The 72,089-nt window shown below is 35.4% G+C and overlaps 5 protein-coding genes across 6 annotated transcripts; 2 read left to right on the forward strand and 3 right to left on the reverse strand.

Annotated features, from left to right (window-relative positions):
* Positions 1-228: 228 nt before the first annotated feature.
* LOC120326871 (solute carrier family 22 member 4-like) lies at positions 229-8,335 on the forward strand. Of its 2 annotated transcripts, none has more exons than XM_078112238.1 (11): positions 229-497; positions 707-916; positions 992-1,092; positions 2,953-3,107; positions 3,181-3,352; positions 3,843-3,963; positions 4,047-4,162; positions 5,276-5,490; positions 5,957-6,139; positions 6,806-6,944; positions 7,040-8,335. In XM_078112238.1, exons 1-11 carry the CDS (start codon positions 315-317, stop codon positions 7,161-7,163), a joined length of 1,719 nt encoding a protein of 572 aa, XP_077968364.1. In that variant the 5' UTR covers positions 229-314; the 3' UTR covers positions 7,164-8,335. The 2 variants fall into 2 exon arrangements, with proteins under 2 accessions (XP_077968364.1, XP_039249157.2); XM_039393223.2 differs by having other exon boundaries at positions 7,090-8,335.
* A 1,453-nt stretch (positions 8,336-9,788) lies between these two features.
* On the reverse strand, positions 9,789-10,421 carry LOC144421964 (methyltransferase-like protein 27). Its single transcript, XM_078111602.1, has one exon. It carries the CDS (start codon positions 10,419-10,421, stop codon positions 9,789-9,791), a length of 633 nt encoding a protein of 210 aa, XP_077967728.1.
* Positions 10,422-19,790: 9,369 nt separating this feature from the next.
* Positions 19,791-29,221, reverse strand: LOC120327051 (endosomal/lysosomal proton channel TMEM175-like). The gene is made up of 18 exons (XM_039393434.2): positions 29,052-29,221; positions 27,209-27,357; positions 26,892-26,943; positions 26,192-26,227; positions 25,866-25,946; positions 25,704-25,781; positions 25,315-25,407; positions 24,868-24,946; positions 24,513-24,599; positions 24,248-24,302; positions 23,965-24,118; positions 23,556-23,600; positions 23,013-23,069; positions 22,198-22,301; positions 21,711-21,968; positions 20,910-20,973; positions 20,498-20,567; positions 19,791-20,142 (listed from the first exon to the last, which is right to left on the reverse strand). The coding sequence occupies exons 1-18, from the start codon at positions 29,190-29,192 to the stop codon at positions 20,087-20,089; spliced, it is 1,659 nt and encodes a 552-aa protein (XP_039249368.1). The 5' UTR covers positions 29,193-29,221; the 3' UTR covers positions 19,791-20,086.
* A 4,038-nt stretch (positions 29,222-33,259) lies between these two features.
* LOC120326742 (26S proteasome regulatory subunit 4) lies at positions 33,260-38,932 on the reverse strand. Its single transcript, XM_039393081.2, has 10 exons — positions 38,773-38,932; positions 37,394-37,547; positions 36,892-37,016; positions 36,340-36,525; positions 35,828-35,956; positions 35,314-35,410; positions 34,698-34,887; positions 34,362-34,513; positions 34,068-34,222; positions 33,260-33,937 (listed from the first exon to the last, which is right to left on the reverse strand). Exons 1-10 carry the CDS (start codon positions 38,773-38,775, stop codon positions 33,803-33,805), a joined length of 1,326 nt encoding a protein of 441 aa, XP_039249015.1. The 5' UTR covers positions 38,776-38,932; the 3' UTR covers positions 33,260-33,802.
* Positions 38,933-61,098: 22,166 nt separating this feature from the next.
* LOC144421965 (choline/ethanolamine transporter FLVCR2-like) lies at positions 61,099-63,517 on the forward strand. Its single transcript, XM_078111603.1, has 3 exons — positions 61,099-61,337; positions 61,866-62,536; positions 63,111-63,517. Exons 1-3 carry the CDS (start codon positions 61,234-61,236, stop codon positions 63,515-63,517), a joined length of 1,182 nt encoding a protein of 393 aa, XP_077967729.1. The 5' UTR covers positions 61,099-61,233.
* The last annotated feature ends 8,572 nt before the right edge of the window (positions 63,518-72,089 follow it).

Raw genomic sequence — 72,089 nt, forward strand, 5'->3', positions numbered from 1 at the left:
CGTGAACATCGAATGCTTCCATAACACAGTCGTGTGTCGGATACAGAATGTGCGTTCATATTTGAAAATTTGTTATTTGTTTTCATTTCAATGAGTTTAATTGAGTTTCTGGAGAATTTACTTCCTGAGCGTCGATGCACTAGAACTGTATATTACCTGCATCTAAAATGTATATACTATGTGTATTTTTTTAATAGAGTGAATATTTAAATTTAAACAATCATTATCATATGTACATTCTGATATTTCTAGATAAATCTTGTTCATTACAATAGCTATAGTTGACTTTAGTATACAATTTATGACATAAGAAAATGAATATCGACGAAGCATTCCATCAACTGGGGAAGTGGGGATGTTACCAAACTGTGATTTTTATCGTTGTGTCTGCCGCTTCTTTGCCAAATGCTTTTACGGGGTTGCAGTTTGCCATCATTCATTTCCAACCAAGCCATCGATGTAGATTATCTGATGAAATTGAAAGCATATTGAAAAACGTAAGTTCCGACATGTGACATACAACCATTAGCAAATCTTGTTATTAAGCAACGAATTTCATTTGTCCTAGGCTAGGACTAAACTTACGTTCCGGCAGAATTTATATTCAAAAATACCGAAATGTTACAAATTGCATACCAGTTTGACTTGGTATTTTTGTTTATTCACACACAAGCAACTTTGATAACTAATTGAATCTTTTTCTCAGAACTCAAGCAGTAATGAAAATCTGCTCGACTTTTTTATACCCATGGAACCCGATAATTATGGAAAGATAAGTAAAAGTAATTGCCACATGTATCAGAGAAATTATTCTACACTCTCTCTTATAAACCTCAATGAATCTGTTGACATCATACCATGTACAAATGGATATATATTTGATATGTTGCCGAATCATGATACTTCAGTTACTGAGGTATGTGATATTTATTTTAAATTGTACTTTTTGTATACTCAACTAAAATTTAAATTTCTATATTCTAATTTCCAGTTTGAAATGGTTTGCAACAATGATTGGAAAGCACCTTTAGCAATTACAGTTTTTCAATCGGGAGTGGCAAGTGGATCAATAGTTGGCATACTTGCTGACAGGTATATTCGTACATTTTCTGATTCGCCAATGAGCAATATATCGAAAATATTAACCACTCGAGGAATAACTTCATTTAAAGCAGGGGTGTGCAAACTGCGGCCCGCGGGCCAAATTCGGCCCGCAAAGAAAAATTGTGCGGCTCGCGGAGAGGTGTAAATTTTGAATGATGTGCCCGCGAAACAAGCTTCTAGATTAATTAATTTGGAAACTAGCGAGCAATGTCAATCTCCTTGCGCCGCGAAGCCTATACCAGTATACCTGAGTGTCACTGCATGTCATATCAGTGAGAATAGCTAGAAAGATCCAGTCTGAAAATACACAATGTTACAAAAGCTTGCGTCTACAGTAGAAACTCTACCTACAAAAAATTTAACTTACGAGAATTCTATTCGTAAAAATATGACCTTGGCTAACGTAAGATTTTTTACATACGAAAGGTCGAAAACGCGTGTAATGACATTTGTTTATTTTAGGTTAATTTAATGCAGTTCTTAAAGCACGGATGTCCAATTCGAATTTATTATTCGAATATCGCAAACTTCGATTATCGTTTTTCGTGTTTGTAAGAATACCGAATATGGCGCACATATCCCAGCGCCGCCGTCAACGCTTGGATTTAAAACATTTTACAATTATATATTCCATTTTTTATCGCAACCGGAGGCAGCACTGACTTGAAGTGCTTATTGCACGTCGAGAATGTTTTTGAATGAAAATATTTTACAAGTATTATCGTATATTTCAATTTTGTTGAGATAGTTTGTGCGCAAATTGTGTTGTAATTAATTGTTTTCATCTTTTCATTTCGATAGTGATCGAACGTGAGGGCAAATTTTATCATTTCTTGCAATTTAAAGCGTATAAATTAGCTCCTAAATATTATTTAGTTTCTATCGCGGCGTCGTTGATGACAATATCGTTCAGTTTAAGTTGATGGTATTAACTTTTAATCAAAAATAAAATCATAACGGCCGACATGAAATATTTAAATCAGCGCCGACTCGCAAAATAAAAGAAGATTTCCGATCTTAATTCTCTTTTATCGGCAGATGGGAATTTGGGAATTAGGTTCACTCATTTGATAATGACGATGATCGCGTAATTACATTTGCGTTTTCTGAATCAACGAATGGTGTTGTAAGCAATATAATAAGTCTGTGGTATCTGCCCTGCCACACGCCAATCAACTATCTGCCATCCCATTGGCATGTTTGTTTCCCGCGGGTACGTACAATAAGTCTCACTCAGTTTCAGTTGCGAATACGATGATAAGCATAACAGTTAAAACTAGAGAAAAAATAAATAAAACTGCAAAATAAAAAGAGTAAATTCTAATTTTGAATTTCATGTTCGTATGCTCATTTTTGTGCATTACGTTCTCTCTTAGATTTTGACTTTTATCGCTTGCTCTCACCGTCTCCGACTCCCCACGGTCTTTGCTTAGCCCAGTCATATTTATGTCCGAGTTTTGTGGGGGCTTGGAACGGATTGATGCATTTTCAGGTAAAGAGCGCCCATAATTACGTAATTTTCTACTTACGAAGGGGCTTGAAACAAATTAATTTCGTTCCAATTACGGAAACTCATTCGGAGGTAGAAATTTGCTTAGGGTACACATGGTAAGAAAAAAGAACATCAAAATACCTAATGAAAACTACAAATTTTTCGTATTCAAAGACTTTCGTAGGTAGAGTTTACAGGTGCGGCCCGCGGCTTCACCCAGTTATTTGTATTTGGCCCGCCTGTAAAAAAAGGTTGCGCACCCCTGATTAAAAGAACTGCTATGATTTCCTTTAATAGACTATGTGATGTAAATTATAACGTGTAATCGGTCATTAAAATATTGCCAAATTTCAAAGGTATGGTAGACGGCCGGTTTACTTGTTTGCCTCTTTGGCTCAGATAATATCCATGGGTATTACGGCTGCTTCTTGGGATTTCTATTCATATTTGGTTGCTGTTTATTTTGTTGGGATGACAGGACTCATCAATTTCGTTGTTGCTTTCGTACTAGGTAAGATTTATTTCTAAACGTGCATCAGTGTGTTTGTATTTTTGTATTAAATTTCACAATATTTTATTTATAGTGACCGAAGTAATATCGATTGAGTCAAGAAATTTTATGGCCGTTAGTTCAATGTATTCATTTTCCATTGGATATGCTATTGTTCCCTTGATTGGATATTATGCGCAAAACTGGCGTACTTACAATTGGGTATCCATGGTACTCAGTGTCTTTCTATATCTACCGGGCTACTGGTATGTATGTCTGTATTATGTAACACTTGGCAATTTATCACTCTTCCTACGCTAACTATGTCTATTGCTTTTGTTTTTATTTTAACATTCAGCTCTTCTTGTACTTAAACTCTTGTAAATGTATGATTGTTTGGAAGGAAACGTTAATTTCACTATTGACTGTTAATCCTCATTTCCCATATTTTTTAATATCACTTTTTTCAAGCAATATGATGTCGGGAGAATGTTTCATCTTTCTTGCATCTTAGTTATCAGTAAACCGTACATTGGTACCATGCCTACTTTTCATTCTTGCTTCTTAATCCAGTTTCAAATTTAAAACAAAACCCCAGCATTAAAATCGTCAAATTTAGTTTTCTTTACACAATAACTTAAACATTACTAAAAAAACAATTCTTATAAAAGTAGCGATTTACAACATGACCTCAGATTAACTCTAAAATCATCACAATGCTTTTCCTTTTTTGCATATTTTCATAATATCTTGCAGGTTGTTTCCCGAATCACCACGTTGGCTATCAACAGTTGGTAGAACAAATGCTGCGATCGCAGGATTGAACAAAATGGCAAAAATGAACCGAAAGAAGGTCAATTTCGAAAGATTGAGAAAAGTACTGCAGTTTATTATTTTCTTATTACTAATCTATTAACGCCTCAGAAGCTCGTTTGCACAAAACTTTGTACTTTAATTAAGACACATACAGCTGGTTCTCGTGAAATAACGGCATCACCCTCAGGGCTAATAGAGACGCTTCGCATAATTTTCAAATCTACATTAACCTACAGATTCCTATCAGCTTTTTTTGCATGGTAAGTAAAATATTTTGTATATATAAATTGATGAATAAAATTTGAATAATTTTACGCCGAGCAATATTTGAAATTGATAACTGCGGTAAAAGTATATTCCAATCACTACCTACCGTATTGTCATTGCGTCCGAAGATGGAAGTCCAAGCAGAAATTAAAAACAGGATTTTTGCAGAAACGTCATTGATGTCACCACATCACTTTTAATTCACTGATAGAAAGTTTTATTTCCATTGTTGCTACCACTTTTTCTTCTGCTCATCCCGGGATACCATATAATTTTATTATTTTAATTTACATTGGAAAATCCATGACATGGTAAAATGGCTTCTCTTTATAACTTATCATTCCCTATCCCACTGTACCTTTATACCTTTCTAATCTTCTGGCTGAAATGCAACCATAATAGGTTTTGTGGAAATGCTTTTTATTAATTTTTTTTTATTTTTTTTTTGAAACTTCATTGTTTTTGGCTGAATCCAGAATTTCAAAAAAAACCTTATAATAGTGAGTCATTTGATACATACCTTTATTATCATATTTCGCCAAAACCTGTAGGGTCACATTTTGGCCAGAACAGCCATAGACCACTTATAACACTGTCGCCCTTGAGTGGTGCATACCATATATGTACACACCCTTTAAACTTGACCATTCCCGCGTTTTATAGTATGTGGTATCATCACTCAATGGTATTGTACATTCATCCAAATTCTTAATTTTTTTTTTTTTTAGAAAATTTTTTTATTACTATATTCATATGCATTGTGTTTCATGTTGTGTTGTGTCTCTATTTATAGATGTTGTTTTGTCTAACAAACTCCTTTGTACAAACAGTTTTGTACACTCCACCCATATCCCTGTTACCGCATCCACCCACCCTCCTCGCACAACTGCCTGTATAAAGGACCATATTGTACATATTTGATTTACCCTATTAAAATTTATATAAATCAAAGGGGTGTATGCCGCACATCTGTGTTTTAGGCCAATATGGTCTTGTGCATACATCCCGTCTTCAGTATCTATAAGTACTTACTCTTTTATATTGCTTTTACGAGACGAATAAACATACATACTACATAATATTAATTTGCTTTATTTTTTCTCAAGGTTCGTGACAGGTCACGTTTACTATGCAATAGCGTTTCACTCGAAAAGCTTCAGTGATGATCGCTACCTGAATATATTGTATTGCGCATTTGCTGACTTTCCCGCATATCTTTGTGGTTATTATGCTGTTAACATGATCGGTCGCCCTAGATCCACTACTTTTTTTCTGCTAACTTGTGGAGTTTTCACCATTATTTTACCATATTTACCTGAAGGTTAGATTTTTGCCATATTTTTACGAATAAATACTTTTACCTAGTTAGCTGTTTTAAACGTTCCACTGTTGGCAGCATTCACACGGCGGGCTGCGTTCTTGTTTGGAAAATAATCAATTTGCAACGAATCTTGCGCAAAAACAAAACGATTTCCAACTTTATATTCCCAAATATGAAATATATGTAATTAAACCTGCGTATGAAATCAACTATGCAATGTTTCGATTTAATGATGAATGATGATGATCGTATCTAAGTTTTGGTTGTTGCGAAGCACGTGGCATGACAAAGATTATTGTCAGTTATATTGGTACTCAATGAGCATTTCGTCACGCAACACATATATGTGTATAGTTCAAGACGTTCAGTTTATCTCGATTGAAAACTGTTTGCTTCAGTTAGCATATTGAAGTATCTAAAAGAAAGTCTTTACTGAATTTATTATTACAATATTTGTCAAGTTTAGAACTATCCACGCTCAGAACAATAATCTCAATAATCGGGAAAGGTGCCGTAAGTGCAGTATTTTATATCATCTTCTTGAGCACGTCCGAAATAGCTCCCACTCCACAAAGAAGTGCATCAATGAGCATAGCATCTTTCTGTAGTCGTGTTGGGGCGTTCATCGCGCCATTTGTGATGTTTCTGAGTAAGTACAGCAAGATCGTAAGTGTATGATGATGTTTTCCGAAATTCGACTTGGTTCAGATTTTCATTATACAGTATATAGTTTTTGTAGTTCTGAATTAACATGATCTTTTCTTATAATATTTTTGTCTGTCCGACGTTTGGACGTAGGGTAGCGTAGCGCAACGCTAGCTTATTTACTGAAGGTGAATGCGTTATTTTGTTTGTTTCGTTGTTTCCCGCTAACATTGTTAGCTAACGTTTCCCATGTAAAATCAATTCTAATTGGCCCTGTTCGGACGTTCACGTGAATGTAACATTGAACAACGTCTTTTTGAAGGTGGTATCTACAGAAAAGCATGCTTAGGCGAATAGGTAAATCTCAATGCTTGAAAACGACAGACTATTTCATTATTCTTTATTTCTTTTGTTGGACATAAAAAAATCTAAATTCGGATCATGTGTATCGGTAGCGTCTATTTCTTTCTATTTTTCGAACTGAACCCGATATTTAGACAAAGAATATGCGCATGAACTCTCGATGACAATATGGTCAATGAAGACAGCAGGGATGGCTTTAAATGTAGGCCTATGTAGTAAAAGGCGTCCAACTTTGAAGTCAAAAAAATATGGTAACCCTACTTTTTAAGCACTGTAAGTAACAGAACACGCAATTTGATTTTAACAGGTAAAATTGAATACTCCGTACCTTATTGGATAATGGGTACGATAACTATTTTGAGTGGAACTATTGGTATCATTTGCATTCCGGAAACACTGGGAGTGAAAATGCCAGATACAATCCAGCAAGCTGAGAATAACAAAAGGTATCTGATTTTGATCTGCTTTGGTATTCATAATGAGTGTCATTTGTAATATATTTACAATAAGTAAAGTTATATTGAAGATTGCTTGATTCCAGCCGATGTGGTAGATTGGACTTCAAACCAAATTTTGACAAATATTCCACAGATTCTATGGATTCAATATATTTAAAAAATTCACGCCAACTACACATCGTAATCGAAGGGATGAGAACTATCTGATGAAAAAATTGACAACTTCGTAAATGATTGCCGTCGTGATATATTTGCTTCGAACTATTTGAGTTTGAAAGTTTGAGGACACAGTGGTTTGGATATTGGCCATATTGTACGTCATCTGAGGAATCAGAAATAAATTCTTTAAACATTTTCAAAATTGGCACTCAAATTATTTCAATGAATCATGCGGTGCATAATTTTGAAATCATATTTGTGTTGTAGATTTGATGATAAATGTACTAACTTATATTTATGTAAAGTGTGAATTACTTCTGCACGAAATGCATTCATTGCGAAGTGCTTATAAAAAAACAATCACTGTCTCATTTCTGGATATATTTTGAAAATGAATACGAGTCGCTACGTAATCGAGCAATCAAACTGTTGTACGTAAATTTAGCCACTAACGTAGGAGAAAAAACTTTAAACAAAGAAAAAAAATCGAATGGACGCCGCTGCAGAGCTACGTGTTGCAGAAACTTTTTTGATGCCTCGTTTTCCTCTTATATTGGAAAGAATACAGCAGCAATATACTCACTAATTGTATTTGTACGTGATATGACATGTAAAATGTGTGTTTTACCTAGAAACAGAGTGAATGCCCGGCATTGTATTTATTCCTCAAATATATTTTATTTTTTTTCCCTAGAAATATAGTGAAAACCGATGTAAGAAATGTTTCCTCATTTTAATTATGGGCACTAGGTTGTGTTCCAGAAAAGTGTTTCGTAATATCTATTTTTTGCAACCATGCCAGTTCCGCGATAATCATTCAATCTTATAAGCGTAGTACATTCGTATTCAGCTAAATGGAGTGATAATTATCCAAAATTTGACACTAATGATTAATTTCATGTATTATTCCCATGGTTAATACATGAGGAGTCTCAATATGTATTCTATTGAGCCAACTTGGCTTTATATTCTGACCAATAATCTGGCATATGTAAATTCTCCCGCACGCCGCTCTCTTCTTTCTGAGTTTTTAGTGAGCGCACCTCTGTTTCTTAAGCTCCGGAATTTGTCAATTTGTAAGTCGTATTTTTCATGTTTGTTTTATTTATTTAGTCAATATTTCGAGTGATTTCATAAATTAGATTAAATTGTGTGTAATTACTGGAATAAACTGACTCATCGATGTTCATTACTAATGCGATAATGCAATAAAGTCAAAACAACAAATGTTGGATGAACTATTTGGGATCGGGCTCTTCAAGTATTTCTGGTGTTACTCGCACATTGGATTACACGATATCACTCCACATGATAGTTAGGTGATAGCACCGTTTATTACCTACAACCGATCTTATATTACGCAATAATACCTTATTATGTTTAACTCATTTAAAATTTTGCCGGTCCGTGAGTTCATTTTATTCCATTTTACCGGTCTTCTAGGATGAAAGGATTGAGATCCAATACTCTCTTCTTCATTGCAGTGTTTTATATCTCGTTATTTTGTGCGATTAATTTTATATCACTTTATATCTTTTACGGAGACTAGAAAGAAATTTAACTGGAATTGATTTACAATTTTTTTACTAATGTGCATTAGCATCATGTATGCATTATTGCTCGAGTGTCTTCTCTCGAGTGTCTCAAAATATATAACGACCAATAGTCGAGCATATCACTTCCGTCAATTAGGAAAATATTTTCTTTATTTTTCACAAGTGCCATTTGCGGTGAAACTTCAATTACTATACTGGACGCAGAACGAATCTGTTTTTATTGTTGAGATAATATGTTTGAATACCAATACCCTATCACTTTCGAATTTAAACAATTTGAAAATAACAAGTTTTTAGGAGGCCATGATTTTGGTATTGTATTTTGCTAGATATTCGCTGTTCATGTCAAACTTCAATGATTTTTAAAATGCGCCACCCCGTGCCTAATCGGCTTTTAATCAATTTTGGAAGTTTTTGCTGTATCACATTATCTAGTAATTACGATATCTTCAACTACATAATCTATATTAATCTTTTTAAAACGAGGGATCGTACCATGCTGAAGTGCATTTTCCAATGATTCCGATTTCATCTAACTAACCAAACTTATTTTACTGCAATTCAGAATATTTGGCCTGAAGGTTTACTTCACATGTGAGGATACCATTAATATTTATTTATTTTATTGTGATATTGCGTTTGAATTCTCTTACCTGGTGACAAGGTCTCTCATATTAAGGAACTGTTGTGTACGATAAGAACCCTATAGATCGAACTCTATAGTAAAATAGTAGATCTGTAGGTACAGAAAGAAATTCTCAAATAAATGGACACAAAAGTTCAATGACTGCTGCGATGTCATAATTATTTCAGAAAAATAATTTGTTGCAATAAAATGTCATAAACGCGATCCCATTATTTTTGAAAAAAATAGAAACATTTCGGGCGAATTATTAGACCTCCTGGAGCTCAGAAATAAAATAAAACAAAATTAAAAGCACTCCCGCTACTCATTCTACTTCCAAAAAATGTGATTCAATCTATTAATACGGCGAAAAGCATTTATTCACAAACTAATACTTCCTAACAACAACATCGCATGAACACAAAACAATTACATAACACAATGAAATTGTACCAAATACTGACACACATGCAAGTACTGTCCTGTGGTCATTCATTTTTTTTTGTAACAATAAATACAACAGGGGAAAGTTGAAGACGAATCGTCTTTCTTGAAATTCTCTGGTACAGCATCTTCACCTGCTTTAAATGTATCCTCATTCACATACACTTCAAGTTCTTCAATTCTTCCAGAAATAATCAGAGATTTTAAGACCTCATCAACGACTTTTTCCACTTCCACATTGTATTTACCTTTAGTTAAAGCAAACACCATTATTCCCCCTGATGTCAAAACATCCAAGAAATCTATCAAGAGCTCAGGATCCAGATGGTTCTTGGTTATCCCCCCAGCACATAGTATTGCATCATATTTTAGGCCACGACTTGCCATAATTGGCTTTCCGGGTGATAAAAATTGGGTAAATAATTCATCGTATATCTCCTTTTGCCGCGCAAGCTCAAGCATTTTTTGACTGCCATCAATTCCATGAAGTAGTCCCTTGAAGGCTTTGTTTCGCAATAATGTTCCGACGAGTCCAGTGCCACAAGCAACGTCTAGCAATTTTATGGATTTATCACAACTCAAATATTTTAGCGCAATTCTCACAGTTTGGACTGGAGCGCTATAATTTACAACTTCCATATCGGTATCGTATTTTGCGGCCCATGTATTATAGGCCTCCATTAAGCCTTCTTCGTCATTGTGTTCAAATACGATATTGCACTTTTCTAAAACCAGCGAAGCCTTGTTTTCCATTGGTAGCAATAGCTCGTAGAAATTTTACCGAAAATAATTCTGCGTATAAATCCTATATAAACTCAATAATTCAAAGCCGATGCTATATGGAGATAAAAACAAAATATATACTAACAATTTCATCATGAGTTACAACTGGAAAGATAGAATAATTCATCTTAATTTTCTGTAAACTAATTGATATAACGGTGAATGGATACTTCCACATCCGTTTCTACTTTTGAAATCTTCTGATAGGATAATTCCATACCGCGGTGAACTGTTTGTTTGGAAGTCTCACGCGCTTCGTCGCGTTCACGCAAGGTAATAAGTGACCTATTCCTAATTTTTAACTTTTTGCCCCTTGAACAAAAAAGAAAGTGAGAGCGCCGTTACAGATTATAATAACGTTGCAATTGATATTGTCATTTTTAGATGAATCTGATCGATTAAAGTGTTCATTCAATGCTTTTTAACCGTATGTACTTAAATCCAAGATTATACCATTTCAGATATATATAGCGTATGCAAAGGAAAACAGTATACAAGGGCACACTGTTGCGGTATTTGTTAATCATTCATCCGTATCCCGCTTTGCATACATATATCTCATATGCGATTGGTTCGCGTTCGACATAGGGATTGTCGCATGGATGAAATTTTGTGAAGTTTGTAAACGAATACAAAATATTTGAAGCGACCGCATACGAACCGAAGTGAGATGCAAAGAGAAAAATCCTATTTTGAAGAAATGCGACACAATATAGGTAAAATCCAACGCCAATTTATTCGGTTTCATGCATAATATTTGCGCGTAAATGAGAATACATTTAAAGTGAGTTCGAAATTATCATTGTAGTGTATTTTCCTAGATTTGAATGTTTTGTGGCTCTCGAAACGATGCTAAAATGTCCTTCAAAATAAACGACGGTTGGCAACCGTATTCATACATCAAATTAGTTCAGAACCAAAGACCACTGTACAGGTGAGAAAACAAATTTACAAAACCAGGCACCATTGTGCGATTTTGAAGTCCTGGGTTGTAAATGACGAAAATATGCAGCCAAGATGTGCAGTATAATTCAGCATCTCCCTACAGACATTTTAACGTGTTATCAAATTGTATCAAGATGCGATGATAAGTTGTTCTTGTCAAGTTGAAAGTTTTTGCACTTTTAAGTTATTCGAATTTTATGGTAGTAATTCGATTATCTTACCAAAATTTTTAATTTTTACAAAATTGTCAATATTCCAACCTAACAAGCATAAAAAATCAAACTATGTCAAAACAATTTTTAATTTCGATACGTTTTCAAATTAGCCTTCTATTTGAATTCAGACTCTTGCCGTCGGGACCATAAAAGTTTGTAATAATTCGATTACCTTACCAAATTCTTCAATTTTCACAAAATTGGCCAAATTCAAACTTCAAAAAATTTGAAAATTAGCACGATACCACCGTACTTTGTTACTTGCATAAAATTTTTGTATTGGTGTTGTCCTCAGCGGTGAATTCGAAGTCTTTCCCTCAAGACCGAAAAAGTTTCAAAAGAATTTTTAATGAAAGCAAATTACATCATTGAGAATATAAACGAAAATAAATTCTGAATCGAAGATTGCTCTCACTCATCACGACTTTTGGTTATTATATATTGTGGTAGTTTCCCCTACTATTCCCTTAATGTTCGATAGTATTTGTGTACAGTGGGAATTATTTTTTAATGGAAACGAAGTGGTCATATAGATCTATAGTTTTCTTCTCGATGTTATTGTTGTTGTAAAAAAACTTATTTTTCTTTAATAGCAACTTTCTAGAGACAACAAGGTTTGCCGGCATTCCCGAGTACGTCATCAGACGGTAAAAACCGGTTCTATGGATTCGGCATCCCGTATGAGGTATGAAACTTTGAAACCTGATATCCTTTCGACATGTTTCACAACGCATGAAAGATAACGTTCAAGACTAATTAAAATTCTCAAATTTGAATAAATATTGCGATTACCCTATAAAAATCGGCAAAATTAAAAAGCCTGAGGAATTTCTGCGATGCTTCTAAGCTAAATAATAAAAAAAAACTTCCATTTGTTCTCGATGGTACCATTAGATCAGGGGTCGGAAAACTACTGCCCGCGGCCCAAATCCGGCCCGCGGAACAATATAATCTGGCCCGCGACGCTTCACTGAATTATATTAACAAGACAACTGTATTGACGATTATATTCTTTACGTAACAGAATTTGTTTTGAGACACTAAATTATATTATAACCTAACAAGTATATAATTCCCAATCACTCGTTTAATGAGCCTGTTAATTGATTATAATTAGACAAATGGCAACAGAACGTAAACAAATTGATGCTGAGTGCAAATGATTTAATGGCGCAGAAAATATCCAAATGTCTTCGCGCGCTGCTTGAAATTTAACTGAAATCTGTGTGAAAAAATGTGATTCATTGGCCATTTTCTCGGTTTGCCGACCCCTGCATTAGATTGAATTTATAATGCACCAGTCAAATTTTATAAGTAAGCAATTTTCTTCTAAGATTTCCGTCGTCGTCACATTTCCGCTGCGCAATAAATGATACGCACGATGATACGCAATAAATTTTTGAAACATCGTTTGTATATGACCTCATTATGCTCTACTCGAAATTAAAATATGGAACATAATTAAGGCTGGCCAGACGCGAACAATGAATATGCCAAACCAAAAACCTGATAAAAGTCCGACTAAACACTGAACACAACTTTCGTATTATACCACAATTAGAGTAAAATGTCTATAGAAGTATACTATTCCAAATAAACCCTGAAGATAGAAGAGAGTAATTAGGAATTCCTTTTAATGAAATATCTCTTTTAATAAAATGAAACGAAAACAATTGCAAATCACAGAAATAAAATAAGAACCAAAGTATCGTTGCTATAAAAGTTATTGTCGGTAATATTTCTCGCTTACGAGCATACAAAGAGTTGAGGCTTAAAAATAGTTTACACCTATCAAGTCATCTTAGTTATGTGATACCTATCAATTGGTCTTGGTAATATCAACCAAGCCCAATTCTAGCTTAAGGGCCGTTACATCCGTAGTCGTTTATGGCCGCCCTCATTCGTGGGGAGAATAATATTATTTTACCATTTATTGTCTGAACTTGTATACAAAATTCTAAACGAAAACTGTTTTCGTTATATAGTTTTATTATTTTCCTGATATTCATAAAAATACCCTTACTATTTGAAAATTCCGTTGAATTTACACCCGACGGACTGATTTTTCGCTTTGTTGGAAAAACGATGAAATGATACTCTGGAAATTAGTTACCCTTTTTCGCTCACCAATACATAGACTCAAATTCGTGTTATGAAGTACGCCTTTCGCAAGAAAAAGATCAACCGAGTTGTTTTGGACTAGCACGGATTTTTCACTATCAAAGACAAAGTTCCCTGCCTTAATTGACGATTTCGAATATATATCAATAATTTGCTGACAATCAATGTCAATAGCATTGCAAAAATTTATTATGTAATTCTGAATATATATATCTTCCGAAACCGAACCCTGCTTCCAAGAGCCAAGACTGTCGTTATCTTCACATAAGTTCAATTTTCTTGAAAGTTCTAAAACATACTATTCTACTAGTGTTGGATATCTGAGTGGATTTTCTAGATAGGTTTTAGTAGAACCTGCACTGAGCCAGTCATCTCCGTTGCGGTCAAACGTTTGAATAACGTTCAACGGTTCAGGCTTCAATTTGAAAATCTATTTCCGGTTGGCAGATTCGCTGCAACAATCAACTGCATTTTCCTCAACAATCAATTTGACGGGTTCGTTTTAATCGATATGCTAATATGGAATTCGCCAAATAACTGGTAAAACATGATGAATAATTTTATTTGAAAGTTCAAAGTTTGTCAATACCAAAAGTACTAGCGTATGTTGCTAAAGTACACATAGTTCTTAACCCTTTAATGCTGCATGATGTCATGAATTTTGATGGGAAACTTTAATTTAATAAAGTTAAGTGTAAAATTCAAGAAAACGACACTATTTGATTCATATTTGCTCTCTATTTCAATCGGGTGGGGTACATTTCTCTCGTACCAAGTTTGACCTACCATGTGTGATGAAAACACCATGCTATTAAAGGACGAACAGTATACGTCAGCAGGGTCAAATGTCGTGGCTCTTTGAAGCGTTGCTAGATTTTGAGACACAAATCACCACACCATGCATTCGTGGAAAAAGGTACAATATATCCTAAATGAGTGTATTGCAAAATAACATATTTTTTAGACAGCAATATGAGAAAAACATGTACTAACTAAGAAAAAGAATACGTTGCGTTTTAGTAGGTGGCCCTGAATATTCTTCTTATCCTAGGATTGTTTGGAAGGGATATTTTGTCGCAATGGGTCGATCGAAAAGTTTTTTGTTGTTGTAAAATTGAAAAATCACTCCAATTTGAAAAATTACAAACAATAATCTAGAATACTGAAGTAATGGTATACGAGCATTCCCCTTTAATTAAGCTATCGATAAAAATCACTAAAATAGGTTTTGAAATTATCTCAGGCCATGGTAAAAACAGCGTAAAAACAAAAATTTTACACAGTGTATCTGCAGCGTTTACTTATGTTGTGGTAACTTCGTAATCTACAGCTATTGCAAGGGAGCCGCCAACAAATAGACCAAGTGGTCATTTCGCGGTTATCCTGTCCGTTTTGTGCAAATGCATGAATACGTATATTTTTTTTATTTTGCTTCCAATTTATTGTGCCCGTTTGCCTGAATGACTAATAAAAAACGATTTGATTGAAAACTTTAAAGTGACGTCAATCTTAGGAAATTCTTTGATTCGTCGAGTTGAAGTATACCATAACTTGGTGTTGTTGAATTTATGACGCGTGCTTGTCGCACACACATTAGCTAGTTCAAGAGACCAAATAGACTTACTAATATGGATCTTATGCACAAGAAAACTGCTTCTGTTTAGCACACAGGTATAGGCTTACCATATATCTGAAGCAAAAAGCCGGGACGGTGGGGATCGGACAAGCCATCCTTCATGGCTTTATATAACCTATAAAGGCAGATGGGAGCGGTCCAATCCTTAGCTTGATCTCTATCGCACTCTCTTTCTGAAATTGCTTGATCTTCACTCCCAACAACGAATGCAAAGAAATCAGAATTCACCAACACACGATTGATATTTTATTGCCTACCTGATCGTCACAATTCTACAGTATCTTACGGATAAATACTGTTACTTTCTGTCTTTACTCTCCTCTCCTATCTTTTTGATACAAACCGTGGCGTGCTTATATATATTAAATTTGGTCCCAAAGTTAATGTACTACTATCAAGAACGGCAGGAGGTCTAATCTTGATTGTCCGATCGAAATTCGAAACAATATGTTTTCTCCTCGGGCTATGGCCTGCGACGCGAAAGACGCAGTAAGAATTGTTATAACCAACTCGTTTATCCTAATTCGAAGAATCTGAGTTAAACCCGATTTACAACTAATAATACTAGTTTTGCGCGAATTACCGAAACCCAAACAACTTGATATGATTGTCCCTACAAGGGCATCAAAATTAGCTGTAAATTCTATTACAATATTCTTTATTGGTCGTTGTTACAAATAATGGAAATGGTTCAACTCATTAGAAGACTTGCACTTTGTTTTCGGAATTTTGAAGATTCAACGACAGTACAGTTGGGTGTTCAATTAACGTATGGTTCATACTTCATATCATAACTATGACATAACATTTTTTCTCTCTATCTAAACTAGTGAAGTGAAACGCAAATCTGTGGTAAATCGGCTGCCGTTCAGAAAACAATTTTGTGATTGTATCAAATAGAAAAAATTATTCATGACTGTCATACTGCAAAGCGGGACATGTAGGTGTACCGCCGGGACGTCGGAAAAACATGCTAAAACGGGACTGTCCCGGCTAAACCGGGACGTATGGTAAGCCTACATATTGGTCATAAGCCGGCTATAAGCGAATGCAATTTCCGCGTCCCATAGTCGAACGTTATAGTTGATTTCGATATTGAAGTAGGACCCTTCTCCGTGGGCCACGAGTATTTCTATTAGGCTTTGTTTTTTAAATGAGAATAAGAGAATAAAGTGGATGTTTTATAAACGTTTGTCAATTAATAGGTGATATAAATGCTGCTGCTTGGTAAAGAAATCGGCTTGCGTATATCAATCATACGCTTGGCCCAAAATGATTAGGTTCAATATTAATCTTTTTCCCTGCGTAGCTTTTTTTGGCGATGTCGGTAAACATGTCTGAAAATCCGGTAGTAACATGAAGTTGTCCTAGTAATTTTGAATTTCTATGAGGCGGATTGATTTGCTCAGGTTCGTAGCTTCTGATCCGATGGAGTGGCGTTAGACACACAAAACATTCAGTTGTAATAATAACTTTATAAGGATAAACAACTTAAAAGAATTTGTGAGTTGATGCTGGTGAAAGACAAGTATATATACGCGAATTGTTGAATTTGGGCGTCGAAACTTGCAAAATAAAAATACCTGAGCGTGAACTTGAAGAGTTGAAGTTGAGTTAGTCCTGTATGATCGTAGAAGGTCCTGGTCCAGATACCTCTTTTTGTGTCGAAATTCTACTACGTTCTAGTTTTCTCGACTGCCTATTAAATTGACATACAGTCTGAGACTTCGGTTGGGTTGGTTGCTTGATTCCTGCGAGATTTATTATGAATGGTTGAAGTTCGACACTGAGTTTTTGTCTGAAATACTTCATTGAGCGACACTATTGTACAATATTCTTCGCTTGTTTCTATAGCATTGTGTATCATTTACGGGTGAATAACACTGGCCAACACATTTTTTGGTGCCCAAGGTTTCTAAGTTGATTTAGGTTAATTTAGCGGTGCTGAGTACGAAAATCATACTAGTTTTTTCTCATCAGGTCAAATTATTGAAATATTTGCTATTTTATACCGTTTTTGATGCTGGGGTAGTGTGTGCAACAAGATGGCGCACAACCTAATACCTTCAACCTGGTAATCACACTAAGTTCAGGTTATGTGCCATCTTGCTGCACATACTAACCTACCCCCCCCCCTTTTACATTAAAATTAGGGGTATTTCTATATGCATTTTAGCGTTATAATTACAAGGTTTTTATTGTGATGTGTGCCAAACGATTATGACATCACACAGCTTGAAGTAAAAGTCAAATTTGGTATAGATATGTAGTTGATAAGAAGTGGACACTGTGTAGCCAATAAGCTTTCCGATCGTGGCATATTTTTTTTTAGGTCAGACAGAAAATAAACAAGCTGCATTGTTTTGCTTTGAAGGCTTGCCAAATTGTAATTTCCTGGCTCTGGAAAAGATCGGAACTCCGTATTGTCCACTGATAGTAGTGAAGGAGCTGTTTCAGATATCGGTTTTCCTTCACTGCCACAGCTTTTTTCTCAACTATAACTTAATGATCTGACTAGAGATTTCAACTTTTCCAAAGAATCTTCTGAACTTTTAGCTTCAAGTGTTCTTATTGAATTTTTGTCATGTTTCATTCAGGAAAAAGACATAGTATATTGCAACGATGTTGCCGGCCTGCTGCGGCAGCTTGATGTCCAACATTGGAGCTTTTTTATAAACAGTTCCAAATAAAGTTTAAAATGTGTTTTTCTTCACAACTCTGGCTCCTCCTTAGGTTGAGCGACTGTTTTCAAATATATTTGCAGGAAAGTCTAATCACAGAAAAATCAAAAGCTGGAATTTTTGATGGACCCTAGATTCGAAAGTTAGTGGATGACGCAACTTTCTGTAATTTTATGAATCCGACAGAACTGAGTGCTTAGACGGCGTTTGAATATGTAGACAAATTCCTTTAGGGAAAATCAGAGGCGCACAACTGCAAAGAGCTTGTTGAAACACTACTCACAAGTCTCCGTCAACTGGGTGCAAATATGAGCATCAAGTTACATATTTTGCAAAGCCATCTTGCCCGTTTTCCATAAAATCTAGGAGATGTGAAAAAGGGGCAAGGGGAGCCCTTCCATCAAGATATAAGCGGCATGGAAGTTTGCCATCAAGGTTGTTGGAATGCCACCATGCTTGCAGACTACTACTGGTCTATCAAGCGCGATGGTGCCGGGGCCTCCCATATTCTAGAAAATTATTAAAACGTCAATTTATAGCTGATGACATCTATAGTTATCATTTATTACAACTTCCAGCTTTAATTGTGAATATTTTGGTGAGATTCCATGCATATGTTTAATAAAATTACAGAAAAATGATGTTTCTTTAATTTGTCTATCTTTATTGTAGCTAACGGCTTCCTACAGAGAGGGATATATACCATAGCAGAAAAACTAGACCTCTGATATAAAAAAAGTAACAGCATTTCTGAAATCAACGCCCTCAAATTTGCTAAAAACGGTTAAGACATCTTGGGCACTATGAAGAATTTTTGTCGGCAAGTGTAATATTCTATGTCCCACTAAATTGAATGTATTTTTGCAATAAGTTATAGCAACGAGTTTTCTTTGAAAAAAAGTGTGAATCAAAGTGAAATCAAATGTTTTTCACTTTAATTAAAATAAAAGACAAAATGTTAGGTGAAATATCTGATTTTATAAAATGAAGTGATAATTTGAAAAAACAAGCAATAGCTTCCTAGCAGATTCAAGTACTGAAAATTTAAAATCGATTGGTCCGGTAGAGGCGACGAAAAGCGAATATTTTTCTCAACAAAACTAATTATTCCCAAAACAATACCATCAAGATTAACAACAACAGAATTTAGCAAAACAATCCATAAGTCCACTTTGTTTCCAAAAAAGCATGAGAATAGTTGTACTTGAAATATTAATCCATATTTTTGTACGCGTATTCTGTAACACGTTACGCTGTTGTGCTTGAATTTTTTTAGAATACAGCCGATCCAGTCTAGTGAGTGATGAGAGCTTGTAACTCTGATTTATACCATATACAGGGCTTGATTCTAAGGTGAACTATGAGTACTCGACGTTACCAGCGAGGGTCAGAAATGGTCAACAGCGAAATAGTGCAAAAGTACAAAAATTCGAAACAGGAATACCAAGCTGAATATAAAAAAATTCCATATTTTCCTTATGCAGACACTACTTTCACTATACATTGAATAAAATACAGCAATTCTGCTTGATTCACCTCTTTGCCTTACTCGGAGCACTTCAAGTCAACACTGTCCTGGCAACAGTTTGGCGAAAGGACATTCTAAATGTCAGTTGTTATATTAGATCCATCTGTTTTGAGATAGTGGGAACGTTATTCAGATTCCATGTTGAAGCAATTGAATAAAAATTATTTATTTAATAAGAAATTCAGCAACATATTTCTTAATTAATAAAAATACGAAAAACATATTTTATAACATCCTAAAAAAACTAATATATACAGAAGTATAAATAAGATAATAAAGACCTTCCGCTTCCACATATTAATAATAAAACATTGTCCTTTTTTTAGAACCTGTTATGACTTTTCTGTTTAAAACCTCTGAACAACTCTTGATTTCATGCAGGAAAGTTTAAGTTTCGTGATTAGAGATGTTTATTACTTTAATTCATTTCAACTTGGTCACTTATTTTCCGTGTTCCCAGTTACATTGCTCGAATGTAATTTTTCATAATAGCCTTGGAAAAATAAATTAAAATTATTAGTAATCATTGGGACAAACTGAAAAACCATTCAACCTAATTAAAGGCCTTGATAATGATGTTTAAGACTTTTAATAAGTGTCTATCATCGGCAAAAAACTTATAATGTTAGAGATGCCATCTAGAGTTGAAAATTCATATTGAAAGATTATTTACAGAACTAACAGACCGGTTCGGTATTGCGTTTATTTGCGTCGGATTGAACTAGATAATCAGTAGTAATATTAGAGAAAGAAATTTAGCATTTAAACAATAGTTTATCTTGAAATTGACAACATCCAGAATTTAACTAGCAGCATGCAAGAAATTCCCAGCCTTGAAAAACACCCACTTCTAATGTCAGCAACATTTGCAGCTATACTTTTCCACAGAACCAAGATCAACGTATACAATCCGAGAACCTAGAATTTAATAATTTGTAGACATATGTATATATATTTATCGGAAAAGTTACCTGTTCCATACATTTAGAGTCATACATGGATTCTTAATTAAGCGCTAATTATTGCAACTATTATTTCTCAGAGTTATATTCTTAGATATTATTTTTCGTCAGTTTCTATTTTGTTCTCGAATGAGCAATATGGAAAACCGCTATTGTTTGGTACATATATGCGCCCCAACAAGAGATCGTGGTTACCGCGTGAAGTCACGGAGTGAGGTCATATTTCAGTTTCCCCATGACTTAAGTCTTAAACCAATTAGTAACCTCAACAATTCCGTACTAAAACAAATAAACTTACTCCTGTCCCGACGTACATGGAAACGAATACATCTGTCATGAACGTGAATCCAAAAACAATCGAGCTGTTGGAAATTTGAAAACAATAAATGACATTGTAAATATAATAGCTCATACGTATTATCATAAATGTAAATTTAAAAAGTATCGCATAGAATATCGCACATCGTATTCGGGAATGTTGCTAATAACGACTTCTAGTTTTTTAAATAAATGGAAGTTCAGTTTTTTAAGTGATTCCAAATCAGATCTTAACTTTGAACAAAGCTCTAGATCAGCGTTTCTCATTTTTTTGTCCCGGAACACCCACGCTTTTTACTTCGCCTAGCGGAACAATAGGATATCAGAAGGTAAAAAAAATCGTTGGGTAGTTTTTAAAAAGTTAGTCTATGGTAAAAATAAAAATTTGCTGTGAACTTGGCGATTAAAATATTAGAGCGACGGTTAATGAAAACTCCATGATTTCCACATCGACACGAGGCCTATCCACCGGTTTAGATCGCAAGTCCTGTCCGCCTGTTTGTCGCAAGTTGGGAGACAAATTTACGTCCAACAACCGCCGAAGTACAACCGAAATCGCAATTTCGATCCCTCTTCCGCGGAACACGCTGAAGATGGAGAAGCTCGCGGAACAGCAATGTTCCGTGGAACACAGTTCGAGAAACGCGGCTCTAGAGAAGCATACATAGCTATTTATTGCATCATACACAACAGAGGCAAATGCATTTGATATTAATGAAACAAGGTTCGAATGTGAATAAACAATTATGAGAATAGTTTGAATACTCTTGGTTTAATTTACCTTCCTATACAAATACCAAGCATCTGATATATCATCATCCAGAAATCCTTTCCCCCTGGCTGTATCGTTTTACTCATCCAAACCTCTTCATTTTTTCCTTTTGTTCGATGTTGTTTGCCTTCCGCCACGTCTTCTGTTTCGTGATGTTCAGAGCCGAGCAGTAGCGCCGCTTCATCTATTTCCACTAATTCATCAGGCCGTGTTCTACCGGCATTCGGTTGATTAACATACAAATTGACAGATTTTTTGCGCTTACACCTTAATATGAAAACACACAATAAGTGTATTTTATTACGAATATTGCCTAACCAGCACGCTAATCAAAATCTGACGTAAATCCGATAAAAATATTTTAATTCAAGGCAAATAAAAACTTCTAATAGGATTCCGGAGAAGTAATACGATACAACAGATAAAATGCAAACTTTTTATCTCAGACATAGCATCGGATTAGTTGGATATATTATTGTTCCACGACAATGCTTACCTATCAAAAATGAATCCAAATACGTAAAGCACAATGCTGAATAATCCGACAAGAAATATCGTTATACAAGCAAATTGCAATCCTACTCTGATCGCTGGTTGAATCTGTGCAACATAATGTCAGTTTTAATGCGTGCGGGTCAATAATAATGTTACAGTTTTCCGAATTCTACATCTTTTAGGGGCTTGAATATTACCAATATATCGTTGTTAAGATAAATTCTAGGCCTCACAATTACAAAAAGCACATTAAACAAATACATGTTTATGATTTGTGTACACAGGTTGAAGACAAACTATAACATTAGTTGAAGACAGTTACAGTGATTTATTAATAGTTTCATAGAACAGGGTTTGAAGTTAAAAAACATATATACGTCATAAGATGCATATAGGGTGTAACTAACCGAATAATTCACTACTGCCCGTTTGATTTATATAAGGAAAAATATTAAAATATGTAATAATAATATAAAGAGATAATTCTAAAGATTACCTTCATTTGTTAAATGAACCTATTTTAGAAGTTTACATGAATAAAAATGTATTTATTGGGCTGAATTTCGATATCAAGGACTGTTTGGGGAAACTCTATCGTACTTCGGTCAGTTATCAAATATTTCGATTTGGTGAATATCACAGGATTTTTGACTATAGATTGTATCCTCAAGCACAATGGTAATTTTCTTCAATCATTTTAAGATTATTGCATAGTTGCATTTTTAAATTCGATAGTAGAGCGGATAAATTCTATGTTATTGTGGACGTGCTTTAGGGTTTTTTCAAAGTTAAATCGTGATAAAAAAAATAACCTACCTTAAAATGCAGTATGAATGTAAAACTCAGAGGTATCATCCCAATGCAAGCTAGTATCTGAACGTATTTGGTTTAAAGTTAATATTTTTTAACCCATCTTATAATCAATAACAAGAGAGCTATGCTCAAATATATGGACACGTAGCGCCACCCAGTGGCAATAATTTTGATGACGTCATAGCGAAAAAAAAAAGTAATAGCCTTCTGGAGAAAATTTTTTATCTTTAACCACTGAAAATATCAAAGCAATTGGTCCAGTATTCGAAGAGAAAAGCGATTTTTTAAAAATGGAGACGGAGACAAATAACAATAACAATAATACCAAAATTTTGAAACGATCGTTATGGCCACTAAACGTGTCCAATAAACTAGGTATTTGATTCACATACAGGAAGCATGTAAATTGATGCTACATTTCATGATGATATAGTAGTACGTATAATATTAACTATTGCCTAGGGAAATATGATATATACATATAATGAATGTATATAAATCAAGAAGTTATTGGTGCAGATCGTAAATCAGAGTCAAAAAGCTTACCAAATTATTTGCGAAGAGCATTACACGTGAAAATCTCTCAAAGTTCTGAAGTATAGAAATATGTTTGTAAGATATAAATAATGCTAGATTAGGTTTCATTCAGAGAAGTTAGCTCGTACTACTGTTAACTGTTATACAACCAGTCTCATCACGCAGCGGATTCGTATATTCTTTTTGGATATAATTTAATTGCTCACAGAAGCTCAATCGGTGTAAATGTACAAAGTTTCAGATGCGGTGTAATCTGTATTAGGATGCTAAAATCTCCGGGTGCAAGAGTATGTCCTGAGTGAGGGTTTCTGCGCAAATCAGTTTTTGCATAGAGATATTGCAATTCCGGTATTATTGAATTATCTGAAAGTATTTATATACTCTTCCCATGTTAGAATTTTAAAAAGTGGTTACTTACTTTGAATAGCATAAGTTGGGTATACCACAACAAACCAATGATGATGAACATTTGAACGTAGGATACATAGACGCCCCAATGTACTGCGAAATAGTTAACCGGGTTATTTTCAAACGATGTTTTCATCAATTTCTTGCTTGGAAGGTACTTTTCGCTGAAAAAAAAAACGATAACTGAATGAATAAGAAGTAATTTATTGTTTTTTGAAAAAGTTTTATCTTACATAGGTACAAGTGGTAGAATCCATATATATATATAGTATGAATAATTGAACGCTTCTAACCTGATATCAAGAACTAGTAATGTTGATGTAATAGCAAATACTCCGTCGCTGAAAGCTAAAAATATATTAAGTTATAGTAAGATTTGTAGCAAAGAGCGTTAAATCTGGGCCATATGGTCGAAGCAGTTAAACAGTGAAAAACTGTAATGGACTTCGAAAACCATTCTCAAAAAATGGCGTCTTAGATGGCAAAACTGACATAGGAAAAACTATTTTTTGAAAAAGAGTCAACGGTATCAAAACAGATAATTTTTTTTTCAATAACCTTCTATCCGTTCTTTTTTAACTCGTTCTGTTAGTAAAATATCCCTTTCAAGTCTTCTGACATTTCTATCCATCATCTCAGCACATTCTGAAAAAATAACATCTTCAACTACATGGTAAGTTCGGCGAATTTGACAGTCAGATTTAAAGGGGTAACTGAAATATACCGCTATTCAAATCCAGTTGATAAACACAGCATGATAACTTTCATTGCCTCGTGTTTATTAACATAATATGTCTATTACTACTTTAAGGCCAAATTTGAAAATATATGACACTTTTCATTATTCTTTGGTAACATAATCACGATCGCAAAATATAATGAAATATCTGTTATCGAAAGAAGATGAACGTACTTGAAGCTTGAGTGGCTGTGACGCAGAGTAGAGATTGAGTCCAAGGGTGGATCAGAATCAGAGCAAGACAGACCATGGCCTTCAAACAAATTATATTTATATTTTACTGATTGAATAAAAGTTTCAAATTTGAGATTGCCTAATAATAAACAAGTCGTTTAAATTCAAAAGGGGTGAATTGAATTTAGACGAGAAAAGCACAAAATAAGTGAATGCTATAAGCACCGATTGAACTATTAATAACGAGCGAGATGATAAAACAATAACACAAGGACATATAATTATCATTGATTCTGTATGGCATATGGTGTGGACGCGTTCGATTGTATGCCTTTCGATATAACACTTTGTAGAGTTGACAATATATATTATGATAATATCAGATGGCGAGAATTTGCAATGTACCTTCCTATGTATCTGTTAGGTAGGTGAAAGTAAAAAACTCACTGCTGTTGTTGAGGCAGCCGACAATGCCATTGCAATCGCACAATATGCTGGGGCCACTGCGATTTTATATAAAATTTTTCTTCTGATTCGCATCTTAATGGAAATAAATGTCATGTTAAAGGATCAGAATATTATATACCTTGGTATTTTATATTTCTGCTATAAATTTAACATTTGACAACCTAATAAATTGCATATTATTCCAAGTTTTGAGTCATTGGATTTTTTTAAATATCATCATTTGAAAAAATATAAATCCTGATTAAATAAAAAATAAAATTTAAAAGAAATATGAAATTTCAAGTAAACGGGGGACGAGTAAATATCAAATTTCATTAATTCCGTAGTAATGACCAAATATAACATCCTCTGACTTCACGTCAACTAACCTTTTCATCGTGGGGCAAATCATCGATGGCTGGACGAAGTATACCAGGATACGAGAACGCATGGAGCACTAGAGCACACTAAAACAAATCATAGTTTAAATTATAGTTATTGAAGAAGTTATATATATTATAAAAATCAGTGTCCGTTATTTTCAAGCATACCTGAATTAGCCCGATAAATATTTGAATGGAACTGTAAATAACAATCGTCTGCCAAGTTTGAAATCGTGACATCATAGAATACTAAAAAATAATAGAAGGGTAACGATTATATTTTGACTACCTTGAAAATTCAGGAATTTGTCAACCCTTTAGAGAGATTTGAAAAGGTGGAGCCCTTGTTCAATGAAAAACTTTGAACATTGAAATCTATATTTGAAACTGTGCTGAATTTGATTGTTTTTTCGTAACTGTAATTTGATCAGCAACAAAAATGATTTTTATTTCACAGCGTTTCATATTTAATATTGAATTAATCTTGAACTCACGAAATACGGCAGAAAGCTTGCAGCAAGAAGTAGAATCTGAACAAAATATATAACTATTGTTACAAATCGTCATGGCGCGCTCCGCATTGGTAATATATTCCCCGTTAATTGTACAACGAAGTTATGTTATCGAGCCTAACATGGGACAATTTTGACCGACCGGAGAGCAAATGACTTCCTGTCACATGGGTCATCCGTGAACGTTGAGTTTTAGAATACCTTTCATAATATGAATGTCGGTGGGATTTCCGTTAGAGTATAATTTATAGGTTTCGTTTATTATAAACTACGGACCGGAGGTCAAAGTATTGCTTGAAATATCAAAAATAAATACGCTGACGTTTACTGTAATTATTTAAACCAAAGCAAAGATCGCGTTTATAAACCCTATAAATCATAGCATAGATCTGTCTCACGTTGATGATGTAATAATGTCTTGCATTCCTCTTTAACATACCTTAACTGGAATGAAACAACCAACTCTAGTGACGCGTAAAGAGCACTATTTCGAATATTCACCACATGATTTTAATGTACGCCATAACAGAAATGGCAGCGCTGTTCGAATTCGAAAATATAACTCGTATTATGCTATTGTGCAAACCGTTGTAGTGATTTCGCGGGAATTTACGTCCTTGTGTGATGATAAATGTTGGGAATTTTTCAAATAAAAGACCGGTAATAAATGAACGTGACTCACCAAATTGAAGACAATACTCAGATCGGTGACATTTTTCATGGTTTGAAACGTCCTGTTATTAATTGTCAAGATGTCAGCGAGGAAAATTTTATTTATTGTGGAAGAAAACCTAGCGCATGTTACGTTGATCTCAATAATATTTCGCACAGATGGTTGAACAACAAGTCATAATCGAAAAAATTATAAATAAATAAAAAGTATACACAGCATTTTAGGGTTGCTCACGTTACTATATGAACACAAGTGGTGCACATGGAGTACTGGGTAATACAACATTGGTACCTACAAACAGGCGTAAAACAATGGAGACAACTTACCATACATGGCAATTCCAAGTTGAGCATATGATCAAGAACGCAAGAAGGTAAAGAAAAACTTGAGGTATAATTTCCTTTACTATTTCTTGCATATCTTTAGTGGTTTTATGGAGTTCTTCGGTAATGCCGAGATGCATTGTGGGAACAATCTGTCAAGTAAAATATGTATTCAAAATATTAGTCGAGCAAAATAAAAAAAAATGAAAAAATAATATTCAATCACTGTATTGGTAGTTTATTGGACAGAAGATCATTTAAAAAATTCCAGTTTCATTTTAACGTTGCACATGAAAAGAGCGCTCCGAACATCCTAATTAAATTATCAATGTGTAAACATGATTCTATTGCCAAGTATTACATAGGAATCTTGTATTTATTCATGTCAAAGTTCCATTCTAATACAGTCGATAGTTTGAGCTTATAATATCGCTTTGCGTGTGAAACTATCGTTTCATCGCATCGTTTTCAAGGGCGAATAATATCAAACTCCTATTAATAAGATAAAAGTTCCGGCGCCCGGAATACGTGCGATGCGATTATAAATATTGACATATATCATGGTTGTGGATGGAGTCGGAGTATGATATGCTTCTATTGATATTGAAGCCGGGGCAAGTCGTCATTTTGAACTAACCGGGGCTGAGGTCGAAATATTAGATTTCAGACTCTATTTGGTGATTATCAAATTTCCAACAAAAACCCAAATAGCATCACATTGACTAAACATTTTAGCGGACATTCACTAGAAGTGAATACGCAAAAGTTTTTGCTATTAAAATCTGGTTTTCTTGAAGCTGGAGTCATAGTCAAAAGTTCCTCCAACCTGAAGTCCCGGAGTCGAAGTGAAATATTTTGTCAATTCGGAGTCGTTATTCGAATTGATTTTAGTCATGCGAGTTGAACCCAAAGTCGCCACAAATTTTTTTTTGAATGACGGCTGCCAAGTGAGCGCGAGTTTGTGGTTATTGAAACAATATACATTTTGTCGTTTTGCAGATGCCAAGTGACAAATATCAAGTATCATGAAAAAAAATTAACGTTATTAGCAACGATTTGAATCTACTCAAATGTATTTTCTTTAATCTAAACACAGACACAGATCAATATTTTTGGAACGAGGTATTCTCAGTAAGTGATAAATGCAAAATATTCAGGCACAGTCAATATTTTAGAATCAATATTTAAAATATTTCCCTTAATAAATTTATCCTGACCATATATTGTCGTTGAAATTGTCATATAAGAAGGCTTACGATATATCGGAAGCAAAAACAAAAACGGGACAGTGTAGATTCGGCAAGCTGACCTTGGTTCGATTACCGAGCATATTATTGTGGTTAGAGTATACGGGCATCAAAATAAGCTGTAAAAGTTATTAAAATATAGCTCTATTGGTCTTCAAATAAAAAAATCTGACTTCAACTCATTAAAAAACTTGCACTTTGTTTTCGGTATTTCGATGATTCAACGTTAAAAAATTTGTATCAATATCAAATAAAAAAATATAATTATGACTGTGATATTGCATAACCCAGACATTTAGATCTACCGGTCGGGACGGCGGAACAACTTGCTAAAATCAGGACTGTTCCGACTAATCCGGAACGTATGGTAAGCCTACGTATAAGGTCGACTCGATATGAGAATGTAAATTTGTAATTATTTTTCATTATATTTTATAAAGAATATTCCACTTCCCTCCGTAAAACTCGGGCAGACGTTTCGGGCAGACATAGTTCGTAAGTCTATAAACTACCAGTTAGGTCGTGACATTGCGCAAAGCTGTCGCCCATTAGACTTCCTGTAAACAGTATAAAATATAGTAATAATACAGTGATTTCACCATTATTGTTGCAACGATTGACCACACTGCATCACTGAACATTTTCAGTCTCATTGCACGGACAGTTTGAAATTCAATATCAATTCCATCATCTTCATCTTCTTCCGGTTGATTGCGGTCCGATGGTTCGTTATCTGCCATTCTTAAACTTTATTTTTAATTTGAGCTATATAACTGTAAAGATGAAAATGAGTCAAGATAACATTTAAGAATCGTAATAAATAATATTACATGCATGGTATATACGCATATTGTGTCTCACAAATCACAAGACCAAGTGACACTTTCAACGTTCTCAGCTATTGGGGATACAAAAATCGTCAAGTATCTGATTTGCCCTGACCAAACTTTTCACTTAATTTTAGATTTGCTTGATATAGTCTTGGGTATGCGCTGCTGATATTGTTGACTGAAGATGATCACGCTATCTTAAACCGCCGTACATAGATCACTAAATTCTATGTCTGCCAAAACATATTGTGTGCTTGTTTATGTGATATATGTTGCAATATATTCATACGTTACTACGGCGTAATTACCAAAAAAACGGTTTTAACCGCCGCTTTCATTTACAACGTTTCCTTCCCGTTAATAACAAACCGCTATACAGAACCCCAAACAATGAAAGCAAAACTTTAGGTTTAACTCGGATAACGCGAAAAGGGATTTCCTTCCTTCAACAGACAATTTTAGAGAATTGTTGGCTCGCATACATGAACATAACATTTACGGTTTAGTATTTTATGCAGCATTACAAACGCATGTCAGGCGGCGTTGAAATTTCTGCCTATGCTGTTGTGCGGTATACAAGGTCTTTCCACAAAAGCAAGGATGCTAATTAACATCAACAAATAAGTATAAATAAATGATAGTAGCAATTAAGGATAAATCATGTTGAAAAAAAAGTAAATTTCACGTATATTCACGAATTTGATAACCTCTGGATAGTACAAGTACCAATATTTGTCTTTATTTTCACTTTACAGTCGCTGCCTGCAACGTTTAAAACAAATAAAACGTTTTGAATAGCGTTGATTATCCGTTGAATATTTCCACCAATGCACCTTCTTTAACCGAAGTCACTTTACATTTCTAAATCGAAAGTTCTCAGTCGCCACTTGTACCTGTACGTCTACTAAGATATACGTAGCTTACGTCCTGCTAAAAATGCTAGGTTTCGTCATGTCACTGTCCCAAGCTCGATCAATTCTCGGAAGTCACGCTTAGACATAAAATGCATAAACTGCAACAAATAGTGCATTTAGTCATAGCACAATTGTTTAGGTTTTATATCTTACTCATATCACCAAACTCTGAGATCGATTTGAGCAAACTAAAAGGTATTATTTGTAGATCATTTCAGATGTTTATATTGATAAAGTTACTTTATGCACTAAACCTGTAACAGCGTTATAGGTGTCGCTGCTTGAAGACCTCACGAGGTCCCTCGCGACTCCTGTAACGCAAATAAACGTTTATAGTATATTTCTTTATGTATAAGTTTTTCTGCACACGTTTTTTGCGATGAAAATAAACGATTGGCTGACTGACTCATTGGTAATTTAATATTTCTTCTATCTCCCAACAGCTCACACGAATAGCTGAGTAACCATCTAACACAGGCATGTCCAACCTTGTTAGTGCCGCGGGCCACTTTTACATGAGAAAACACATTGAAGGGCGCAAACTATTTATATATATATTACCAGTTCTGATTTACGTTAGATTAGAATTTACGCGTCGCTGAATCAAACGCTTGGATTGCCAAAAGCGGTACACCTGAAGTATGCGTACCAAGATGGCGGACACCGGAACGTAGTATTTTAACCAAGATAGGCCATCATATTATTCCAATTTTCTTTATTTTAATTCTATTACGAGTTCGGGGACTAGCCAAGTGACGCCCGTAGTATTTCTACCTAAAATTATGGCATAACCCTAACCTGGTACACATACTACGTTCCGATGTCTGTCATCTTGATACGCACACTTCAGGAGTACCCACAAAGCTATTGCGAATATCTGAACACGATATTCACGCATTTTTATGCAGTGACTAAATTTCAGAAGTTTTATTTAACGCAAAAACGATAATATCGGTCGGAGACCGAAGACTTATCGATCGAAACTGCGGTTTCGATTCATGACTCCGCGTGACCCATATTCATAGTGACACCGTGTGTCCCATCACTAATTAATCAATAACTCGCTAATTATACGACATAATTTGGAGCAGATTCAACCACGCCTTCGTGAGATATCGCGTGCATCTAACAGACAAACAGACAGACAAACAGGCAAATACCTATCAACATACTTACCGATCTAAAGATCGATAAGTAATACCATACACACGATAGCAAAACACAAACAGAAAAAACAACGCCAGTGGCAAAGATATTGCACATTTTTCATTTTACGCGGCGATGAGGATGATCAAAGCTTGCACGAAAGATAATAATCATAACGAATTAAATTGTGAAATTTGAGTTGCAAATTCATTCCTATAATTTTTCTTGACCAATGATCGCACAATATCTTTCGATTTTGTTGAGCAAAACGCGCGGTCGACCAGCGCGCAAGATTTGGTATATATATGTGATAAGGAGAACCGATATTGGGATGTGGATGGCCGGAACAAACAAACCAAAATCACGAAACACACTTTGCCCGATATAAAATTCACGGCTCGTTGTAAAGAAGGGTTGAATACAACAGGCTGAAATAGACAAATCGTCCATATCAGTGCTCACTACAGCCGCAGTAAATTGAAGGCGATTCCTTAAGAAGTTTCATTTAGTCGTGTCTCCCGCGCGTTTAAACGACGAGGGATAATATTTTTATATAATAATCAAATTTGTGAGCGAGGTCGAGTTAAGTTTAGTCTATTTAATTTCAAAAAATACTGCGCGGGCCACTCGGAACTCTTCTGCGGGCAACATGTACGGAATAAATATGTAAATCCTATCCTATACGCCTACTCCGTCTCTTCGGCTAGCTAGTACAACAATATGGTGTCCTATATCCTTTTAAGGTACCATCTCGCCTCTCCGCAGCATTAGTTCAGGTGTGTTGAAAGTGCATTTTCTCGAGAACGCAAAATTACAGAAACAGGGAAATTTGAAGTTTTGTCTCGATTCTAGACAAGTCAGTTTATCGAATCCCGCTCGTAGGGTGGGGTGGACCTTGTTTAACCTCTTAAGGCAGTGGTTCCGAACCTTTTATGGCTCGTGGCCCCCTTCTGGCGGCTTTTGCACCCGTGCCGCCCTGTTCACCACCCATAAAACCTCAAACCAGGGACGGAAAATGTCCAAGCTTTCTAGTATACAATCAATGGGAATCTTGCACTTATATGAGGCACAGTCTTTAATACATCTAAACGAATGTCACTGTCAACATCAAAACGGTTTTTAGATTTTGTTTTGATGGTAACAAGATCAGAAAAGTTAGATGGGTTGTGGCAAATTATAGGCCTACTATCAGTGAAGAAGCTTTTATGCTAAGTAGTGGGTAAGAATACGAAATGCCACTTCATAGCTACATTCAAGAGCGGGCTTTCCCTCAGGCAGAATCTCAACTTGGCCAATGTTGCTTTCTTGTCAAATCTAACTTGCTTGGCAGCCAGGAAACTGATGCAAACGTCTTTTACCTGGGGATAAGTTTTGTCACAATGGTTTGGTTTTGGAGTTTAGATGGGCGTAATGATTCATTGCTCATACTCTGTCATCTCAATTTACGTATGAGAAGTGAATTCACCCTGTAATCGCCAATAACCTATTCATGTAATGAAACTACGATGAAGGCCTGAAAGGGAGATTTTATTTTAAAGAAAAGTATCGGTTGAGAACCACTGTCTTAAGGTATCGTCAACGCGAGGGAAAAGTAACGCTTGATCAGCTAGTGGACAGAAACGAACATACCTCCGATATGAGTAAATTTTCTATAGACAAACCTCAATAAATCCTATATCTAGGGCGGGGGTTCTGAAACTGGTCTCGCGGACACCAGAGGGGTCCTAGTAGTAGTTTTAAAAGGCTTCGTGTAGGACTAGTAAAAGTTTTGAGAATTAGGTTTTCAAGACGAGCAAAAAATTGAAAAAAACTTCCATTCAGATCTCGCATGACAGTTCTAGCAATTCTAAACTCATTTTATGCTGTTGTTCGATAATACCGAAGCAAACATGTGGCGTCACAAATAATTCTCCTGGGAACAATTGTGAGAGACAGTTTATTGGATAGTTTGAAAACGAATATAAATTGTTGTACATATCAAAACTAAACGCCTAAACGGGTTTGATGCCATGAATGGTTGTCCTGTCAGAGGACGTCACAATTTGATGTTCTTGTTCAAGGAACGCAACAGCATCCTTCACAGCAAATTGTAGTTTTATCTATTCTCTACTGTTAACAAGGGGCGTCGGCACAGACCAAAAAAAGTTCATGGGTTTGCGACAAAATGAAGTTAAAGAATCACCGATTTAGGGTGTCACAGGGCAGCCCCAACCAGATACTTGAAAATTTCAGGGTTCTAATCTAACAAATTCTCGCACATGATCCACCTAAACCAACTCGATGTCATGAACTAACTAAAAAAATTTCATACAATCGCATTCTATATCTTGCAAAGTGAATATAGGCAGAGTACTTTCAGAACCTTATTTTCCTATTAGACAACAGGTAACAAAAAGTTAATGTTTAAGAATGTTATAAATCATCTTTGGATATCCATCCCAAGATCTTTCATTCTGTGGTTTAAAGATATAAACCCTCAGGCGTTCCTTCATTCTTACGATATAGAACATTTTCTTTAGATTTTCTAAAATCTTCGCTTGTCACCTTCATACGTCTTTCCCTCAAGGCAAGTAAGCCAGCTTCGGTGCAGATAGCCTAAATGTTATAAAGATATGAAGTAAACCGGAGTCTAATAGCCAATGAAGAATTAGGATATATTGGAAATGATCGCTACCTATATTTATATATATTTTATTTTTACGAAAATTAGAATTAATATTGTTACCTTAATATCAGCTCCAGAAAGATCGTCCTTAGCTTGAATATACTCATCAATATTGACGTCATTACTTAATGTCATTCTTGCAGTATGAATCTGGAATATTCTTCGTTTAGTTTTCTCATCCGGCATTGGGAATTCAATTTTTCTATCTATTCGACCTGCATAAAAATATGATATAATTGAGCGCATATTGAATTGTGTATTTGCAAGAGGCCATCTGTAATGTGAGACAAGTCATTAATTTTGACCTTTTGTCTTAGACATGAAAAATTTAATTTCACATGAAATATTACATACCAGGTCTAATCAAAGCCGGATCAAGGGAGTCGATACGATTTGTAGCCATGATTACTTTAACATCACCACGTGAATCAAAACCATCTAGTTGATTTAAAAGCTCCAACATAGTTCTCTGAATTTCACGTTCACCACCAGAATTGGATTCATATCTAGAATAGAAAACAGCTTGAGATTTACCTTTAAGTCCTGTCAGTTATAAAGTTACAGTTCTAAGACGCTTAGCTACGGTATTCATTGTGATATTTAACTTCTACAAGACCATATACAATTGCATGTGCTCCATTGCTGGATAATCAATGACTAGCAAAAATACAATTAACTTTATTTACACACCGTTTTGTTCCTATTGCATCAATCTCATCAATGAATACAATAGAAGGTGCATGTTCTTCTGCAACACGAAACAATTCCCGTACAAGCTTGGGTCCATCTCCAAGATATTTCTGAATCAATTCTGAACCTACAACTCTGAGGAAAGTTGCAGAAGTTTGATTGGCCACAGCTTTTGCAAGAAGAGTCTTCCCTGAAGAAAATAGGTAACTAAATTTTACTGGTGCTCAAATGGCAGCATATCCAAGATGTATCAATTTTAAACATTATAATATGACATGCATATCAGAAAGTTTCAGAGATATGATGACGCTCCTACTATGGTTTACAATGCAGCCACTCTATACTTGTGTCAATACTTTTCGAAAAAATATAGAAAATAGATCTAATTTTGCAGTATATAAGGGTTCAATTATATTGAGCCTTTTTGATGATTACCAGTGAAATTACTTGATATAAGTTGGATTATGCCACTATCTCAATTCATTCCTCCAAATACATGTACTATAAGATAATAATGAACTATGGATTACACATATTCATAATATGTGTTTAAGAGTTGTTTCGAGGATCATAACAATAGTATAGACTAGACTATGTAATTTTTCCACTTGACTACCTGTCCCTGGTTGACCATACAAAATGACACCCTTAGGTGGTTTTATTCCCATCTCTTCATAATATTCAGGATGAGTCAATGGAAGTTCAACTGATTCCTGTAAATACAAAAACAAGTAAATTAATTATACTTGTGCATCAATTCAGAGCCATCGAAATCAGTAGGGCATTTACAGCATCATTTAATAACTTAAATGGTAAGCATAAACTTACCTGTGAATAGCCCATTAGAAAATAGTATAAACTTTGTGTCAATGATGAAAAAAATTAGTATAAACAAAATAAGATATCTAATGTTTTATTATAAATATCAGTTGATAAGAAACATTCTTATTTCTCGAGATATTAACTAAGCAATTTGTAAAATTGTAATATTCTGATTTAGTAAATATACCAATTGAAACAAGGTCAATGTGATGCCAAAAGCCAGAAATTTGAAATATCACACTGGGACACAGCTGATAAAATTTCACCAATTTCAAATACAGCTATTCAAATACCACTTACGATAATACCTTAATTTCTGTGATTTGCAATTCTAATCCACCAATATCAGCATATGATTCTTGTGGAGCCTTTTCTAATTTCATCACAGTTACAAGTGGATCTGTGTCATCATTCAAAAACCCAACAACTGCGTGAACCTAAAATATATTTTCTTGTCATGAGATGGTAATTTACAACACAAAAAAGTAGAAGCAGGAAGCTAATCTTGAGTGTATTCATGTTCGTTTTCCAATATAGCTACTGATAATAAAAATAGGCAGAGCAAAAATTTAAGGAATATTCAAGTATACATTTGTTTAAATATTATTTATTATGATTATCAAATCTTAGTCAATATACATTAGCAGTCTGTTCTGATATCTTTTATTCAACTTGAATTTTTCCAAAAAACACCATCACAAAATATTACAGCAAATATGAACAAGGTTTACCTATGATCCACAAGAAATAAATAAATAAAAATAAAGGATGAACAATACAAATAATCTCCGCTTTTCATTACACATATGACATAACATACTTTGTGATTCATTAAGACGGTACAACCAGGTTCAAGTTGATCCTTGTCAACAAAAGATAAAATGCTGACATAATGTTCAGAACCAACAGATGTGGAAACAATCGCATGGTTTTCATCAATAATTTCTTCCAAGCTTCCAACGGACATCGGTGATCCTCTCAAATCATCGACTTTAGACCGTTCTTCCTAAAATTTTACAGCAAAGCAAAATATTAAAAATTGTGAATGATATATTTAATAAGTATGAAATTTGTGGAATGACGTAATTAATCTTTACCATTGTCCATTGCATAATTTTTTTTTATTCCAAGAATTTTAAAATCCTGCTATTCATTTTCAAAGATAATTCCTACTTGTGTTTTGAAGAACTATACCATAGAGTAAAATCAGAAACGTCACGACAACCACTTTCAAAACGAAATTCGGACCAAACTAATATTTTCCTATCTTTCCAATATATTAGGACATTTTGTGCCAACGAAAAAATGCACCCTACATAAGATTTTGATAGGCTTATTTGTGTTCACTGAATTGTTATATTAGATGAATTACTTCTTGTTTTTCTTCTTGTGGTTTTAGTCTCTCCTGATTTCTAATATATTCTTCTTCCATCAATAGATAGTCCTTTATTCGTTCCTGTTTAAGTAATCGTAATCTACATCTCGTATGAGGAGTGACTGAGAATAACAGACAAAAATTTAAATAAACTTAAAAAATATCATAGCAATAATTTTAACAAAAAACAAATCAGAATATTTTTTTTTTTATGATATGTTCTGCACATTTGCTCGGAGGAAAATGTTAAAGAAGCAACCAATTGGAAAAAAGAAATTACCTAAGCGAGAACACGACCGCTCTGTAGGCATGATTGGTTGTTTGATTTATATACTTTTTGCCCCACAAACAATTAGCCCCAGCCAATCTGCACTGGTTGTTCACTGGTCCCAAGAATAGACAAATTTTGGCTTAAATCAGATATCTCTAATCTGCTACTTGAGCAATATCCTACTTGCATGTCTGTAATCGACGCAAAATATTTAGATAGTTTTCTCACCACTGGGAAGTTTGTTGGCTGAATCTGGACCTCTATGCCGTTTTCGTTTCTTGCCAACTCTTGTCGGCAGTGGTGGTTCATATTTCTTTTTTTCTTTCCCTTTGTCATCTTTTTTATTTCCACCAGGCCCACGGCCTCCACTTTGATTTTGGCCCTTTTAAATGTCATAGCAGATTAGGTTTTCATGTTATTGTCAAACACAAATATGTTGTTACATGTGTGGACTTATAACAGTAATTCTTCGATTTGAATGTGTCCTAAAATATTTCAATTAATAGTGACGTGTGTTGGTCCTCATGGGATAAAAATTTCCCCCGCCCAGGTTTTCTTGCTAAAAACTCTCGAATGCTATGGTAAATTTTTTCCCCGGCAAATAGAATTATTTTTATTTTATTCAGATTCATTCGCAAAATAAACATACACAAAAAATTAAGGCAAAGAATCTGGGATGTGAACAAAACCTCAAATGCAGTTTCAAGTATTTTGTGGCGTCTGAAGCTGCCGCAAAACCATGGTGGTATTTCCAAACCATGGCCGCTATGGCCAAACTCATGACGACTGACTTTTTAGCTTCCACAAACCAATGACAGGCTGCCGTTACTGCGGCAGCAAATTGAAAACCAATGGCGGGTAAAATTTTGCTGCCGTAACCACAGCAGATCGGCCGTAAAGACTGGGCTGCCCCTGATGGTGACAAATATTGGTTAAGTTGGAACATTTTTTTATAGATACCGGTAGGTCTACAGTTTTGATGGAATTTGGATTAGATTTCAGGTTCGAGTAGTCTAGATATAATTCCGCATAATAAACTAAAATCCGGTACATAACTTTGTGAATATACCATTAATAGCGCCATGAACCATGGCAAGAGACGACGCGGTTCGCTCCTGGCAGGAGCTGCCAAGAAGTGGCACCGGTAAGCACTAGGACTCCAAAACCTGATAAAATAAGTTCAAAACGTATTAACGCGGTCACTCACCAAAGAAAAAAAGTCACAAACGAATAAACATTAATATTGATGACGGCCATTACTCAGGCGTTTCACTTTGTAATCAGGTTGCGTTCAATTTTTTCAAGTGCATGTTTTAAACTTCATTCTAAATCATTACAGCATTTTGCTTGTTTCCCAGGCATTTCTTATTACCGGTATGAGATTTGTTAGTTTCATCACGTGTTGTGGTTTCACAATGCCGAAATAAACTGTACCGTATGGTATGGCTGTAGTGTAGGCTATCTGTGTATTGTAGACCCCACTAATCCATGTCTGTGGGTACAGGTACCGTACCTGTAGTCTACCAGTCAGACCAGTACGGTACCGTTACATCTAGTAGGATGTTGATACCCTATTTACAATAATGTAATTTCCTAATATAACTCACCATAATCTGCGTTAAGACTCCTCCGCTTCTAGTCCAATTATTGTTATTCTGTACCAAAGGGCATCAAAGAACCACCGAATCATTGAAAATAGAATTTAGCATCAGATGTGAGTCAGCATTCCTAAATACTGCTTAATCACGTCATGCATGATTGATTGTGAATTCGTAACGGATAGGGACATTCTCGAAATAGGTATAAACAATTTTGGGAATGGTAGAAAGAGTCAAGAAACATCAATCATCAAGTAACTTCGAGATTTCCAACCTTTCTGATAAAGCGGAACCCCAATGTAACGTTCCAGAGGCTTATCTCTTGCCAATTTTGACAAATTCACAATAACGGACACTGTGAAACATCTCTAAGTTTAAAAAATAAAACTTTCCATCACTCTCAAATATTATCAATAAAATTTCGAAAAAGAACATCAATAGAATCATAATTAACTGTTGCATTGGGCGGCTTTTAGTTTTCAATGAACTACGGTAAGTTGATCGAAAAAAAAATGTAGTTTCCGATGTATATTCGCATATATCTTGATACAAGTTAAAATTTACCCTATATGCAGTGGTAAGCTGTATAGCCGGAACGCACCGGAACGGTGTTCCGGTTGTTAGACATTTTTGTGCATTTGCGATCCTGTTGTTAATATAAAATTGTGGTTCAAAAAGTCTAGTTTCTCTGGTAAACCTAGTTACAGTATTAATTTATGTTTTGTTGCCCCATAATTGGTAATTATTTTTACATTACATCACGCAAATAATTAGCACATCAGTGACGATTTTTCCAGCTCATCACTGCCTGTATGTATGTTTATTTGCCTTAAGAGACGGGATACATGTTTAAGACCTTACTGTCTTAAGACACAGATGTGCGAAATGTACCCCTAACAGTATATATAACAGTAGTTTAGGAATGCTGCCTTGTATTAGGATCTATATCATGATTGGGTCTGATTAAGTGAATGTTAGGTAATTTTTCGTAGTCATTGGGGCATTAGCAGCTCTTTGGCACTCTTTTTGTTGTTCTTCTTTATATATATGATTGTGTCGGATATAGTAAATATTTAATATTGAGTTATTCAGTTGCTATATTTGCTGCTTCGGTGCAGCTACAAGGTGTCGTTGACTGAATGACTCTTTGGGTCTTTCGCGACCCCTCGTCTATTGCAACAAGCCGATATCCGTCATTGAAATTTGTTACATGCCTTTTTTATTTTTTCATATCGTATATTGGTTTTGCATGATGAAAATAAATATCTGAATCTGATATATATATACATGAAATTGGCTATGCTTATACAATAAGACTCCAGTACAATACACAGGACAGAAGATATGGCACTACGACGATATGTACAATAACCTTATAACAAACGGCCATGGAAATGCAATTTGTTAAAAGTAGAATGGTAATTGCAATATAACCCCGTGCATATTAATAATTTTTTAATTTATACCGGGGACACTTCAAGACATTACACCACAGTGATTAATTGGCTTAATGTATCAGTTCAATAATGTTATTGTGCATTTGTCCACGCTTTGGTATGCAGTAATCCTGTAGTATCTACGACTATTTCGCTCAATTGAGGAAATGTCATTAGAAATAAAGGACGTTTGGCAACGCTACATAACCCCGAGAAACCCCTGTTCAACAGTTTGACTACCTGTATGTTAGGCTTATAGACTAAAAAGGAATTCATACTGGAAAACAAAATGAACAAAGTGTAGCAAGTTTAATATTAGTTACAATTACGTATCTGGGTGGTGTGGCGGCAGGCATTCAATTCGCTTTCTTAATCTGTTGGTGAAATGCTCGCAGACTGATATGATAGGCTACTTCAATCACAATTCAATGCAGTTAGAATCTTGTTTCAAGTATTTCAATAACATGAAGAAATCCAGTTTGCAGAAATAATAATTATAAATCAGAGAACAAAGTCCGTGAATAATGTTATCAAAACATAAAATATTGCGTTCTAGTTATAGGGTAATCAATAGTCACAATGTTGGACTAAATGTAGGCCGCGAGACGAAATCGTTTATCTTTCAGTTTCGTAGTGCACGTAAGGGAACTACTTGGAAATTTAGTAATAAATAATACCTTGTTTCCATTTCCAAAAGTTGCACGTTTTACGAAAAAAACGCTCTTACTACATGAAATATGTGCCACTATCTGTCCTATATTATCTGCTTTTTCGGCAACATTGGCCAATGAACGCAGACTTCTGCATGACGTAACAATAAAAATTTTAGCAACTGTAGGCGGTCGGATAAATCTCAGTTTGTATTTCTTGCTCTTGCGCTGAGCTTTTTCAGTTATTATTAGTTATCAGTTAAGTAATGCTAAGACGGTGTTAAAAAGTTTGAGTAATGCCAAGACGATGTTAAAAAGTTTAAGTAAGCTATTAAAGACCTGCAGATTTTTACCATGGATAGCAATTTTAGTTGAGCACTAGCTCATATAACGTTGTTATATAGGTATGGTGCGGTAACTTCAAGATAGGCTAGCTAGACCAAGTAAGATATGCCCCAAACAACGATGCGGTATTTTCATACTTGTATAGAAGTTTTATGAATAATTTAATGACGATTCTTGAGTATGCAGCAGATTTATACCGCTATATAGGCTCGCCGCTACGGTATATTTGATTCAGAAAACAAGAGAGCTATGCTTAAATATATAAACACATCTGAAATAAATGAAAGTAACAGTCTTCTCAAGAAAATGTTCATCTTTAACCACTGAAAATTTCAGAGCAATTGGTCCAGTAATCAAAGAGAAAAGCGATTTTTTAAATACGTGTCAAAAAACAAGAAGAAGACGAGTGCCAGCATAAAGTGCAAAACGATAGTTATGTCCATTGACGTATCCAATAATGACCGTTTGTGTAATGCACGTTTGTGAGAAAGAGAGGAAAGTAATCAATTTTACTGAGGTCATTTAGTCTGAATTCATAAAGTAGACAAGAACCTGGTCAACAACGAGAGGGGAGAAATCACGTATCAAGTTGTAGGCTGACAGTTGATGTTTTAAAACAGGGATCACCAAACTACGGTTCGCAAGCCAGATCCGGCCCGTGGCGTTCTTTCATCTGGCCCGCAATTCCACGAAAAAATATCGAAATTTTAGTATGCATCATATAATTCAATCATCATTTTGCCTTGTTAGAAAGTGTAGTTTAATTACAGTAATCAAAATTTAGTCTAGAAATAGCTGTGATAAAACAGGCTAAAATTCTCTACCGGTACGCTACGATCACGCAACGTTTTCTGCGAAGGATGCACTCGCGGCACTTGCTTTCGGCGTTTCTTGTGCTAAAATGAACGTTGAACGTGCAGTTTGCGCTAATAGTACTGTAATATCTCGCGTACTGCTCCTATTTCACATTAACTTTTGTGCTGCTTACATGCGGATATTCATGACAGCAATGTTTTGCAAACAACTAACCCTAAGATAGTTGTCTAGAAATATTGTATATTTGTTTTGCCATCTTGTTCTCCATATATATTCTGCGATATAGAATTTAATATTCAAGTCTTAAAAAATGTAGAATTTATATTGTTGAATGAATTCCCCAATTTTTGTGAATTTATTGTATTGCATTGACTAAAATATTTGTCTGGCCCGTTTTCAACACATTTGAGTCATACCTGGCCCGAGGTTGAAAAAGTTTGGTGACCCATGTTTTAAATATACAGGGCATTTCAGACTGTGTGATTTACCGAGATTCAGTGTAGAACCGCAGTACTTCGGATAAAATGCATTATGTATGAGAAGTATTAGTCAGTATTTAGTGGTATTTTTATTTGTTAAAAAACACTCATTTTGTTCCAAATATGATTTTGTTTTTCATCTTAGATACTGTACTACAAAAGAAAACGTCAATGTTCCACCAATTCAACCCAACGCAGGCTATCATCGCTTCTGCTTTCAACGCTATACCTGTAAGAATGAAATGGATCAAAGAAGAAGTCTTGAAGAAAAGCGTAACGGCCTATGAGAATCCTAGTACTGTTGCAAACAGCTTAGATGGGGTATTCATATTGAAATACTTTGGCATTCTTCTGCACTTAAAACTGCCCATCAAACTGATGTTGGAGGACTCGAAGTTCATAGAGATTTATCCCAACCATGAAAATCTTCGAGGTTAACGAGGCATTAATAAATGAAGCTGAGGAATTTGTTTGTTCATTGTATGAATAGGAGACGGAGAATGTAAATGATACCAGGTCACGTGTTTTCAAACCTGACAAACATATGGATTATTCTCTTCCACCCAACAATGATTCCTTGAAGAAGCATGTTCTGAGGGCAAATTACCAGGCAGGAATTCATCTATGTTGCCGATTACCAAAGCCAATTACTCCCCCACCTATTGGTCATGGATGGGTTATTGATGATGATGTTCACTATATTATGTACACATACTGTATTTATTTAATTTTCTTGACTTTTCCGTGTAAATTTCTCAGTGAGAAATAACCGATTTATTTGTGTTTTTGTGTCATGATGTTAATTTTTGACTTCATCGCATAAAAATGAATGCGTTTGCTAGCTTTAATAAAATAAATGCAACTTCTTATGCTGTACTTTGTTGTAAACTGCTTGTCTGAGAAAGTCTGATTTTGATCAGACGAAACGTTACAGAAATGTTAGGGTGCAGCAGGACTCTCGAATTGCATAGTTCTTATGCTGTGTTGTTGTAAACTTATGGTTATTGATTCTTTGGGGAATCCCCTTATGTCAAATTTTTATATTGGGATTCAAACCGGTCTACTTGTGTTTTCGTGCTCACGATGTTAATTTGCGACTGTGTCGCATAAAAATTGATGAGTTCTATAAAACGAATGCAACTTTTTATGCTGTGTCTTTGTAAACCTATGGTTATTGGTTTTCAGCGAATCCTCACAAGCAAATAATAATATTTTTACAATGCCTTATACGAATTTATGAGAATGCACAACATTAACTGTAAAATAAATTTCCAAAGGAACTGTGTTTTGGAAATGTGTATTTATACAGAACATATATGATTATGTCTCTGATATTATCATTACGTTTTGTAATTGTCATTTTTTAAAACGTTTCGTACATGCATAATATTGAACCTAGATGGACAGGAGTATCAAAATGCCTTTTCAAAAAAATGCTTCAATATTGCTAGAGAGAGTTTATTCCAATCATCAAATCCAAATACAAAATTAATAGACAGATGTTTTGCACATTTAGAAATATAATACGAATAAGACAAAATGTGCTCATTGCCATTTTCAGTAACCGGCAACTGTCCGAGAAAATCAATGGCAATCCACTTCATGGGATCTCCAGACATAAGTTATTTCAGGTCTTCTTTACTTCTGCCATGAAGCATTTTTGTTTGACTTGCTGATTTTGCGCAATCTCAAAATGTCCTTTCTGGAACCGGGCCAATAAAATCTGCGCCTTATACTCTCGAAAGTTTGGTTAACACCCCAATGATCTACAATTCTACAGTGAGCAAAGAATGAAGCTTATGAAACAAATCCTGCTCGTATGATGGGTAAAACAAATGAGTATACGAATCCTCCCTTCTACAATCAGGAATCCAACGGCGATAAAATAAATTCAATCTCACTGCAAAGTTCAACGTTTGGTCACTGCATGTATTCTTGAATGTCAGGTTTCCAACTTGAAATTTGTTTCAATTTCAAAACAATGTAAATATCGGAATCTTCACTTTGTCAAGCTTCAATTTTCTCATCTGTGTACGTATCTAACCAATTACAATGGGAACTGTCTGAAGATATTTGACCGGCTGTTTTGAGATTGCACTCACAATAAGATTATTCAGTTACATCTCCATTGGTACCACAATCATAACAATAATCTCGTTTACATTTGCCGACTTGGCGTGACAATCTGTCAGCATTGCCATGTTTCACGCCAAGTCTGTGTTCAATCTTAAAAAGTTATATGCAACAAGTGACAATATCCACCTTGCCAATGTGGTTGGCGAAAATTTGCCGATGTAGTATTGTCCCATTGTTTCATGCATGAGTGACTTTGGTTATCTCCCCCCCCCTTTCTTTCTGTTAATTCTTAGGTCAATGACTGGGTATTTTCTGTAATACATTTTGATTATCTACGAACATCGTCTATTCTCCGAGTTCACGACGCAATATATAATGGCGACTAGGATGATTAAAGAATTCTACTACTTTTGAGAGAATTTTATACGCAAGGTAACCTGGCATCATGTGAAAAGCCACGTTGAATACTTCAGACAATTTGCTGATTGTCATTACTGACGTTATACAGAAAGCTAGCCTACACACCGTTTTGCTGTTTCTTATTGCTACTTTACATTTTGCGCTTATGGAAAAATGAGTTCACATGAATTACCACTGCCTGCTATGTTTTTGGTCAATCCTTGAAAACCACCTGTTGCATGGAAGCAATGAATTGCGTTATTCCAAAACCACATGGTTGCTATTGTCAATACTAAATTGCATGCTGGCAGAAAAATAGCTATGCTACTACACCAGCGGTTGCCAAAGTGGGGCGCTGATAGCGATAGGGGCAATTAGAGGGCGCTGACTTTTAAACCGAGCGATTGGGGGCGCCGATATCGATACGGGAACTTACAAGAGGTGTGATATTTCATGTCATTCACTCCTTTGTTTTGGTTCAAACTAGTTTGCTTGTGATTTCGGTGTTGGAAATTTCTCGCTTAACGTAGAATATGTATTATGACTTTGTTAAATCAGTATTGTTTCATAATAAAACTAGTCTAGCGCATACGGCATACGCTTCCTTCATCGTGCACTGACTGCAAGATTCGTTGTACTGTTTCGAATGACACCTTTATTTTACTATCGGTTTCTGTGGTGTTTTGAAGCGATAATGTCAGTACAACACCCTTATGTTATCATTTTTTTGAGCAACACGTGAGTGCTGGGCATTTTATTGAACTGACGTACACCAGATAGGACCATCTTCATGTTGCGACTTTATTGGTTCATTTTTATTTCTTGGGTCATCAAATAATAAGGATACATATAAGTAATACAATAATTGGCAAAGATCTAGCCTGTTGTTATATCATGTTGTGTCTGATATTGTTTAAAGTCGTATTATATTTTTGTGGCATAAGTTCAAAATATTGAATACAGTAACTTAAGCAGCATATTTAACTGATTTATATTAAAACAATATTTTGCAGCGAGGTCCCCAAAAAGCGGAACCATCTATTTCTCAATAAAGAAAATGGAGTGAATTATTTAATTTGGTCTACACTTGAACTTCTGTTTGCGTATGTTTGTACCCAAAAGTGTCGGAAAATCTAGAACGTTTTGCACAAAATTTATGTTGTTCCATGAATATGTTCCTCGTCATGCTGGAACCATTGTTGGTCACCTCTATCAATCCCTCAAGTGATGTCCAGACTTTTCTGGGCACAACCACGTAATTTTCTGTATTCAACGTTTGAACCCTTTCTTTTCCATGTTCTGACAGTAGACGGTGCGCTTCAGTGGTTGAAATTTTGCAAACTACTGAGTATAATCATACGCAAACATTCATTTATCAGAATTTCAAATAGTTAAAGTAATACACCAATCTACTCGAGAAGTTTTTCCCTCCGAAGGCCTTTCTCGCGCATTTTTTTAATGAAAATTTCCTTTACGCCCAATGAAACTGGCGCATGGGCCACACATACTATGTCGCCAGACAAAACGGAAAAAAACGCATGCTACGCTATCAGCGAAAAAAGAGCGAAAATACAACGCGTCTTAGTAACAACACTGCAGACATAAAAACGCTCATTTGCGAGCGAAGGTTTCCTCCCATGGGAACAAATGCAGAATGTTTCACAAGAACAACTTGACGATACCAAAAGGCTTGCAGGAAGTAATGCAAGGCACTGAAAGGGCTATCGTTATAGAAGGTGACTTAGCGTCGGCGTACGCCCGCCCATACGATAGTGTAGCGTACCGGGAGCCTATGAAAAAATTATTCAAGTTCAGAATATCAATCAATCAATTTTATTTGGTCACTCTGATACAAACAAGAGAGCAATGCTCAAATATATGGACACGCAGAACAATTCTTCAAAAAATCATATTCGGTGACTTACCAGTACCTGCATAAACAACGCACCACATCACAGGAATCAAACAGACAAAAACACGGTGGTCGCAAATTGGTTGACAAAGACATTATCGACGTATTGGAAATGCGCACCCCCCTATTCTCCCTCCTTTAAATGTAAAAACGCGAAACCTTTAAAGATGGTTAAAAGAAACACAACTCTACCCACCTGCCAAAGTTCATCTTTTCATCTCTTATATTTGTATGGATTTTCAAGCTTTTGACAGCTACGAGTTAGTTCAGTGTCACCGCGCTACCAGAACTTCTCTATCTTTGAAAACATTGGGCTTCTAATTGCATTTCTGACCGTCATATATTTTAAGAACACGGTTATTTCGAACAAAACTCGTCAAATTATAAACAAAGCACCACATCACAGCAAATAAACGGACGAAAACACGGTGGTCGCAAATTAGTTGACAAATAATGACATTAGGCAGTATCAGCATTTGCAAAGTTATAACTGTATGATTTAAATATTTATTCAGTTCGAAATTTTGTTAGGCAAAAATCCCGGTACCGGTATGCCAATGTCAGTTTTTGTCCGAAGTAGGCAAATCTGGTGAATGAAATTCATTTCACTACCGCTACCAGGCATTCTGACATTTAATATATTCCAGTGGACGGCACCGGGTAACAGCGTATGGTACCGGTGTTAGAACTGAGACAACACAGTTACCGGTACGGTATTAGGAATAAAATATTTTACATGTTTCCTGTTTATGATACAATAACTGAATAACCGTATTGGTCCAGTTACGGTCTACATACTTGGTCTACATACCGGTACTGGTCTACAAGACATACCACAGTCTACAAATATACTGACACCAAGCAAGCAGTCCATGATGTCGAAAAACAAATACCGGTAGCGAAGAGCGAAGCAGTATTTACCTTTGACGCCACCGGTACCCACAAAAAATTCCGAGTTTTGCGTAGAAATAATTTACAGAATCAAACCGGACAGCCAGTGTTCCCATGGATAAAATAATACAGCGAAATTTTAGACGAAATATCAGATTTCATGCGAAATTTTGAAATAAATAAAAGTAATAGCCTTCTGGCAAAAAAATCAATCTTTACTCACTGAAAATTTCAAAGCAATTGGTCCAGTATGGTGGCCCAGCGTTGTCACGCGTAAAATTGAAAATAAAAATAAAATAAAAAAACGAAAATAAAAAAATAGTTGTGAAAAAACATAAAAAAAATTGAAAAAAAAAAAATGAAAAAAAAAAAAGTAAAATTAAAAAAAAAAATTAAAAATAAAAACGAAAAAAAAAACGGGAAAAAAATTGAAAGAAAAAAAAATGGAAAAAAAAAAAAATTTAATAAAAATAAAAAAAAAGGTTGACAACGATGGTCCGCCTCGTGGCCCATCGTTGTCACGCGTTTTTATTTTTAAAAAATTTGCTTTTGCTTGGGACCAACGTTGTCAGGCATAATCCTACGCGCACAAATGTGTTCCCTGGGTTTCCAACTCACTACTGATTTTCTTGAGCAATATTCAATATGAAAATGTTCTATAAATTCTCAATGCTACAAGTTCAACAAGAAGTAATATATTTATAATAATGATAAGAGAATATAGAATTGAATACGAAAATTCGGAAAATTTGTTTTTACGTGTAGAAGGTAATTTAATTGGAGAATGCTGCTTAACTACTCAGTTGTCTGGACACTCGCGATGCCGGTACCGTACCGTCTTACCAAATACCGATAGTCGGTTATAGTCGCTTTGCGTCTGACCGTCCCGGTAGCCATGCAATCACTCATGAAAGAATGGGAGATACGGATAGTCTCGTAGAATATAGACTACTGAAACACTCTCTGCGCCTGCCTCATACCGTACAGCCGTAACGTACCGATCCAGACAAATGATAAATCGCCCGTGCTCAACCATTTATTTCAATCCATACCTCGATCCTAGTAGAATATAGTGAGTCGAGGTATGGATTGAAATAAATGGTTGAGCACGGGCGATTCATCATTTGTCTGGATCGGTACGTTACGGCTGTACGTTATGGGGCAGGCGCAGAGAGTGTTTCAGTAGTCTATATTCTACAAGACTATCCGTATCTCCCATTCTTTCATGAGTGATTGCATGGGTACCGGTACGGTCAGACGGTACCGTACCGGCATCGCACGAGTGTCCAGACAACTGAGCAGTTAAGCAGCATTTTCCAATTCAATTACCTTTTACACGTAAAAACAAATTTTCGTATTCAATTCTATATTCTCCTATTATTATTATAAATATATTGCTTGTGGTTGAACTTAGCATGGAGAATTTATAGAACATTTTCGTTTTGAATTTATTGCATATTGCTCATGGAAATCAGTAGTGAGTTAGAAACCCAGGAAACACATTTGTGCGTGTAGGATTAAGCCTGACAACGTTGGTCCCAAGCAGCATCAAAATTTCTAAAAATAAAAACGCGTGACAACGATGGGCCACGAGGCGGACCATCGTTGTCAACCTTTTTATTTTCTTTTTATCCAATTTTTCTTTTTAATTTTTTTTTTTTTTTTTCGTTTTTTTCTGTTTTTATTTTTAATTTTTTTTTTTTCTTCCAATTTTTTTTTCTTTTCTTTTTTTTCAATTATTTTTATGTTTTTTCACAACAATTTTTTTATTTTCGCTTTTTCATTTTATTTTTTCATTTTTTTTAAAATTTTACGCGTAACAACGATTGGCCACCATAGTCCAGTATTCGAAGAGAAAAGCGATTTTTTATTGATAATGACGACAAAATTGAAACGATCGTTATGGCCACTAAACGTGTCCAACAAGAAACAAAACAACAACAAAGGGCAAACAAAATACAGAGGACCTGGAGGACGGGCATAACTTAATAATAAAGTTAAATACGTACAAGTACGTGCCCGTCCCCTTAAAAACAGTCAAAACACAATAAAACAAAAACACGCTGTGACATCGGGCAATATCTTATAAATTCAAATTAAAATGTGAGACGTGTATGTGCTTTTCCTACAGATATATGGATTAAAGAACACTCTCTGCCGAAAAATGGTGATGCTGTAGGCCTAGTTCAATTACGTTGCAAAAGTAACACAGTGACATATTATTTTTACTAAAAAACAAGCTTGGTAAATGGATTGAATGTTCCATAGCAGTCTATGTACAAATCATGGATTGGGGTGTTGGGTTCTTTTGTCGTTTTCGGTTAGTTCAGTTTAAAATCATTGTATCCGTTCCCATGTCTCCAACATTAATATCGAATTTCCACGAACGACCACCATTCAGCTATTCAAACAGGTGGGATGGGTTTTGCTCATGTTGATATTTCGCGATACAGATTACAGATACCGAAACATACAACGCGTAGCATTCACTAGTCTTCTCCATCTCCCAATATGATCTGACGTCAAGTTTCCTCTCAATATTCACTTCAATTTATACTATTTTATTTATTAACAATCTCAACACGACCAAATACTCCAAACAAAACGACAAGCATACAATGAAGCGACAAGTACCAGGCAGCACAATGCAAGAAAACAGAATATACACAATAAAAACACTTTGAACAGTACTGATGATAGCTAATTCCCTGACAACAACCAAAAATACAATGCTAAAATAACTGCAATGGCACTGTACTGAAACAATAATATCAGCCTACTGTCTAGCATAAAAACATCCAACAAATCCCCATCCCGCAGTCACAAAACCACAGACAAACATCCCTGAAAACCCACCGGAGGTCATAGGCACTCCCACAGATACTCATGACCAGAATCCAACCGAAAACAACCACACTCAGACAACTGCACCCGCCAACCACAGCACACACCAACAGACACACCCCGGAGAACATGTCGACAGTGTCACAACGCCCCCAGGGTCTTCAACGCCAAAGTACCAAATAAGAAAACAATATCACTTGACATCATTTAACAGATAAAACAAGGGTCGTCACAATAGGAACTGCGCCAGCGTATAATGAATACTTTGGTAACGAAAGACTATATTATGTGACGCGAGAAAAATAAAAATTAGAATCCATACTACAAACTGGGTTGGAATCCCTGAAACGAAAGTACATACATTTTACTAGGACAAGAAAGCAAAAGTTCGAAAAAAAATGAGCGAAATCTCAATTATTCCGAACGCGCCAAGGGACGTGGGTTTATCCGTTTTGCAAGCAACAAACCCAAACCTGGTATTATGTGAGGGGACGATACCAAAGGAACGGATCAAAATCATGGAGATTAACAAGTATACGAGCTAGACATCTGCCTGAGCCGACTCATTTCACGAATACAAACATTTTCTTGTTGTGTTTTATGAACTATCAATAAGTGGCACGGAATGCAGCGGCGGGTTGTTAACGTCGCCTAAATCCCGAGCACTGACAGGGGACAGCATATCCTCCCTGTGATCCAAGCATGACCCAATTGACTCTGAATCGGGGGTGACGAATCCATTTGCTATCGCGGGTCATCAGTCACCGCTGAGTGAGCGGGCCTCACAACTTTTTAATCATAATATGATACCTATCAATTTTCATCAACAAAAACAAACAATTGCATCCATTCAAGTGAAGATATTTTATGATATACTGTAGCATAAAATAAAATTTGCTTAGTTTTTTAGATTTTGGAAACTATTTTGCTTTATTGAGCGCTTTATATTAGGACAAACTGACGATTTGGAAAATCTCAACTGCATACCAAGACTTTCGTCTGTCAGTCTTGACCTGTACTGATTGAGTTCGGTTCCGGGTAGCGTAATCACACTCAGCTGCGGAAGTGCAGTTTTAACTGAAGCTGCCGCAAAACCCTGGCGGGGTTTCCAACCATGGCCGATATGGTCAAACCATAGCCGCTGTCTATTTAGCTGCCAAAAACAAATGGTTGGTACTGTTAAACTGACTAATATCATATAATACAACCTTATATTACACGATCAGAATAGATATATATTAGCTTGCACAGCACCCATGCTACAATCATCAGAGGACAGGATAGGCAGATACAAAATCAATGAAGCGTAAAACAATAACAGTGAAAGAAGTTAACAGGCAGTGTTGCAAGAAATAGACAAAACGAAATACCGGTAGTACAAATAATACAATATCAACATATTCACTCTGTTTTAAGTTTGACAGAGGTAAAGTAGTCCATTACAAATTATAGAAACTAATCGTTCTGAAGAAAACCCCATGCTTTGTGAGCACATCAACTAACTGGTATTTTGACTGCAACCATTCTACGCCACAAATTTCTTTCTTTAGGATCATTTCTTTGAGAATTCCAAATTCAATTCGTCATCTTTTGTTGGAAACATTTTTTTGGAGTATAATGCATCTTGAAGGGAGCAATGATCTGTCATTACATAAATTGGTATATAGAATGAGTTTGCAAAATAAATTTCTGACAACATGCTCTTAACAAATACAGCATTATCCACAGCGCCAGATAGTGAAAGTGTTTCAGCTGCTAAAGTGCTTTTGAGCACTCTACGAATCCGTTTCGATTGCCATGTTAGCAATGAGCATTTGTCATCATCTCCAACTAGAAATACTAGGTGACCACCTTGACTACCTACATCAATTAAAAATTCCCATATGCAGCATCTGCAAATACCACAATCCTGAGTGATTGGTCTTTTCCCAGATATTGATACTTCAGCTTCGTTTCTCGAGCTTTCAGTTTTCTAATTATTATTTTTATTTTATTAGCATGATGAACATCTTTCTGTTTGCCTTCTTTTGGATTTGTAGCAAGTTTGCAGACATCATAACTTACATCTGGCCGGGTTTGATTCAATGTCCAAAGCAATTGACCAACTATGGCTCTCAATGCATCCCTGTCTTTTTCATTCAACTTGATGTAAAATTGTTAAGACTCTCAATATATGTTTCTTGATCCACTGTTATTGCTGTTCTATTTTGTTGAATATTAAGACCAAGATATTTAAAACCTCGTTTTTTCACGACTAATCTGAAAAGTGGAACGTAAGCTTGATATAAATGTATTTTCAAAATTCTCTGTTCCAGCCCAAATAATATCATCAACAAGGATTCCCAGAATTCCATGCAGGTTGTTATCACTGTTTAGGTAAAATATAGCAGAATCTCCGCATGACATTTTTTCCCCATTATTGAATATAGAATCTTTGAGCTTTCTATACCATTTCAAAGATGCATCAGCCAGTCCATAAACACACTTATTTAGTTTCCAGAGTTTGTTGGAGCCAACTTCTTTAGGGGGAGCCAGGAATATTTCACGATCCAAATTTTCGCTTTGCAGAAAGATAGTCTTTATGTCAATGGTATTTGATTTTCATTTTTTTCTGGGCGACAATTGCCAACAGCAAGCGGAGGGAATCTTCAGAACATGTTGGCGCATCCTTTAAGACACTGTCATTGTTTTCCTCAAAGCCTCTTGGCACAAGTCGTGCTTTAGGTACAACGCCATCTTCTGTAGATTTTAGAGAACAGACCTATCGTACTGAAATAGTTATTTGTCCAGTGTTATCAACCTCTTCATAAACGTTATTTTCTTCCCAACTTTTAAACTCTGATAATTTTGCATCGTCAAAATTGACATATTTTGTAACCAGAACATTTTCTGTAGGTGCTTGGAGTTCTTTTTGTAGGTTTTCGACGTGCTCAAAATCAACATATCCAGTATTTCCCTTCATGCTTTCCGGTGATCGATATTTCACATTGAAAGAATTTTTATACTTTCCAGTTGCTTTTCCAGCTCGGTTTATAATTTCCAGTTCATAATCCATTCCATCATTCGAATACGTGAAAATTTTGCCTCTTGCTAAGTTACATGAAATATCACTGTCATTTTCCGTGTTTGAAACATTCGTATTTGAATCATCTCCACTGACGTCACTAACATCTGCTTGAGCAGTTTGTGATATTGGAGCCTCATTTTTGTCATTGGAATTATCGGGAAAAATAGTTATCTCGGTAGGTTCCGCCGCATGTTGGACTCTGTAATTATGTACTTTCACACATTGGCCTCCATGCCGAATAAAAATTACAGGCCCATCTTGACCAATTATACGTCCAGGTCCTTTCCATTTCTGTTGATCATCTCTTATAATACACATTCTCCCTTTGTGAAAGCACCAACTGCCTCTCTTGTTTGTTTTCGTAGTGCCCTTCGAATCTTTTCAGACGACTCAGACTCAATGTTTTCCGAGCAATATGAAGAGCCAATATGTTTTTTTGCCACATAAATGCGTGTACTTGTTCCTTCTAGTGCTGGAAGATTTTCATGAATAACAGATGGCAGTTTGATGTTTCTACTGACAACAAGTTGATTGGGGCTAAATCCTTTAGTACTGATAAGACTATTTTTAGCACTAAGTGCCCAAGCCAGAGTTATTTCCCAATCACAAATATTTTCACCTCTCACCTTGAGAAGAATTTCAGAAATAATTCTGTTGTGACGCTCGCATAGTCCATTGCTCCATGGAGAATATGCCCTAGTGGAAATTTTGATAAAATTCTCACACATATCATGAAATTCAGCAGAATCAAATTCTCCACCATGACCTGAAAGTACTGTTTGGTCCTACGAATATGCTAACCAGTGTTGCATGAATTTTTCAACAATTGTGGAAGTCTTTTTATTATGTATGACAGGGTTGTCCAACTTTATTGGCGGAAGGGCCACCTTTAGTTTATGAATGATTGCGCGGGCCACTTGTCATGGAAGGTATGTTCTAGTTTTCACTACACCGACTTAGGTTAATGAAAAAACAAACAAAAGCCTGACACCAAAATTATGAGAACAATGAAAATACGAAGATACAGTAAAGTCAAAAGTTTTTACCACACGTAGAAATTCTAATGTGAAGTATGCACTGATTTTATACAAAGTTGTCAAGATTAGGTGCGATGGACAATGTATAAATGCGAAACGAATTTTTCATATGAATTTTAGAAATTAGTGATCTCACGAGGGAATTGACATGGTTCATCCGTGAACAAACTTGCTCGTATAAGTAAGTGCTGTCAAATATTGAGGTCATGAAAGCTGCCTCTTCTAGCTTTACAGAAAAAAGGCAGTAAAACATATTGAAATACATTGCAGACGATAAAAATGAATTTAAATATCTCTCTCAGGCAATAACGCCCACAAAGAGACTCTAAAAAGATTCCGATAGCTCGGTGGTGCTTATCGCGCGTTTGAACGACGAGGAATGATAATTTTTTTAAATAAAAAGGTTTCAATAGTGGTTCAGATTTGTGAAAGACATCGGGCTTCGAATAATACTGCGCGGGCCACTCGAAAACCTTCGGCGGGCCACAATTGTGCTGATGTAACGTGTGAATTCGTTTACAATATGGAGGTACCACACATTCTGTTCTAACTGATGGAGATCCAGTGCTACAGTCTGATTAAAATCCGTGGCCCAAGATAAGCCAACCACAGGACGTGGTCAAGGCCTTTTATATTTGGTGCATATTTCACATACATCAACTGTTTCATCTATAAGCTGTATTAATTGTCAATCTTTTTATATTTTCTTTTGATGCATGCCCAAATTGTTTGTGATTTTTCAATATATCATTTTTGCAGTAACTTTTTGACCCGTTTTCTGATAATTTCAGTCTTGTGACCTTTTGAACGCCTTTTCCTAGGCAGTATTTTGACTGCGTAGTGGCCATTATTGGATAAATGGAGTGCAATTTCCTGCCCCAACATCATAGCCGTATCATTCTTCATATTCAGGTGAGTTTCTGCTCTCTTCAGAGATCTTTTACTCATCAGCAATTGAAGATGGGTGTCTATGATTTCCACTTCCAGAATTTTATGACCAATTTGAATGGGAATTACTATTCTTTTAATTGCATTAACAGTGCGGCCATCTCCAAATTTAAAGATTCGACTACTGGGAAATATCTTGATGTTTTCGCGCATCTCATGCTCCAAAAGTTCAATGTATTTCTCAAACCAGGTTTTTCTTGCCAATGTATGCCAATGTATTTTTTGTTTTTGTGCATGCGGTATCAACTATATTCAGCATTTTCTAAAATGAAGATTTCTTGACAGTCCTCATCAGTCATTAATGCCATTTTCACATTCCTCATCATCTGAGTCATCAGCACAGAAAACTTCGCGTTTTGTTTTTGATGAAGACATCTGCGAGCCTAGTGCAATTTTTAGTCGCAGATGGAACATCTAGATATATTGCCATTTCTATCAATTGGATTTAAGTATTGATCAAAATCCTTTTTACTTCTCACATAATAATCAGATTTCCTGGTAAACTTGTTACCGGTATTCCCAGTATATCTTTTTCTTGAAGTTACCGGTACCGGTAGTTCAGTTGAAGCTGCACCTTGCGACACAAGTGCATCATTTGTTTGTGATGAGGACAACAAACTTCCTCCGTTGCTACCGGTACGATTATGTTTTGAAAAAATACTTTCCAATCCCCATTTCATTGACTCATATTTTAAATCACTGCCAACTGTCAATACAAGCTGCTTTTGTTCTTCGGTTAGTAGTGCACCGTCCATAATTCGGAATGCCAAAACTGCATCTGGCAATTTCATGTCAAACTTCACCAAATTAGAATTTAAATGCTCAAATTCTAATTTATAATCAGCCATTGCTAGACCGGCTGGCCTAGTGTAGGAATTGAATGCAGAATATGCATTACAGGTTAAATCAGTCTTCTCTGATTTAAAATCACCATCCAATTTTTCAATAAGTAGGCTTAGACCATCATCCACATTTAGTTCATCCGCTGTTAGATCAGAAACAGCCTTTTCAGCTTTAGAATTGCCATCTAAAGACAGAAGTCACACCGAAATTCCTTGTTTTTTCACCGGTATCTCAGTCACTGCTTTCCACATGTCCAGTTTATTGTCCAGTTTGGTGGTTGAAGTTGTTTCGCAGTCATTTTCCTCTGCTACCAATGTTAAACTGACTAATATCATATATTACACGATCAGAATAGATATATATTAGCTTGCACAGCACCCATGCTGCAATCATCAGAAGCCAGGACAAGCAGATACAAAATGAATGGTGCAACAACAACAATGAAAGAAGTTAACAGGCAGTGTTGCCAGAAATAGACAAAACGAAATAGTACAAATAATACAATATCAACAGGTACAAGACAGCAAATTGAAAACAAATGCCGGGTAAAAGTGTGCTGTCACAAACCAAGGCATGTAGACTGTAATTACAGGACTGCTCCTGATGGTGAGACACTTGGGGTAAGTTAGAACTGCGTCTCCGGCCGCGAGCTCCGCGATGCTCGACTGTTGGAGATCCGAATTTCCGTTCGAAAACCGCGGCATTTTTGACTCGAATGTTTTGGTCGCCTACCGAGTTATCACTGTACAATCAATAGACCTTAGTCCTAAAACCCATGCCAAAAATAAAATTGGCATAAACACAACAATTTTAACATTAGCTTTTATGGGGAATGTGATCACCAGAGCAGAAATTTGCAATTTTTGTGATTTTCTAGTTATCTTGCGCCGTAAACGTGGACAGTTTTATGTATAGAGTGATTTTTGGATGTTTTACGATATTTTTAAGACGATAAACATGGTCAAGTGTTTCGATAATAACACATTAAAATTTTAATGGGCGTGGTGTTTCCGCTGGCGCCTCTCCTCCTAAATGGTTGCTAGCTGTACAGGTATAAAAGTCGATTTAAAACGCGTCCAGTACCCAAGGCTACTTTCAGTCATTAGCGCCGCGAACGATTTTCAAAAATCTTGACCATGCTTATCAATATAAAAATATTAAAAAAGGTATAAAAAGTATCCCATATTTAAAACTGCACAAGTATACAATGAAAGATAATTGGAAAATTACAAAAAAAGCAAATTTCTGCTCTGGTGATCACATTTCCCATGAGAGCTGATGTTAAAGCGTTTTGTTCATGCCACTTTTATTTTTTGCGCGTAGGATGGGTTTTGGATGACTAAGGTATATTACTGACTCTACGACAGGAGTCGGCAACCTTTTGAGCTCGGCGTGCCAGTTTATGAATATTGAGCACCTTCGCGTGCCAAACATTTTTATGTGTATGGTTTGCATACCCAACTACCTGATTTGAATAGTAAGCCGATAAGAAACAAATTCATTTTCTTGGATAACGTGCATGGAAACTAGCTTACGAGAGATTTTGGTATACGGCATTTCTACATCCGACCTGTCTTTGGACGACTTAAGTAATAGGTATTAATTAGGGCCACTCGCGATTAGTTTTGTAGCCAGAAACAATGAAATCGTTATAAATACTATAAAGAAGATAAAATTTATTTTGGTACTCCCGTAGTATGTGCACCATGATGGCGAACACCGGAACGTAGTATGTGTACCAGGTTAGGGTTAGGCCATATTTTCAGGTACAAATACTACAGGAGTCATTTGGCTAGTCCCCAAACTCGTAATAGAAGTGAAATAAGAAAAATTGGAATAAAATTATGCCCTAACCCAAACCTTATACACATTCTACGTTCCGGTGTCCGCCATCTTGGTGCACATACTACGGAGCGCCTTTATTTCATCGTTTTTGTCAGGGTTACATGTAGCTCACGGTGGAATGATGAAAATCAGCCAGGCGCGCAGTCAGGATTTTCGAAAAGGGGTGTTTCAAAACCGAAAATTTCTATTCCGTTATGAAACAGTCGCCGCGATTACGCGCTCGTTAAAAAAGCCGAGTTTTTCAGCGTATACCAAGTTTTCTCTCCAGTAAAATATTCATTTCATGACAACTACGAGAATCTAAAACTTTTTTCTATATTGATATAATTTTGTGTCCAACGTAACTCGCGGTTACGTCTTCTTGCGTCAAAATATAAACATTATTAGTCTGAAATACCACTCATTCTTTTGATGTAAAAATATGAGATAAACATGCCTAATGGCTAATTGTATTTAGTTTCGATTGATTGTATAATAACTCTCAGCGAATTTCAATTCTGGGCAAAAATAAAATAATTATTATCGTTGTCGTGAAATAATTGTTGTGATTCAGGGAGAATAAACACCAACTAAAAGTGTTTATGACCTAAATAACACGTCACGCTGATAAAAACAATCAGGAATTTTAGCAAAAAGCAATCGCACGCGGTGTTTGCGACTTTTTCAGTTTTCCAAAAATTTGAAAAGGAGGGGGATGATTGACTGCACACGCTCATCTACACCGATATGGAGTACAGATTTCGGCCTCTCGTCGATTGTAGTTAAATATTGCATGTTTTTTCAATGAATTTGTCAATTTGTTATTTTTTGTTCAATTGTAGAATGTTTGTCGCACTACAAAAATTAATATTTGAATATGGCTCAAATCGATTGGCGTGCCATGAGATTTCCTCTCGCGTGCCACAATTGGCACGCGTGCCAGGGGTTGCCGAACCCTGCTCTACGACTTTCAGTGCTGCGTCATCAAAGACCTGTTTCTGAACTGTGATCGCCTTTTGTTGATGCAGGTTTTAAAAATTCAAAAGTATAAAACTAAGTCGATTTCGTGTAAATGGTAATCGTCAAAAATTCTGGAATATTATATAGAATTAAATTCATCAAAACATAATTCCATGATAACCCATCTTGAAGCATGACTACGCGACTGCAGGTCAGCAGGGAGGACGAAAATCCCTATTCGAAACTGAGGTGTTATAAAAGATTGTCTCAACAATTTTTATAATTAATCCAAATTCTAAAATGTTAATTTTTTCGGACAACGATTTGTAAACCAGGTTCTGGCTTACAGGTTAACAAGAAATATTCGAACTTGTGGTTGGTTTGTTGCTGAGGAAAAGGTTATTCAAACGGTGAACAACGTACAGCTTACCGTATATACTAAATACCCAATGCGTGAAAATGTCCTAATCAGGTGTGGAACTGGGTTAATTTATATTAAAACTGGCTACTCATGTTGAACAGGCTTGGTTATTTGAGTCGAACGAGTTTTTGCGTTTAATTTAAGTTAATTTAAGAAAGTCATACTTATAGGGTTTGACTTGGTTATTATATTATTAATATGAAAAACATAACTATATTGTGCTAAATTTTAGTTAAGATTTCAAATAGCCGAATTATCACTAAAGGCTTACGATCGAATCGAGCAAGCATATATTTTTTCTAAAAATAATTCCAGCTTAATATCCTCAAACATTTAAAGACAATACATGATAATATAGTTCAAAGATTGTTGAAGCATGCCACAAAGGCTTATTCAACTTACAAAATGATATTGTACCTTAAAATTAAAACATTAACCTCGTGTCTGAGTGATAGAGATCACTTACGACTTTATGTTCCAGACGGATCCAGATACTTCAATGCGTAGCCGAACATAAACAGTTCCGCACGTTCTCATAGTCTGGAAAATAAATTTAATATGTTGTGTCAAGATCTTTTTGCACTTCCTGTATCTTCCTGCAATGACTTTTGATTGTTTTGTAATAGTCTTCCGTGTTATTCTTACAGACAGTGAATGCGTGTGAAATTGTAATATTCGACTTTATAAGATTATATGAATGTGCACAAGCTGGGACTGCAGTTGTAAGTGTGCGGAATTACATAGTCTTAGGAAATCTTAAATTATTTATTCGATATCCCGATGTGAGCTCAGAAGTAGAATAACCCAATAACGGAATGCTTCAGATATTTTTTATTTGTATATATAGGTATTTTCTTTTTTGACTTACTAAGGATATTAAGTTGAAGTGAAAGCCAAGACCTGGTTTATGAACTGTTTGCAAAACAATACGTATGTTACAAATAACATGTTTTATACAAATTGTGTAATTTCATGAACAAGACAGCAATGCTATGGAGACAAAGCTCAAATGAAAGTGCTTTTGTGTTATAGAAAAGTGCTTCCATCAATTACAATAAATAATTTGGGGCAAGAAATATCGGGTTTTACAGCAATTAAGGAAGATGAAAAATAAAAATAGTTGCGTCGTTGTGACTTTACCCGGTTAGAAGTAGGCTACTATAATTTGACATTGTTTGATTCAATAGTGTCGGAGAAAATATTTTTTCCTTGAACCGCAATACCAACCATAACAATTTAGCAAATCTATTCATATATATGTATACTTTGTGTCCTATAATATCAATTTTGATTCTCAGACTTAAATATTGAAAACGTTGATATTATATTGAAATACGAACTATACAGGATTAGGTGGTGCTTTGTTGTTGTTGTTTTCCTTGCCATCTTCACAAGCGAATTTTCATCATGTGCTTACGGAATCGTCAACAACATAGTTGCCAGATACTTCAATATTTCACCATCTTCGGTTGACTTGCTACCGAGTGCCACGTTTTGGGTTGGATCCCTCGTTCTGGTTGTCATGTCATTATTTCACAATCATATCAGAGTTCGAGCACAGTGTATCATTTTAACAAGTGGTGGACTTTTGGGCGCAATAACGGTGGCAATAGGACTTCTACATAAGTATTAAAGCTAATATGAGATTCATATAAAACCTATGTAAAAGATAAATTGTATGATCTCGAACATCACACACCACACCACTATATTTTGTTGAATATTTATTTCCAATTATTGATCATCTGTGATTGATATTTTAAATTTGAATCATAGCATATATATTGGGACAGTTAAATATATGGTGACCGTACATTTGAACCCATGTACATTTGAACCCATGCGTATATCCACGGGTTCAATCTATATGCGGGTGCTAAAACCCATGGGTTAGGGTTAGTATATATGGGTTTAACTATCCGTGAAACAACAAATATTTCATAGGTGCAATAGCATACAGGTGCAATTGTCATGGGTTCAAATGTACGTGGGTTCAAATGTAATGGAACCTAAATATATAATTTGTTTTCGGTATATTTTTACCAGAATAAACACAAAAAGTGTTGTACAATATCAATAAAGTCCCGCTTTTCAGACATTTGAAAAAAATACATATATATTCTCGAATTCCTAAATATGTCAAACCTTTTTTAGCGACTTCTACTATTTCGTTCTGATGGGACAAATTTTCATCGGAATTTCGGCAGGAATATCATACGTCATTCCGGCAATTTTGGCAGCAAACTGGTTTTCTGAAAAAGAAGTCGGGACGTCAATTGCGATCGAATTCAGTGCAATTCATGCTGGTCAAATGTTATCATCTCTGCTATATCCTTTGCTATTGAATGACGTACTGGACAGTTCGAAAGGAAGGTTTGATTCTGACAAAGTTCGAAATGTTTTTGCAATGAGTTTTGGAATTATTTCATCGTTTTTGATAATTTGCGTCATATTTGTCTACTCATATGCCAAAAATCACCCACCAAGTCCGCCAAGTGCATCTCAAGAAAAAATTTTGAACGAATTAAATCAAAAAAGGACTGTATTGAGTATGGAAAACATTCTCGAGAGCCTGAAGAAAACTGCATCACATTACAGAAATATTAACTTTGTTTTGATAACAATTATAGTGTCTCTTGACACATCTTATTTTGCAATGACAAAAGTTCTCGTCACATCGTTACTGATGAAAACGTTTCCAGATGTTCCAGAGACACTCCCAGGAACCATTAGAATTGTAGGCAACATGCTTGCTGTTTTCTTCTCCGTAGCAGCTGGGCCGCTAATGGATAGATTTGGACGTTACAAGTTATTTAGTGCTTTGCGTAAGTATACATTGAAGAACAATTGTTATTGGTTTTCTGGTTTAAACAGGATGCAATAAATTTGTCCATTGGTCTCAATGGCAGCATATATAGTTGATGTATATATATATAAATGCATCATGACGTATAAATTGTGACAATATACATATAGAATTAAGTGATTTCGTACTGGTAGTGGTGGTAAAGTCATAGAGCACTGCTGGAACGTTCGTCCTTTAGTTTTTATTACAGCACTCTATGGGGTGCACGATTACTTTTCTGAGTGGGCCAGTCGCAGATAATAGACTAGGCTAACGTTTTATGTAATAATAAGAAGCACAATGTAACAATCGGGGGCATCATGACGTTATTTTCAACGTAGATTTATATCCATAATTACTATAGTCGTAATTTCAGCAGACACAAGTGGGCCGGATGAAACACTTTGGTGGGCCGGTTTCGGCCCGCGGGCCTTTATTTGCCCACCTGTACTATATGTGAATGAGGGAGGCAATGCCAAAATATTATCCCAAACGCGGTTCAATTGAAACTAATAAGTTTTCTAAACTTTGAAGCTAGTTCTTTTTATTTTCAGCTATTGCTGGACTTATACCAAGCTGCATTTCTATATTACTTGCACATCATTACAAGTGCCTGAAAGCGCTCACATTTTTGTATCCGTTAACGATGGGACTGCGTGGATTTTCGGAAGTAACTCTTGTGGAATATTTAACAGAGGTTACCTATCCTGCAGAAAAAGTCACATTGATGTGTGCTCATTACATACCTATGCTCGTGTTCCAGAGTATTTTCATTATGGTGGAAAGAGTTTTGATGGAGAGTATTAATGAGACTATTGCAATAATGGTACCTCTAACTGCTTCTGTGGTTTCCCTCCCTATGCTTATGGCAGTAACCTCAGTATACCACCGGTCGAACGTGAACAGTTATGAAAAGACTCCTCTCCAAACCAAGCAGACAAATAAGAGATGTATTAAATAATGATGAATATACATAGAGTAAGTCACTAATATAGTGGGCTGCCCGGCTAATTATGATTTTGTTTCATGCTTATTTAGCTTTGCTAAGAGTTTAATACTTCCTGCATTGAACTCGTGATTATTAAACTATAGTTTGTGAATCTGTCTTGCATTTTGATTGTTTTTGTGAAATATTCTCTGTGATTTTACTGTATTTCATTGTATCTTACTAGTTATGTAGGAGTCTAATTTGATGAAAATGTTTATATTGTTTATATTGTGTTTGTTTATATCTTCATCTGTTTCCGTAATCCATTTGGCTGCATCTGACATCTCGACTGTATATTTTGTGGTGGGCGAGTGCTTGATAATTTCACGACACATTACAATACTCCTGTGTTTGAAGTTGTGTATTGTGGGCTTGTGGATTCCAGCTTGCTTATCTCGATTGAATAGACGGGTATGCTCGATAGCAGTCCTAAGTTAACACCCCCAATTGCAGGATACAGAATGTAATTATTTTACAGTCTACCAGCATTTATAATTTTCATCCATAACAGGATACAAAATGTTTTTTTTTTAAACCTACGGGCTTTCACAATTCTCTATCTATAACAGAATGCCGATGAATGAAGTAAAACGGTTTCATTATCTTTGAACCCACGTACATTTGCACCCAGGACAATTGCGCCTGCATACTTTTGCACTCACGGACATTTGAACCCATAAACAATTGCACCCATACCTTGCTCCCCCAGATTTTTGCACCCACATACAGATTGCGCCTATGTACATTTGCACCCACGGACATTTGCCCCCACGGACATTTGGACCCATGTACATTTGCACCCGAGGACATTTGCACCCATGAACATTTGCACTCACAGATATTCGGATCTATGGACACTTTCACCGATCGAATTTTTCACCCCTAAACACATACATGGAGAACACATACATGGAGAACCCATTATGAAGTGAAAGAGGTTCTATTGCCATTTGCTCCGAAATAGCGACATCCTAATGTCATGCATAGTAATGAAGACGAACTCACTGCAAACCCGAAGTGATTAATTTGAATTTTATCCATTAACACAGATCGAGGAAAACAACCTGCATTGATGTAGATACCATTATGACGCAATAATACAAGAGTAGAAAGTGCTGTAAATAACTTGTTCCAAAATCATGCTTTCGTCCAGTCGAAGACGTTTCTCGCTGTTTGTTTTTCTCTTATCCATTCGTCTTTCTCAAAGCACCTCTCTCTTGTCTTGTACAATTGATTTAACAATGACTTGATTAATTCATGTACGACCACTTTTCTTTCCCATCGTCCACTAACCACCGTACATTCGACAACGTTTGCGTTATTTCATCGAAAGAAAATAAATTTAATATGTTGTGTCAAGATCTTTTTGCACTTCCTGTATCTTCCTGCAAATCTTAAATTATTTATTTGACATCCCAATGTGAGCTCAGAAGTAGAATAACCCAATAACGGAATGCTTCAGATATTTTTTATTTGTATATATAGGTATTTTCTTTTTTGACCTACTAAGGATATTAAGTTGAAGTGAAAGCCAAGACCTGGTTTATGAACTGTTTGCAAAACAATACGTATGTTACAAATAACATGTTTTATACAAATTGTGTAATTTCATGAACAAGACAGCAATGCTATGGAGACAAAACTCAAATGAAAGTGCTTTTGTGTTATAGAAAAGTGCTTCCATCAATTACAGTAAATAATTTGGGGCAAGAAATATCGGGTTTTACAGCAATTAGGGAAGATGAAAAATAGAAATAGTTGCGTCGTTGTAACTTTACCCGGTTAGAAGTAGGCTACTATAATTTGACATTGTTTGATTCAATAGTGTCGGAGAAAATATTTTTTCCTTGAACCGCAATACCAACCATACCAATTTAGCAAATGTCCTCGGGTGCAAATGTACATGGGTCCAAATGTCCGTGGATGCAAATTTTCATGAGTGCAAATGTCCGTGGGTGCAAATGTACATGGGTCCAAATGTCCGTGGGGGCAAATGTCCGTGGGTGCAAATGTACATAGGCGCAATCTGTATGTGGGTGCAAAAATCTGGGAGAGCAAGGTATGGGTGCAATTGTTTATGGGTTCAAATGTCCGTGAGTGCAAAAGTATGCAGGCGCAATTGTCCTGGGTGCAAATGTACGTGGGTTCAAAGATAATGAAACCGTTTTACTTCATTCATCGGCATTCTGTTGTAGATAGAGAATTGTGAAAGTCCGTAGGTTTAAAAAACACACATTTTGTATCCTGTTATGGATGAAAATTATAAATGCTGGTAGACTGTAAAATAATTACATTCTGTATCCTGCAATTGGTGGTGTTAACTTAGGACTGCTATCGAGCATACCCGTCTATTCAATCGAGATAAGCAAGCTGGAATCCACAAGCCCACAATACACAACTTTAAACACAGGAGTATTGTAATATGTCGTGAAATTATCAAGCACTCGCCCACCACAAAATATACAGTCGAGATGTCAGATGCAGCCAAATGGATTACGGAAACAGATGAAGATATAAACAAACACAATATAAACAATATAAACATTTTCATCAAATTAGACTCCTACATAACTAGTAAGATACAATGAAATACAGTAAAATCACCGAGAATATTTCACAAAAACAATAAAAATGCAAGACAGATTCACAAACTATAGTTCAATAATCACGAGTTCAATGCAGGAAATATTAAACTATTAGCAAAGCTAAATAAGCATGAAACAAAATCATAATTAGCCGGGCAGCCCACTATATTAGTGACTTACTCCATGTATAATCATTATTATTTAATACATCTCTTGTTTATCTGCTTGGTTTGGAGAGGAGTCTTTTTAGAACTGTTCACGTTTGACCGGTGGTATACTGAGGTTACTGCCATAAGCATGGGGAGGGAAATCATAGAAGCAGCTAGAGGTACCAATATTGCAATAGTCTCATTACAAGTCTCCATCAAAACTCTTTCCACCATAATGAAAATACTCTGAAACACGAGCATAGGTAGGTGATGAGCACACATCAATGTTACTTATTCTGCGGGATAGGTACCCTCTGTTAAATATTCTACAAGAGTTGCAAGTAATATAGAAATGCAGCTTGGTATAAGTCCAGCAATAGCTGGAAATAAAAAAAAAGTAGTTTTAAAGTTTAGAAAACCTAGTTTCAATTGAACCGCGTTCGGGATAATAATTTGGAATTCCCTCCCTCATACACATATAGTAGAGATGGGAAAATTACGGCCCACCAAAGTGTTTCATCCGGCCCACTTGTGTCTGCTGAAGTTACGACTATAGTTATTATGGATATAAAATTACGTTGAAAATAACGTCATGATGCCCCCGATTGTTAAATTGTGCTTCTTATTGTTACATAAAACGTTAGCCGAGTCTATTATCTGCGACTGGCCCACTCAGAAAAGTAATCGCGCACCCCATAGAGTGCTGTAATAAAAATTAAAAAGACAAGCGTTCCAGCAGTGCTCTATGACTTTAAAACCACTACTAATACAAAATGATTTAATTCCATATGTATATTGTCACAATTTATACGCCATGAATGCATTTATATATATATATACATCAATATATATGCTGCCATTGAGACCAATGGACAAATTTATTTCATCTTGTTTCAACCAGGAAACCAATAACAATTTTTCAATGTATACTTACGCAAAGCACTAAATAACTTGTACTGTCCAAATCTATCCATTTGCGGCCCAGCTGCTACGGAGAAGAAAACAGCAAGCATGTTGCCTACAATTCTAATTGTTCTTGGGAGTGACTCTGGAACATCTGGAAACGTTTTCTTCAGTGACGATCTGATGAGAACTTTTGTCAATGCAAAATAAGATTTGTCAAGAGACACTATAATTGTTACCAAAACAAAACTAATATTTCGGTGATGTGATGCAGTTTTCTTCATGCTTTCGAGAATGTTTTCCATACTCATTACAGTTCTTCTTTTTTATTTAATTCGTTTAAAAAATTTACTTGAGATGCACTGCATTGGTGGGTGATCTTTGGCATATGAGCAGACAAATATGACGCAAATTAGCAAAAACGATGAAATAATCTCAAAACTCATTGCAAAAACATTTCGAACTTTGTCAGAATCAAACCTTCCTTTCGAACTTTCGAGTACGTCATTCAATAGCAAGGTCTAAAGCAGAGATGATAATATTTGACCAGCATAAGTTGCTCTGAATTCGATCGCAATTGAAGTCCCGACTTCTTTTTCAGAAAACCAGTTTGCTGCCAAATTCACCGGAATGACTATGATATTCCTGCCGAAATCTCGATGAAAATTTGTCCCATCAGAACGACATAGTAGAAGTCGCTAAGGTTTGACATATTTAGGAATTCGAGAATATTTATGTATGTCTGAAAAGCGGGACATTATTGCCCATGTACAATACTCTTTGTCCTAATTCTGGCAAAAATATACCGAAAACAAATTATATATTTAACATGCCCTAATATATATGCTATGATTCAAATTTAAAATATCAATCACAGATGATGACTAATTGGAAACAAAATATTGTGGTGTGGTGTGTGATGTTCGAGATCATACAATTTTTCTTTTAACATAGGTTTTATATGAATATCATATTAGCTTTCATACTTATGTAGAAATCCTAATGTCACCGTTTTTGCGCCCAGAAGTCCACAAATTGTTAAAATGATACACTGTGCTTGAACTCTGATATGATTGTGAAATAATGCCATGGCAACTAGAACGATGGATCCACCAAAAACGTGGCACTCGGTAGCAAGTCAACTGAAGGTGGTGAAATGTTGAAGTATCTGACTAAGTATTTAACTAACTATGTTGTTGACGATTCCGTAAGCACATGATGAAAATTCGCTTGTGAAGATAGCAAGGAAAACACTAACGACAAAGCACCACCTAATTCTGTACAGTGTATATTCCATTATAATATCAACGTTTTCAGAATTTAAGTCTGAAAATCAAAATTGATATTATTGGATACGAAGTATACATATGAATAGTTTTGCTAAATTGTTATGATTGGTATTGCTGTTTTGGGAGAAAATATTTTGTCCGACACAATTGAATTAAACAATGTCGAATTATAGTAGCTCACTTCAAACGGGATAAAGTCCCAACGACGCAATTATCTTTATTTCTTTCATCTTATTTAATTCCTGTGAAACCCGATATTTCTTGCCCCAAACTCTTTATTGTAATTGATGGAAACACTTTTCTATAACATAAAAGCACTTTCATTTGAGTTTTGTTTCCATAGCCTTGCTGTCTTGTTCATAAAATTACACAATTTGTATAAAACATGTAATTAGTGACATACGTATTTTATTGCAAACAGTTCATAAACCAGGCCTTGGCTTTCATTGCAACTTAATATCCTTAGTAGGTCAAAAAAAGAAAATAATTATACAATTTAAAAAAAAAATTTTGAAGCATTCCGTAATTGAGTTATTCTACTTCTGAGCTCACATCGGAATATCAAACAAAAAAATTTAGATTCCCTTGAGACTATTTAATTCCGCACACTTACAACTGTAGTCACAGCTTGTGCACATTCCTATAATCTTATAAGATAGAATCTTATAATTCCATGGGTACTCACTGTCTGTAAGAATAATACGGATGACTTGTATTCTTTCTTATATATAACAATCAAAGTCATTGCTGGAAGATTGAACTTGACAATACATAATAAAGTTATTTTTCAGACTAGCACATGCGGAACTGTTTACGTTCGGTTAGGCATTGCAGCATCTGGAACATAAAGTTTAAGTGATCTCTATCACTCAAATATAATTTTATAACGTAGAACCATATAATTCCACACGTACTCATTGTGTGTAAGAACAATACGTTAGACTTGTATTTCTTCTTATACATAACAATCAAAGCCACTGCAGGAAGATTGAACTTGACAATACATAACCAATTTATTACCCGGGCTATAAGCACGTGCGTTTATGTCTGAAACATAAAGTTCAAGGAATCTCTATCACTCAGACACGGGGTCAATGTTTCGATTTTAAGGTACATATCATTTCATAAATTAAATGAGCCTTTGTGGCATGTTTCAATAATCTTAAAATTATATTATCATGTATTGTTTTTAAATTTTTGTGGATATTAAGCTGGAAATGTTTCCGGAAAATGTATAAGTTTGCACGATTCGATCGTAAGCCTTTAGTGATAATTTGGCTATTTTGGTAAAAACTTACAAAAATTTAGCACAAAATAGTTATGTTTTTCGAAATAATAATATAATAACCAAGTCAAACTCTATAAGTAAGACTTTCTTAAATTAACTTAAATAAGACGCCGAAACTCGTTCGAGTCAAATACCCAAGCCAGTTAAACATGAGTAGCCAGTTTTAATATACATTAACCCAGTTCCACATCTGATTAGGACATTTTCATGCAATGGTTATTTAGTATATAAGCTGTACGTTGTTCACTGTTTCCCCAACAACAAACCAACCACAAGTTCAAATATTTCTTGTTAACCTGTAAGCCCGAACCTGGTTTACAAATTGTTGTCCGAAAAAATTAACATTTTAGAATTTTGATAATCATAAAAATTGTTGAGACTTTTTTTTATAACACCTCAGTTTTGAATAAGGGTTTTCGTCCTCCATGCTGACCTGCAGTCGCTTAGTAATGCTCCAAGGTGGGTTATCATGGAATTATGTTTTGATGAATTTAATTCTATATAATATTTCAGAATAATTCTATATAATATTTCACAAAGTCGACTTAGTTTTATACTTTTGAATTTTTAAAACCCGCATCGACAAAAGGCGATCACAGTTCAGAAACAGGTCTTTGATGACGCAGCACTGCAAGTCGTAGGGTCAGTAATAGACCTTATAGTCATTCAAAACCCATCCTATGCGCAAAAAAATTAAAAGTGGCATGACCAAAACGATTTTAACATTAGCTCTCACGGGAATATGATCACCAAAGCAGAAATTTGCATTTTTTGTACTTTTCTAGTTATCTTTCATTGTAGACTTGTGCAGTTTTAAATATAGGATATTTTTATATCTTTTTTGATTGATTTATATTGATAAGCATTGTCAAGATTTTTGATAATCGTTCATTGAAATTTTAATAGGCGTGGTGTTTCCGCTAGCGTCTCTCTCACTATACCATGACATTCTGCCAAACCGTTAAAGTCCGTGAAACATGCGCGCCAACTGCGGTGCTAATGTCTGAATGTAGCCTTGGGTACTGGACGCGTTTAAAATCGACACTTATACCTGTACAGCTAGCAACCATTTAGTAGGATAGACGCCAGTGGAAACACAACGCCCATTAAAATTTTAATGTACGATTATCGAAAAACATCTGAAAATCACTCTCTACATAAAACTGCCCACGTTTACAACAAAAGATAACTGAAAAATCACGAAAAATGCAAACTCATGCTCCGGTGATCACATTCCCCATAAGAGCTAATGTTAAAATTGTTTAGTTTATGCCACTTTCAATTTTGCGCGTAGGGTGGGTTTTACGACTTTCAGTGCTGCGTCATCAAAGACCTGTTTCTGAACTGTGATCGCCTTTTGTTGATGCGGGTTTTAAAAATTCAAAAGTATAAACCTTAGTCGACTTTGTGTAAATGGTAACCGTCAAAAATTCTGAATTATTATATAGAATTAAATTCATCGAAACATAATTCCATGATAACCCATCTTGAAGCATGACTACGCGACTGCAGGTCAGCAGAGAGGACGAAAATCCCTATTCGAAACTGAGGTGTTATAAAAGAAGTCTCAACAATTTTTATAATTAATCCGTATTCTAAAATGTTAATTTTTTCGGACAACGATTTGTAAACCAGATTCGTGCTTACAGGTTAACAAGAAATATTCGAACTTGTGGTTGGTTTGTTGTTGAGGAAAAGGTTATTCAAACGGTGAACAACGTACAGCTTACCGTATATACTAAATAACCAATGCATGAAAATGTCCTAATCAGGTGTGGAACTGGGTTAATTTATATTAAAACCGGCTACTCATGTTGAACAGGCTTGGTTATTTGAGTCGAACTAGTTTATGCGTTTAATTTAAGTTAATTTAAGAAAGTCATACTTATAGGGTTTGACTTGGTTATTATATTATTAATTTGAAAAACATAACTATATTGTGCTAAATTTTAGTTAAGATTTCAAATAGCCGAATTATCACTAAAGGCTTACGATCGAATCGAGCAAGCATATATTTTTTCTAAAAATAATTCCAGCTTAATATCCTCAAACATTTAAAGACAATACATGATAATATAGTTTAAAGATTGTTGAAGCATGCCACAAAGACTTATTCAACTTACAAAATGATATTGTACCTTAAAATTAAAACATTAACCTCGTGTCTGAGTGATAGAGATCACTTACGACTTTATGTTCAAGACGGATCCAGATACTTCAATGCGTAGCCGAACATAAACAGTTCCGCACGTTCTCATAGTCTGGAAAATAAATTTAATATGTTGTGTCAAGATCTTTTTGCACTTCCTGTATCTTCCTGCAATGACTTTT

This window comes from Styela clava, chromosome 4 (assembly GCF_964204865.1).
Source record: "Styela clava chromosome 4, kaStyClav1.hap1.2, whole genome shotgun sequence".
Lineage (NCBI taxonomy): Eukaryota > Metazoa > Chordata > Ascidiacea > Stolidobranchia > Styelidae > Styela > Styela clava.

Excerpts from the sequence above, each read along its gene's own strand:
- LOC120326871 (XM_078112238.1), top strand. The coding sequence starts at position 315 with ATGAATATCGACGAAGCATTCCATCAACTGGGGAAGTGGGGATGTTAC. Across the intron at positions 3,108-3,180 it reads CGTTGTTGCTTTCGTACTAG|TGACCGAAGTAATATCGATT; the intron begins GTAAGATTTATT and ends TTTTATTTATAG. Across the intron at positions 4,163-5,275 it reads CTATCAGCTTTTTTTGCATG|GTTCGTGACAGGTCACGTTT; the intron begins GTAAGTAAAATA and ends TTTTTTCTCAAG.
- LOC144421964 (XM_078111602.1), bottom strand. The coding sequence starts at position 10,421 with ATGGAGGCCTATAATACATGGGCCGCAAAATACGATACCGATATGGAA.
- LOC120327051 (XM_039393434.2), bottom strand. The coding sequence starts at position 29,192 with ATGGCAGATAACGAACCATCGGACCGCAATCAACCGGAAGAAGATGAA. Across the intron at positions 26,944-27,208 it reads ACTTGGAATTGCCATGTATG|GACGTTTCAAACCATGAAAA; the intron begins GTAAGTTGTCTC and ends AATTAATAACAG. Across the intron at positions 24,947-25,314 it reads CGGCTGCCTCAACAACAGCA|GCCATGGTCTGTCTTGCTCT; the intron begins GTGAGTTTTTTA and ends ATTTGTTTGAAG.
- LOC120326742 (XM_039393081.2), bottom strand. Across the intron at positions 37,017-37,393 it reads AGCCAACAAACTTCCCAGTG|TCACTCCTCATACGAGATGT; the intron begins GTGAGAAAACTA and ends TGTTATTCTCAG. Across the intron at positions 34,514-34,697 it reads GATGCAATAGGAACAAAACG|ATATGAATCCAATTCTGGTG; the intron begins GTGTGTAAATAA and ends TTTCTATTCTAG.
- LOC144421965 (XM_078111603.1), top strand. The coding sequence starts at position 61,234 with ATGTCATTATTTCACAATCATATCAGAGTTCGAGCACAGTGTATCATT. Across the intron at positions 61,338-61,865 it reads GCAATAGGACTTCTACATAA|CGACTTCTACTATTTCGTTC; the intron begins GTATTAAAGCTA and ends AACCTTTTTTAG. Across the intron at positions 62,537-63,110 it reads CAAGTTATTTAGTGCTTTGC|CTATTGCTGGACTTATACCA; the intron begins GTAAGTATACAT and ends TTTTATTTTCAG.